The following is a 72,089-nucleotide window of genomic DNA, read 5'->3' on the forward strand; positions in this document are numbered from 1 at the left end:
AACATTCCAAACAAATATTCAACCTATTGAAAATGTCACGTCCTTTAAGTCCCAAAATTTTTTTGTCACATTAACTAGGGTTTATTTTGTCTCCATCATCAATAGAAGGTTATGGAAGCATGGCTTCCACCAAGTAACGCTCACCATCACACCCTTCATTCCATCACTTCCAACCCAACGCACAACCACAAATTCCATCCTACAACTCAAGCTGCCAATATTGAGAATAAGGTATTAGAGCCTGTTGAAATGGTATGGACTACCATGATACGGCCACCACCATATTTTCATTGCTCACAATAAAGAACTGAAAGCTTGACTAGCAAAAACTCGGCAAATGAGGAAATCACATGAGTAGAAACAAGCTCTTTGATATCCTATATGAATTCTTAACCCTCTTCTTTGTTAGGAGATTACCCGATCTACATATTCGTTTTCAATTTTACTCATGGATTTGTTTTTTTTTTTTTTCATCTTCATGTCTTTTTTGAAGTTATTTTATTATTATTATTTTAGTGTCAAAGTAAGCAAATAAGTGGGACTCATTGTTGCCACATGTACATTTAATGAAAAAAATCAATTGGGACATAACGGATGTGACATGCTTAATAGGTTGGGTACTTATTTGGAATTTAAAAAAATATTAAGATCAATTTGAAATAACACTAAAAGGTTACGAGTTTTAGGTATTCAATCTTTAATTGATAAGTTGGTGGATAGGGAGTTATCCTATACATGTTATTGTAGGCAGGGTCCTAATTGCAGGGTCCGAATCATAAATCCAATCAAACCTTATCTCAGGTTCCAAATCGGCCAGCAGTTCACACCACACCGAAGATGGTGCATGGCAACTGGCAAGTCACATGCATGCTAACTTTCCAGAAGGAAGTCGGCCAATCTTTTTAATGATAGTCTTCATCCTACTGTATATTACCTTACTTAATGACTTTTTCAAGTATATTGTTTATACAACTTATATTATTAAAGAGTGTTATTAAACTACTAATCAATTGGTATTTTAATAGAGTGCTTACCACAATTCAAGCCGTTTCATGAGAACATTTTCCATTTTTTTTAACTTACCCAATATTTTTTTTTACGACGATAATATTGTTATATAGACCCGAAATCATATTTTTTGATGAAAACACAAAGACTAAATTGACTGAATAGATAAATGCAGAGACTAATTAAGCCGTTTCATGACATTTACCGATAAAAGGGACTATATAGGCTAACAAAAACCATAGATTAGCTAAGTTGGCTAAATAAGTAAAATAGATAGACCATTTTGACATTTACCCATAACGGCTTAATTTAGAGAAGTCAGTGATTCTAGTCGGTGCTCCAACTTAATTACAAAGTGGTTAAATTGGGGGGAATTATAGAGTGCTATGGCAAGAAGTTCTATACCATGTTTGCCATTTCACAAGTTTAGTTTCACACCGTCCTTGTGGTGCTTTGCTTTCGAAGGCTCCATAACCGGCTGAGAGGCTAAGCAAATCTATCCTAGCGCCGGAAAACAAATCAAACATATCATCATATTAACATATCTACAAATTTGTAAACGGTGTTTCGGGTGTGAAGCCCACCATGCAGAATATAACTACATCAATCAAAAGAGTTATGATGCGCTTAGTGTCGATTAACTGAACCAGAATGTAGAACTCTAAGTGCTTCACCTTGCATTCTTTACGAAGCACTGGTATATCAGTATCCAATATCTTAATAATATAACTCGTTAACTCCTTATACAAAGTGCACTTAAGAACTGATAATAAAATTAATGTCGAGAGTAGCCACATCGAGTTTGCATACGCCAACTAGAAGCATATTGAAAGATCTAAACAATTAAGGAGCCCTAGGCTTTTATTATATTGATAAGAGGGATTATCATGCCTCCTCTTCTGCTTGCATCTCTAGTCTCTACTCCCTTCTTTGAAATCTTGAGAGAAAGATGTTATTTATACGTTCAAAAAAATCATTGCATTGCATGAGGCAAGGTACGTAGAATGTGTAGAAGAAAAAGAAAAAAATAAAGTATTAGAGATTGTTAAGTTTGAGATTAATTGTATTTTATTTCCTACCTTTCGTTATTTATAAATTTGATTTGATACCATAATAACTAAAGAAAAATAATGAAATGGGTTTGAAAATTTCGAGTTTTAATGATAAGGATAAAATAAAGGGTAAAGTGAATAGTACCAGAATTGACTTTTTAGTGTAAAAATGTGGTTTTTCGTTAAAGTGAATAGTACAGTGAGCTTTTCGTTAAAACTCTCTAATAACTAACACAGTATCGTGGGCTTTTCGTTAAAATTCCCTAACTAAGGAAAACATCGAATCTTAATTTATCCAATGTCTATCTAGTAATGCCTATGACCAAATTTCTGGTTGTATAAGGTGATGTAAATGATAGGTTAATCTTTGGTGCTGCTACAGTTATTTTACCATTGTCGCTGCTAACATCATAATCGTAACCTTTCGCTTGACACATTCCTTCTTAATATTTTGCTTCCAGTTCTTCGCCCATAGTTTGTTGGGTTGTTACAATGTTGTTCTCTCTCCGAGAACAACATGCAACGCTGATGATAGTTGACGAATCATCTTCAGTTAATGTTAACCCAAGAACAGGCTCTTTGGAAGATTCTTCTCTTCTTCCTCCAAAATTCTTGACATCTCCCTTCTACCAACTAAGAAAACAGGAACGTTCGCCAAGATTTTCATATTGACTGTATTCAAAAGTTCTTTCAATTTACAACACAAGAGGCTCGCGTTCTAAAATATCAAAAACCACAGTTGAATAAAAATCCGAGCAAATTTCTCGACCAACACCGAGGGACGCATTAATCCTTGTCTTCAATCTCATGCAAGTACAAAATAGCCAAGTTCCATCGTTCAGATGAGCATGACAAATTGTATGCTTGGTTCCATATTGTTACACAACATGCCGGAGTAATTTCTTCGCATAGATGAGTGAAGTAGTGCATGTTCTTAATTGTTTCATCACAAATATCGCGAATTTTTTTTGCTTTGAAATAATTGGAGTACTCTTTTTCTTTGTATAGCTGGTTTGGATATGATGAAGATTTAAAACTTTCTTGATTTTTTGTAGAAATTAGGCTGTATACTCGTGGACATAAAAAGATATATTATATGTCAATTGGTATAGAGAAAACTCATAATACCAATCTTTAGAGCGTCAATTTTCGTCTTCATCCATAGAATCCTCAATCCGTAAAATAAATCATACATCTCATCACTAACGTCTGCAAATTTATTGTGTTTCTAATGTGAAACCCCATGTAGACGGTGACTACATTTGCTACGCTAACTGAACTGGGATGCTTCGAGTGCTTCACCTAGTTTTCTTTACAAAGCACTGATATATTAGTAGCCCCTATCTTGATAGTAGAACCCATTAACTCCTAACGGAGAGGACTAAAAAACTGAGACAAGAATCATTGACAAGATTCTTGTCCATGTATCCTAAACCCTAAACCCTCAGTATCCTCCCTTCATCAATGCCACTGTTACTCACCTTGATCCCAGCAAGTCCGACCATGCATGTACCTCTCGTCCTATCCATTGATGGTGCGCCGGCGCATAAGTCTCATCGCTGCCGTTCATTCCGTTTTGAGGAATTTTGGGTTAACCATGATGGATGTGAGGAAGTCATCCACAATGCTTGGGCTCAGTATATGGTGGGTACTCCAATGTTCTACGTTATCAACAAAATAAAAGCTGTTAGGGTGGCGTTCCTCAAATGGCAGCAACTACTGTTTCAGGGGAAGACAGGAGGAAATCTCTCAAGTGAGGGCCAAATTGGGTTTCATCTTAGCCCAACCCTTATCGGAGAACTCCTTAGCGGAACGATCAAATTTATTGGCTCATCTTGATGAGTTGTTGGGGCTCGATGAGTCTTTCTGAAGATTTAAATCTTGCTCACTCTGGTTACGAGATGGTGACAGAAACACCAAATTCTTTCATCACAAGGCTAACAATCGGAGAATGAGAAATCATATTAAGGGAATCACAAATGCCCGAGGCCTCTGGGTGAAGGATGACAGAGGTATTGAGGATACTGTGCTTAATTACTATAGTGATTTGTTAACCTCCTCACCAACACATAACCCTGATTTGGTGCTTAATTCTATTGAGCCCAAAGTTTCGTCCGCTATGAATCAGGAGCTGATCAGGGGTTTTTCTGCAGAGGAAATGAAAACTGTTGTTTTCCAAATGAAGCCATCGATGGCATCGGGCCCTGATGGGATGACACCACTTTTTTTTTCCAACGCTTTTGGCACATTGTGGGTTCCGATGTCACGTCTGCGGTCCTCTCCTTCCTCTCTACTAGGAAACTACTCAAACAAATCAACTACACACTTGTCTCTCTCATCCCCAAACAGAAAACTCCTAAGGATATGACCCAATTGCACCCTATCAGCTTTTGCAATGTTCGTGTCCAAGGTTTTGGCTAACAGACTATAAGGCATCCTACCGAATATTATCTTTCTATCTCAGAGCGTTTTCATCCCTGGAAGGCATATATCAGACAATATCATTATTGCATCTGAGATCTCCAAATTCCTTGCTAAAAGGCGTTGGGGGAAGAACGGCTTCCTGTCATTGAAGCTTGGCATCAGTAAAGCGTACGACCGCATTGAGTGGCCATACCTCCGGGCTATTCTTCTTAAGCTGGGCTTCTCTCCTCTTTGGACTAACCTGGTTATGGCTATGGTTACTACGGTCTTGTATTCCTTTATCATAAATGGATGCCCACGTGGTTACCTTCACTCCTCTCGCAGCCTTCTGCAAGGTGACCCCCTCTCGCCCAATCTATTCCTCCTATGCGCCGAATGCCTCTCGGCATTATTGGCAAAGTCAAAAAGGGACGATCTCCTCACTGGTATTTCTATTTGTCCAGGTGCCCCCACGGTTAATCATCTGCTTTTCGCAGATGATAGTCTTCTCTTCAGCCAGGCTAATGAAATAGATTGCCTTTTAATTGCCAAGGTTCTTTATGATTATGAATCAGCTTCTGGCCAAAAAGTTAACCTCCAAAAAAGCGAAATTTGTTTCAGTCGCAACATCAAATCTCCCCTCCATGCGAGATTGGGTGCCCTGTTAGGTGTACGGGTGGTTAATTACCACGAGAAGTATATGTGTATGCCGTTTTTTGTTGGGAGAAACCGTTCATGAAGTTTTGGTTTTATTAAGGATAGACTGTGCAAAAGACTCCAGAGTTGGAAATGGAAGCTCTTAAGTGTTGCTGGAAAAGAAATTCTAATCAAGACTGTTGCTCAGTCCATCCCTATCTTCACCATGAGCTGTTTTCTTCTACCAAAACACCTCTACGAGGATTTAAATAAAATTGTGGCCTCTTTCTGCTGGAACAGTTTAGAGGGAGAAAGAAAGCTTCAATGGTGCTCTTGGAACAAACTTTGCACCGCAAAATTGGAAGGTGGACTCGGGTTTCGTGATTTGCATGCCTTCAACCTGGCATTGCTAGCTAAGCAAGGTTGGCGTATGCTCACTACTCCCCAATCTCTAGTGGCTACGATCCTAAAGGTGAAGTATTTTCCTAACTCGTCTTTCATTGAGACTTCTATTTGCCCCACTGATTCTTATTGTTGGAAAAGTATCTGCGCCGCTAGGTGCATCTTTACATTGGGTTCTCGGTGGCAAATCAGATGAGGGACTACTATTAGAATCTAGGAAGACCCATGGGTACCTTTACCCTCTACATTTGGTCTCTTCTCTGCTAAACCGAAGGGATGCTCCTTAAGCCACGTAAATGAGCTTATTGACCCAATAACCAGATCTTAGAACACTAATCTTTTATTATCTGCTTTCTCGGTAGATGAATCATGCGCCACCATTTCCATCCCTATCAGTTATTGTCAAACTCAAGATCTCCAGGTCTGGTACTATGACAAAAAAGGCATCTTCACTGTTAAAAGCGCTTACCATCTGGCAAGAGTTCGGGCCTTACAACATAATTCGGGGGCCTCTTCGTCTGGAACCACGAATCCTTATCTTCGGTTCTGGTCTAAGGTCTGGCATGCTAATATTCCACCCAAAGTAAAAATATGCTTCTGGCGCCTCTTCAATTATTTGGTTCCCGCCAAAGCTATTCTTTCTAGGCGGCATATTGTGGTGGATACTTCTTGCGTCCTCTGTAATGGTCCTAACGAATCTATCATCCACCTCCTTAAGTTGTGCCCCTTTGCCAAGTGCGCTTGGTTGTCCTCGACTTTGGGTAATCTTATCAAGGATCACAACCCACCTTTCTTCTCATAGTGGGCATTTGATGTTGCTAATAAGATTCCCAAGCATGGCTTTAAGGCGTTTCTCATGATTTGTTGGGCATTTTGGCGAGTTAGAAACAACAAACTTTAGAACGGATCGTGTGAGACCCTTGACTTGGTTGTTTCCTGCTGTATAAATTGGTGGCATGATTTGGCTCACACTTCTGCACTTATCTCTCCACATACTATGAGGCTGATGGCTCATCCCAAATGGATCACACCACCTTCAGGGGTTCTTAAACTTAATATCCATGATGTTTGGAATGATATCACTAAACGAGATGGCTTTGGATGTGTGATCCACACAAATTCTAGTTCCTTTGTGGCCGCCAGATATGGAAGCATTAACAATGTTTTATCTCCTGTCCAGGCAGAGGCTATGGCAGCTTGTTTGGCGGTGGTTTGGGTGAGCGAAATCAGATATCAAAATATTCTATTTGAGTGCGATTCGCTCCAAATTGTGGATTCGCTAAGAGATCCATCTACCAATATCTCCTTTATTGGACAAATCCTAGAAGACATCAAGGCTTTCCTTCCCACAATCACTGGAGCTTCTTTTGCCCACTTTCGCCGCCAAGCCAATGAAATCGCCCTTAGACTTGGTCGTTTAGGCCTTACTCTTAGTCATATTTGTACATGGCTGGAGTCCCCTCCTAGTATAATTTGGGATTTACTCGAGGTGGAGGCTAGCTTGAATTAATTTTGACTGCTTGTAATGTCTCCCTTCAATCAATACAACCTATTAACGTTTCTTTAAAAAAAAAGAGCTGAGAAGAAGAATCATTGGTAAGAGTAGCCACACCAAGTATGACTGTGCCAATTGGAAACATATTGAAAGATCTAAACAATAAAGAAGCCCTATACATTTGTAATATAATAAACAGTTTTATCCTAAAGCACAATGTAAGCTTGACGATTCATTTGGAGCTTCTTCCCCCTCCATGGAACGTTTAATAATCCTCATTTCGTGAGAGTCGTGACATTAAGTTGAGTATTTCAGTATCGCACAATAACTTATTTGGCAGAACCTGTAGGGTTCATAAACTCATTTCTAAATTGTAAATCAAATCTCCTAATTTTTTATGTATAAATTGACTAAAATGATCGGAAATCAAATCTCAATTGTTGAACTACTTGACAAGATATTGGCAATATAACGATCAAATACCAACCACATACAGATAAATATATCATTCCATTTATGTGTGCAACTTGGGCGAGTTAGGTAGTCAGCCCAACCTTAACCCCACCTTCACAATTTGGCCTTGGAGTTTGGTTCATGTTCATTCAGGCTCGGTTTTCAATTGAATCGGGCTTGCTTGGGTACAGTTCGAGTTTGCCAAACTTTATCAAGATCAATCTTGTAACATCTTATTTGTAGGATTTTTCATTTTGAACCAATCAACATCAGTACTAATTAAAATTCAATTGTACACATCATCATCCACACCAAAGTTAAACCAAATGGAAACCGTTTATAATGTTTCAACTGTGCGAATTGGAAATTAAACTATAAGACAGTATCAAAGCTTCAAGCTCATGAAATTTAAAAACAACTCTACCATTCATAATTCGCGCGAAAACTAACAACAAACTTCAAGTATAATCATTCCAAAACCTACACCTAGCTTATATAATAGAAGTAAGATGAGTAATGTGTAAATGAGCGAATTTGGGGTGGAAATCAGGTTGAGTTTGATTTAACATGGGTGGGCAAGGCAACAACCCAACCCAATAAATGATCGGATTAGGTTTGGGCAAGTATTTACTTCTTTTAATTTGTCTAATCCGGTTGGAAAATGGGTTGAACATGGACAAATTCGGTTTGACCCTACCGTTGCACCCTTGATTTTAGTAATTTAAATTTAGTAAATAATCATTTTTATCAATTTTCCTAAAATTTATCCTCCTCTACCATTAAAATCATTAAACCTCAAAGTGGCCATATACAACATTTTATTTGGAAATTGACAATCAGAAATCAAATTCCAATTATTTAAGTGATCAAAATTAAATATAAAAAATATTACGAACAAAGTTTGAGAATATAACCCGATATTAACTAATAAAGCTATAACTCACTTGCATTTTACTGAAAAGGCAATAATGGGACTTGTACATGAACCATAATGACGAAAAAAATTTCAGTGTGACCAAGACAGCTGAACACAACTTATCCCTCTCTCTCTTGTTTACTCAAACTCTCACAAATATCTTACCAAAAAATTGTTTGAAATCCGATCTCTCCCACTTTTCTTTCTTTTCTGCTCCCTTTCATCCCTTTGTTTCTATAAAAGTACCAAAGCCTGTCACTTTAGATCCTTTCAAACCAAAGCAGGAATCTTTATGGACCACTGTTAGAAAACACCCACTTCGTTATTCCAAGTAAGCTCTTGCTCCCACCTTTTCTTTTGCATAAATTTTCAATTTTATTTGCATCAATTTTCAATCTTTTGTATAAGTTATTAATCTTTTGGTGGATTTGGCTGAATTTGTACCTTATTGGTTTTGGTCATTTGTTGGGTTTGATGCTTACTGATACCAAATTTGGTAGTTTTACTAGGAAAAAAGTATGAATTTCATAGTTTCTTGAGTTGAAGAATGAAGGGTTCATCATGATTATGTTTTTTTGTTTTCCTTTCGATTGAATTGTTATCCCAGATCCGTGAATTCAACTATTAAGTGCTGTCATTGTTTCGATTTCAATTAAGTGGAGAAAAATTGATTAACATTTATTTTGGTTTATACAATTTAGTGGATCAATCACTTACATTGCTTGGTTGCCAATTTAGTGGATGCAAGTGTACCTGGTCGGCATCGAATAACGTTTCCCGTTTTATCAATTGATGGTCTACATATTTGACTTGATGTTTGAACTCTTGTTAGGCAAGGAAAATTAACATCTTTACATTTAACATGGAAATTTTACAATACTATGTTCGGCCGGGAGGTTACATTTAAACATTATGGCAATACTATGTTCTGTCAGAGGGTTGTATTGGCATAAGTTAGCAAGAGCAATTAGGCGTAGTTGTTAACAGAAAGGTGGATGGTGTTTGATCTGTCACATCCATTCAGTCTTTTTCTTTTTAAACCGGTCATATTTGAAACTGTTGGAACCATGGAGAGGTATCTTAGTTGCTTTGTACATTAAGTGTAGGATTCATTTTTCTTTTCTTTGTGCCTTAAATTGTTTGTTACATGTTTTATATGACTACTTGGTCACTTAACTATTGTATCTTGATTTCCGGTCTAAAGATTTTCATTGCCAAGATTGAGCGAGAATTTTGTTTTGTTGCAACAATAAATTGAACCTTTAATCTTTGAGCTTTTGAACTGCGTATGCTTGCAACAGAAGAACTAACACCTCCTATTTATATGTTCATATGCACTACAAGTTTTGATAGTGTTGTTTGGTACCTATAACAGGTTGTTCGTTGTATCTAGTCTAATGGATCTCAAAAGAAAATTTGTACCATTGTCTTTAGTATTAGAGCTGTGGAAAGGCAGCACTTGGCATTTGTAATAATTAGACATAAGACAATTTTAGTTAGAAGAACTTCAAAACTACATAAATGATGAGAAGGAGATCTGATCCGGCCCAAAAGAAGCATATAATCACATCTCTGTGTATGGTGGCAATCCTTCTTGGTTTCCTATGTGTATTATGGGTCCCTTTTTAGCTCTCAAAGTTGTAGTGCATCATCACTAAAATATGATAGCAGATCTTTGAGAAAGCTTGGTTCATCTTGTTTGGGTGAGGATGAAGATAACAATAAGAAGCAGGATGAATCTTCAACAAAATCTGGGCAGGAAAACGGAGAGGACAATGTCACATTGAAGAGCTTTCCTGTGAGTTATATATTACTAAACTTGGAACACTGAATCCTCTCCCCCACCCTAATTCTCCAAATGCCCTCTATCTTCTGATAAAAATATCTAGTTTTAACGTGTCAGGTTTGACCTATTTTGTTTGGCATCTACTCACCTTGCTTCATTTGTCTACTCATAACTTTGTAAGGTTTGTGATGATCACCATTTGGAACTTATTCCTTACTTAGACAGAAATTTAATATACCAAATGAGATTGAAATTTGACTTGTCTTTGATGGAGCACTATGAAAGACATTGCCCTACCCAAAAAGGGCTTTTCAATTGCTTGATTCTTCCTCCACCAAGGTACAAGGTATTGTTGTGTCAAAGCTGAATATTTAGACTGCTGTTTACTAGCATCTTATTCTTGGAGTTATTTATTATTCCCAGATTATGCAGATGGTAAACATTATGGTTGTTTATCTTACAGATCCCAATCAAATGACCCTCAAGCAGAGATGAAGTTTGGAAAGCAAATATACATCATACTTACCTTGCACATGAGAAATTCAGTCAGAACTAGATGGTTAAAAAATGTGAAAAGATAAAGTTTCCTGGGGGAGGCACACATTTCCACTGTGGAGCTGATAAGTATATTGCTTCAATTGCAAATGTAAGGTTTCCTCCCCTTACTGTGCCAAAAAAAAAAATAGTAGTATTGGTGGATGATATTTTCTCTTTATAGATTTTGTTGAATTTCCACTTGAACTTGGCAGTCCTTTATAGGATTTTGTAATCTCTTATCTACTCATTTTGATGGATTTAATGATATTTTTTTTTTTTTTTTTTTGTTGCATGAATGAAGCATTAATATTTTATGTTGTTTTCAATTGGCAAATGCTCAACTTTTCCAAAAACAATTTGAACAATGAAGGAAGGTTACGAATAGTTTTTTATGTTGGCTATAGAGTTGCAAGTTTTGGAGCATATTTACTTTCATCTGATATTATAGCAATGTCATTACCACCCAATGATGGGCATCAAAACCAGATCCAATTTGTTTTAGAAAGAGGAATTCTAACCTATGTTGGTGTTCTAGGAACTAAAAGGCTTCCTTACCTTAGAAAATCCTTTGAACTTGCTCATTGATCCCGCTGTAGAATTGATTGGCTTTAACAAGATGGAATCTTCTTTCTTGAGCTAGATAGGTTGCTCAGACCAAAAGGCTACTTTGCGTACTCATCTCCTGAAGCATATGCACAAGATGAGGAGGATCTTAAGATATGGAGAGAGATGAGTACCTTTGTGGAATGCGTGTGTTGGAGAATAGCTGCAAAGCAGAACCAAACTATCATTTGGCAAAAACCATTACCAAATGATTGTTATGTGGAAAGAGAACCTGGTACTCAACCTCTTCTTTGCCAATTTGATAATGATTGGATGCAGTATAGGGTGTGCCAATGGAAGCTTGCGTCTCAACATACTCTGGTCGTGAGTGTTTCTTTCTTCTACGTCTTTTGTATCAGCAATAGGACTTTATTGAAATAAACTAATGTCAATCTCTTAGCAATATCATTGTGCATTTAAGGTGATACTTTGCCAATTAGTTTGGTAGTTTACGAACTATTTTGGCTAAACAATGTTTTTTCTCGATATAATCAGATAATCATACAGAAAAGGGTAGTGGATGGGCTCCGTGGCCAGCTAGATTGACATCTTATCCTCCACAACTTGCTGATTTTGGCTATTTAAATGAAATGTTCAAAAATGATACGGTATAAATGACAGCACTATTTTTATATGTTTTAGATTGCAATTTTTAACTGATTGCACTACTTATAAATATTTTAAATAAATGTATTGCTTCAGCATTTCTCTTGTTATGCAGGAAGTTCGGCCACACAGAGTTGAGAGTTATTGGAATCTCATGAGTAAAAAGACCGAGCCAAACACTCTGAGGAACGCAAACATGAGATCATTTGCAGCTGCTCTGAAGGACAAGGATGTTTGGGTAACTAAAGATGGACCAAATACACTTAAGCTGATAGATGCTGGTATGCAAATCAAGTTACTGAAATATGCTGAGCATGTCACTTTGATAAAGTAATTCACTTAATAATTTGTCCGTTTATGGTCTATTCTCCCATCATGCTCTTCACACATCAAGTCATAGAACTTGTAGAAATCAAAATCAAAATCATGATCGTAAAGATTATTAGGATAAAAAGGATCCATATTGAAGTTTTGATGCATTTGATATTGTGTTAGTAACTTGATTCTCTACTTTGACAAGTGTGAATCCTATTCAACGTACCCTCAGACTTATGATTTACTCCATGAATGCAATGTTGAGGATCTGCTACTTGGGATGGATTGCATACTCAAACCCACTGGCTTTGTAATAATCTGTGACAAACAATCAGTAGTAGATTTTGTAAAAAAGTATCTAACGGCATTGCACTGAGAAGCAGTGGCAGTATCTGATGCCAGTTCAGATTCAGACCAAGATGGAGACGACGTTATGTTTATTATCCAAAAGAAAATATGGCTGACAAGTGAAAGCCTCAAGGATTCGGAATAGGAAAGTGCCTCTTCAGTTCCCCGTTTCAGTTTCCCCTTAATTATCTGCTACCCCAAGGGATTAAAGTCATGATCTAGTAAACACTACATTTTGTGGCATTACAATGATGTTTACATCATTTCTTCTTCTTCTTCTTCTTCTTTTTAGGTTCGATTCTCGCCAAAGGAGAAGTTGAACCACATTATTATGGCAAGCCCATTGTGAGGCTTCGATCACTAGTGTAGATACTATTGTTTGTTCTAAAAAAAAAAAATATGCATAGATGTTCTGCTTTGGCTTCCAAATTATGGAAATTTATTTTTTTCATGTTCTTTTTTGTTTATTATTAGTTATTTTATTATATATTTTGTTTTTGTTTTTTGTCAACATTTTCTATTTGTTATTTGTGGGATCACGGAAAGACATGTTATATTATAGTTTGGAGTTTTGAACTAATGTTATCAGCAATTGACAATTACACTTGGCTATAAGATATGAACGCTCATCAAGCAATATCATGACGCAAATATGGCTTTGCTTCGTTAGAGTGTACTTATAATCAGTCTTATGTCGGGTTTAGGAAATTTTTCCCCTTGTACCAATTAGAAGTTTATATGAATGATTTTAAGATCCTACGAAAATATTTGTGACTTAGGGAATGAGTTGAGCTCAAGTGAGAAGAAAACAAATAACCTAACTTAGCATTTAGTATTTGATCTATATCTGTGGAATCTATCAAGTTGAGGAGACATCCTATGTCAAAGGTGTAAGTAATGGGCCAACCTCATCCAACCATAATGTTAATTGCCATGACATATTGTTCTTGTTTGGATCAGAATAATCAACAAAGTAGCTATAAATAACATAAAGCAAAAACGGATAGGTATGTTCATCTTTCACATTTGTTTTGACATTCAACAAAGAAAGTTCTACAAGATCAACCACAACCGCACAACGAACAACAATTGGTTCTATTCGTAACCCTACTTTGATACCAACGCCGTTCGTGTGTTAATCTCGTCCTTACGTCCAAAGTTTAAGATTAAGGGATTTATATGTTTTGAACTATGAACTTCTTAATGGTATAAGGAAATAAGTAATTTTGTGGCGGATGCTTTGGCTATTGTTGCTCATCTTATTCTCATGTAATCGTGTTTGGATGCAGATTCGTCTGAGGCTCATTGGCTTGGTTGCTCTAAGCATTTGTAATTTATTGTTTCTTATTACAAGGAAAAAAGAAACAAGTCAAACGAAAAAAAAGTGTGCAAAAATCGCTATCCATGTGTGAAAAGATGTTGAATAATCATTTATATCCTCCACTGCCCAAAGGCCCCAAAACACAAGCTCTGGCTATTACATGTGGTAATGTTTAATCTTCTCTGAGATGGATCACAATCACTCCATTTATGTGAACATATATCATGCTTTTGACTTGAATTTCTGCCATTTTGTAGGACACAGAGGACCCCTTATCTGGGTTTATGGCCCTTTCTATTTAGGGCTACACTAATTCTCACTTCTCTTTGTCCTTCATTTTTGTTCTGTTATGTCGTTGGAATTCAATTTTTCCAAAAGACAGAATGTGAAATTGAATTGAGAGTGTTGTTGTCAGCTGCCACGTAACAAATGTGGCAAGGAAACTACAGCCTTTTGGATTTGTCCTGTTGTTTGGCCAGGCGCAAAATATGAATATGATTTGAGTTGGGCCGGTTCGGGTCTAAACTACTTCAGAAACATTTTATTTGGTTAATTTCTCATATGTGTGTGTGTGTGTGTGTGTATATATATATATATATGTTGAAAATGCTGATGGGTAGTGAATGTCCACAGTATTTTGGTGGAGTTTTTCAATGCCCTCACAGATCGACTTTTAACATTTGCATTATGTATGAATAAACATATACATTGTCAATTCCCATGACAGTTTGAAAACTGAGTGGGAATTCAGGATGTCATTTGTCAAAAAGTGAGTTGTAAATTTCAAATGTAGTAATACGAGTTGCTCTATAAATAGAGCACTCGACTGCAATCAAAACATATACAAGAAAATATAAGAAGAATAGAACGAGAGAAAAATATCAGTAACATCATCTATTCCTCTGCCTTTTATTTGTTATCCTCTTGTGCTATATTTTTAGTGTGACATTTAACATCTACCTTGCACCTACCATTAAAAAGGTTATCTCTCTAACTTTGACCTATTTATAACACGTTATCAGCACGAGTCTCTAAATATAATTATTCTCTCATCTCTCTTCGCCGAACGAAAGAAAGAAAGAAAAAATGTTTCCCCTAAGGTTTTTACTGTTCATCTTTTTCCTCTGCCTCAACTGCGCGGTATACCCTCGCGACGAACTGTTTACTTCATGTCTGCTCTTAGTTCTCAATCTAACGGTTACATACATCTTTGATTACTTGTTTGGTGTAGAGATTGATTACTAACCCAATATTTATTTATGTTAATTTTACTGCAATCCAAGATGGTGCGGTACAATCGCCCATCTTGAACTGCAAATTTATTCTTACTGCGATCCAAGACGGTGCGGTATCATCGCCTATCTTGGATTGCAGATTTAATTTTACTACAAATTTTAGGTGGAGCGGTATAATCGCCCACCCTACCCTGCATATATAAATTTACCTGCTGTTTAATTTCCTTGCAATTTTATGTGGTGCGGTATAATCGCCCACACTACTCTGCATATTTAAATTTTCCTATTACTTGAGTGGTGCGAAATAATCGCACATTCTATATTACATTATTTCAATGAGAATGGTGCGGTACAATCGCCCTCCTCATTCACCCTGAAAATCTCGAGCCAAAAGTTTCAAGTGCTTATCATTTTGGCCTGAAGATCAAAATGGAAAATTTGTAAGAACCAAAAGTTCTAACATCATATTCCTCCAGGAATACATATTATTGCAAGTTCTTACACATCTCATTTTCTTTCAGAAAAGAAAATGGCGAACTTGGCGAAGCTTGAATTTGCTGCCCTGGATATTACCGGGAAGAATTACCTGACCTGGGTACTGGATACCAAGATCCATCTGGAAGCAGAGAATCTTGGAAATACTATCAGGGAAGAGAGCAACTCATCCTCTCAAGATCGGGCAAAGGCCATGATTTTCATTCGCCGCCATCTTGATGAGGAGCTAAAGAGCGAGTACTTAACGGTTGAAGATCCGTTAGCTCTCTGGAATGCCTTGAGAAACAGATACAATCACCAGACAACGGTGATTCTTCCAAGGGCCCGCTATGAGTGGACTCATCTGAGGATCCAAGACTTCAAGTCAGTGGCAGAGTACAATTCTGCGTTGTTCAGAATTACCTCTCAGATGAAGCTCTGTTGGGACATTATTACTGAGGAACATATGCTGGAAAAGACTCTCAGCACATTTCATGCCTCCAACGTGCTCCTCCTGCAGTAGTATAGAACGCGAGGCTACACTGAGTACAACCAGCTGATATATGTGCTCTTAGTAACTGAACAGAATAATGAGCTCCTGATGAAAAACCATTATTCTCGACCTACTGGATCTGCACCATTCCCAAAAGTGAATGCTGCTTCCCTCGAAGTGAACGCCACATCCTTTGGTGGTGATAATCATAAACGAGGACGTGGCCACAAGCGAGGTCGATGGAATAGAAAAGGCAAGAACCATGGAGTTCAGTTTCACAACCAGGTTCCGAGGCATAATTCAGGCCCGAGCTTCAAAAATGTGAATCGCCACAAAGGCAAAGCTCATATGAACAATGCTCCTAGAAACTCTGAAGGAGCCTGCCATAGGTGTGGTGGCAATGGGCATTGGGCGCGTACTTGTCGTACCCCAAAAACATCTAGTGGATCTGTATCAAGCCTCCCTCAAGGAGAAAGGTGTCGAGACCAATTTTCTCGGGCAGGCTAGACCAATGGATATTAGGGGTGGGCATAAAAACCGCCAAACCGCAAAACCGCATCAAACCGTAAGAAAAAAAACCGAAAAAAACCGTGTTGACCGGAAAAGTCAACTTTGAGTGAAAAACCGAACTGAACCATTCAAACCGGTTCCGGTTCCGGTTTCGAATGACCAAGAACCGGCCAAACCGAACCGAACCGTTTTATTAATAATAAATAAATAAATTATATATACACACACATGTCATGGTATAATAGGTTGAAAAATAGGTTGAAAAATTGTGTAGAGGAGCTGCTGCTTCTTGCTTGCTCTCTGAAGTCTGAAAACTTGCAATTTGTTTCATCATTTTTTTGTTTGTTGACTGATTGACCAGTGCATATGTATTTTAGTTGTCTCTTTTTGTTGACTTGGTGCCACTACCAAAGACATTTGCATTAAAAAAGATGTGTTGTATGCAACTTTATGTAATCAGTTTTAGAAGATGTATTTGAATGCATAATGATTTGGTGTTCAAATAATTTATTATTAGGAACCGTAAACCGGCAAGAACCGAATCGGAACCGGTGTAGACCGAACCGTAAGGTTCTAGTCATAAATTTAAGTGGAACCGCACCGAATCGAACCGTTAATATATTTCGGTTCCGGTTCCAATTTAGGGGTGGAACCGCACCGAACCGCACCGTGCCCACCCCTAATGGATATACCTGATCCAATGTTTGACTTATCAGGGCAATTGAACACAACTCATCTAGATGTTCCAGACTTTATTGTGGAAAGGGGAAATGAAGTATACCGGTCCGATTGAATCATTGATGTACTTTTATTATGCTGAACTTGTAGTATTTCAGATTAAATAAAAGTGGCATGTAAATTTCTTGTTATAACTTGCTTTTAACTCTGATTCTCTTACTCAGAGAGCATGGATAAAAACTATGGTTATTCTCAGAACATGAGAAATGGCGGAGATATTTGTCTTGCAGATAGTGCAACCACACATACAATACTTCGTGATCGGAAGTATTTCTCAAGCTTAATACTTACAAGAGTAGGGGTAACAACAATATCAGAACCTTTACATGTAATTGAAGGTTCAGGGAAAGCCCAGATTATATTACCAAATGGAACAATATTGTCCATACAGAATGCATTGTATGCTACTCGATCTACTCGAAATTTGTTGAGTTTCAAAGACATACGTTTAAATGGATACCACATTGAAACAAAAAGTGCAGAAAATGTGGAGTATCTATGCATTACCTCTAATGATACCCAGAAGCGTATATTGGAGAAGTTGCGTGGTATGTCGAGTGGATTGTATTATACATACATAAGGACAATTGAATCACATACTGTCATGAACCAGAAGTTCATTGATTCAAAAGTTTACATGCTTTGGCATGACCGTCTGGGTCATCCAGGATCTACCATAATGCGTAGGATCATTACTAACTCTAATGGACATCCATTAATGAGCAAACACATTGTTGTCTCAAATGATAACCCTTGCAAAACTTGTTCTCAAGGGAAGTTGGTAATTAGACTATCTCAACTAAAGGTTGATACTGAATCCCCATCATTTCTGCAAAGAATTCAAGGGGATATTTGTGGGCCTATTCAACCATCATGTGGACCATTTCGATATTTTATGGTTTTGGTTGATGCATCTACCTAATGGTCACATGTTTGTCTCTTGTCTACTCAAAATGTAGCCTTTGCGAGACTTCTTGCTCAGATAATTAAGTTACGAGCACAGTTCTCAGATTATCCCATTAAGTCAATCCGACTTGATAATACTGGTGAATTTACGTCTCAAACCTTTGATGATTATTGCATGACATTGGGCATTGATGTTGAACACCCTGTTCCTCATGTCCATACTCAAAATGGTTTAACAGAAGCATTGATCAAGCGACTTCAGTTAATAGCTTGCACTCTGCTTATGAAAGCCAAGTTACCAATCTCTGCATGGGGACATGTCATCTTACATGCTGCATCATTGGTTCGATTGAAACCTATAGCCAACCATCAATATTCTTCAGTATAACTCGTGTTTGGTCATCAACCAAACATTTCCCATTTACGAGTTTTTGGTTGTGCTGTTTATGTGCCTATTACACCACCACAACACACCAAAATGGGACCTCAGCGTAGACTGGGAATTTATGTAGGTTTTGATTCACCATTTATCATTAGATATTTGGAACCCTTAACAGGTGATATGTTTACAGCTTGTTTTGCTGATTGTCACTTTGATGAGACAATTTTCCCGTCGTTAGGGGGAGAAAATACCGTTCCAGAAGAACGAAAAGAGCTGACATGGGTTGTTCCCACCTTGTCTCATTTTGATCCTCGCAGCATTCAATGTGAAAATGAAGTGAGAATGATCGTTCATCTTCAAAGCATTGCCAATCAAATGCCAGATGCATTTAATGATGCTATGAAAGTGACAAAATCACATATACCAGCTGCAAATGCACCTGCAAGAATTGATGTCCCTGTTGGACAAAATAAAGTGGCATCGAATGATTCATCTGGTGCACACCTGAAGCGTGGTAGACCCCAAGGTTCAAAAGATTTAGCCCCTCAAAAGAGAAAGTCGAGGGCACAACTGAATTCAAATGAAATCATTCAGGAAGAGAAAATGAATGATACATCCACAATTCATGATTCTGGACTTCTAGAAAAAGAAAATGTCCTTGATGAGACATATGTCCCTGAAGAGACAGAAGTACATGAAAGCAAAGAAATCTCTATAAACTATGCATGTACAAATGAATTGTGGGATCGGAATGAAATAATCATCGATGATATGTTTGCATTCGTAGTAGCCACTGAAATCATCTTAAGTGATGATATTGAGCCCCGCTCTGTTGATGAATGCAAATAGAGACAGAATTGGCCTAAATGGAAAGATGCAATCCAAGCTGAATTAAATTCCTTGGAAAGGCGGAATGTTTTTGGACCAGTATTCCAAACCCTGCCTAGTGTAAACCCCGTGGGTTACAAATGGGTATTCACAAGGAAACGCAATGAGAAAAACGAGATCGCAAGATACAAAGCACGACTCATTGCACAAGGCTTTTCTCAAAGACCTGGAATTGATTATGAGGAGACATACTCTCCTGTAATGGACGCAATTACGTTCCGTTACTTAATAAGTTTAGTGGTTTCAGAAAGGCTTGACATGCGACTTATGGATGTCATCATTGCGTATCTATATGGAAAATTAGATACTGACATCTATATGAAAGTCCCAGAAGGACTTAAGTTGCCTAAAACAAGTAACAAACCACGAGGTATGCTCTCGATCAAATTAAGGCGATCATTGTATGGTCTGAAACAATCTGGACGAATGTGGTATAATCATCTCAGTGAGTATTTGATCAAAGAAGGGTATATCAACAATGTTATTTGCCCTTGTGTGTTCATTAAGAAATCCAATTATGGATTCGCTATAATGGCAGTATATGTTGATGATATGAATCTAGTTGGAACTCCTGAAGAGCTCAATAAAACTGCTGAATATCTGAAAAGTGAATTGGAAATGAAAGATCTTGGGAAAACAAAATATTGTCTCGGCCTGCAGATCGAGCATTGTGCTAGTGGAATTTTGGTCCACCAATCAGCTTACATTGAAAAAATTATGAAGCAATTTGGTATGGACAAGGCTTATCCACTCAACACGCCAATGGTCGTTCGTTTTTTGGACATTAAGAAAGATCCATTCCGTCCAAAAGAAGATGATGAACTGGTCCTTGGTCCAGAAGTACTATATCTGAGTGCAGTAGGTGCTTTGTTGTATTTAGCACAATGTACTAGACCAGATATAGCTTTTTCAGTTAACTTGTTAGCAAGGTATAGCTCTGCTCCAACAATTCGCCATTGGAAGGGTATCAAACATGTATTGCGATACCTTCGTGGGACAACAGACATGGGTCTCTTCTACTCAAAGAACTCCACAAATGATTAGGTCCTTGTTGGATATGCAGATGCTGGTTTCCTCTCTGATCCGCATAAAGCCCGCTCACAAATTGGATATGTGTTTAAGAATGGAGATACAGCAATCTCATGGCGCTCAACCAAGCAAACATTAGTTGCTACATCTTCAAATCATTCAGAAATACTTGCTTTACATGAAGCAAGTCGTGAATGTTCTTGGTTAAGATCAATGATCCATCATATTCGGAATTCATGTGGTCTAGCTTCGAAGACAGACAACCCAACTGTTATCCATGAAGATAATGCAGCCTGTGTTGCCCAAATGAAGGAATGATTCATCAAGGGCGATAAGACTAAACACATATCTCCAAAGTTTTTCAGTGCACATGAGCTTCAGAAGGCTAAAGTTATTGAAGTTAGACAAATCCGTTCAAATGAAAATCTGGCAGACTTCTTCACCAAATCTCTACCAAAGTGTACGTTTCAGAAGTTAGTGCAAAGCATCGGATTACGTCGACTTACCAAACAGCTAAATTTGGGGAATGCGAAATCAGGGGGAGATACATATCAAGGGGAGCATCCATGATACATGCTTGTTGTACTCTTTTTCCTTCGATTAGGATTTTTCCCACTGGGTTTTTCCTATCAAGGTTTTAACGAGGCAACATAAGCATACTTGACACTATATCAACAATCCAGGAAAAGTTGTACTCTTTTTCCTTCGCTATGGTTTTTCCCACTGGGTTTTTCCAAGCAAGGTTTTAACGAGGCAACTGATGTTGATATGTGGGCATCCAAGGGGGAGTGTTGAAAATGCTGATGGGTAGTGAATGCCCACAGTATTTTGGTGGAGTTTTTCAATGCCCTCACAGATCGACTTTTAACATTTGCATTATGTATGAATAAACATATACATTGTCAATTCCCATGACAATTTGAAAACTGACTATGGGAATTCAGGATGTCATTTGTCAAAAAGTGAGTTGTAAATTTCAAATGTAGTAATACGAGTTGCTCTATAAATAGAGCACTCGACTGCAATCAAAACATATACAAGAAAATATAAGAAGAAAAGAACGAGAGAAAAATATCAGTAACATCATCTATTCCTCTGCCTTTTATTTGTTATCCTCTTGTGCTATATTTTTAGTGTGACATTTAACATCTACCTTGCACCTACCATTAAAAAGGTTATCTATCTAACTTTGACCTATTCATAACAATATATATATATATATATGTATATATAATGTATATGTATATAATGTATATGTATATACCAAGTAAATTTCAAATTTTGTGGTCAACAATCGACCTTCAAATCTCCTCTTTTTAGAAGGAAGTTGGTTCACAGAGGAAAGCATAATAAAACACTGATTGTAATGGGTAATTTTTTTTTAGCTTAAATGTTTGTGTGCAATGAACTATGTTAGTAAGTTGAGTCTTAAATGTTAAAATTGGTTGTGCTAAATAAATTATCATGTTGGAGATGACATTCAAAGCGCAAGTCCAAGCAATGATCGTTGTTCTAACATATGTAAGTTATAATATTTAAGTTTAGGATGGTAACTTTGACCTGGAAAATATAGATGCATTAGGAGAAATGTATTATTTACGCACTTACTTACTGTGTTGCGTGGAATGCCTTAATGTGCTTAGAATTACATGAACTTTTAAGAGCAAGTTTTTATGGTTGTTGGATATTTTGTAGCGAAGTTTCAGCTCCATTGGCACTCGAGAGGATGTGAACACTCAAGTTTAAATCTTCTTATCAACTAGCTCTTGATCTAGTGACTCTTTTCAATATTTAAAGAGATTCTAAATTTTAGGCTTCCAGCTCCCTCCTCAATTAATCAAAAAGTTAAGATCTCCCTCCCTCCCTCTAAATCACAAACAAATTAATGATAACATAAAAAATATGGTTTCAGCCTTCAGGTACGATGCTCCTAGCTGAAATGCTAAGAAAAGTTTTGAAATGGGTACCAATCTTGTCCATAACTTGAGTAATTTGTCGGGATGATGTGACAAATTCAATTGTCAAAGAGCTTTGGCCCGATGCTTCTTCCCCCAAAAAATGCTCCCTATGCCTAACATAATATACAAATGATTGTTCTACGTTCTGTTATTTGTTAAAACAAAACGTGATAAACTAATTTACATAGCATTCACAATGTATTTCTTTCCATTCCGTTCCTCTGGATTTAAACAATATTTTGCTTGTAATACAATGGTATATTTACATCAAGGAGTGAAGAATTTAGGTTAAAATACAATGGTATATTTACATCAAGGAGTGAAGAATTTAGGTTAAGCTGCATAATGAGTTTTCTTTAGTATCAAATTTGATATGCATGAAAGTTAAACCTAAGAACTTTCAGTTATAAATGAAAAAGAATATTACGAGATTGTAGTACTAAGTGACACATTCAATTATCCTTAATGCACATATATTTATGTACAGTTTTGAATAAGTTACCATTACAACGACGATCTAAATAAATCTCAACACACATATAGTCATAGTGTACATATGCAGTGATTTACCAGTGAAAATAGTGTCCATAGTGATACCCTGGTTCTAAGGAAACCTCCTACTCGACCACTACAAATCAAGTAACCAATGTTTGTGGGACAAACCATGTTGTGGGGCTATCTTTGCCTGATTGTATGTCTGTAGAACATGATTGAGTGAGTAGTATATGCTAATTAATTGCATTATAATAACAATAGCATAATCTCACTCGCAATTTTATAATTTTTATGTTTAGTTAGAAAGTCATCCAGAAAATAAAAAGAAAATTAGAAAGGAAAAGAAAATGTCTCGTCCATACAAAGAGATGGATTTTCCCTAAAGTCAAACCATATTTTTTGTTTACAGCTGTTAGTTTGAATAAAAATCCACTATTTTTTTTTTTTTTGAGAAAAAAATCCACTAATTATATATGAGCTTTGTTGAATTAATGGAATGAGCATCCTTTCCAGATCCTTTTTGTGAGGATTTTGAGGATCTTTCAATCACGTCTGTTGGTTGTATATTGTACGATCAGTTTTCGTCAGCTACTATTTATATTCAATTTTAAATAAAAAATTTACAATGATTTCTGACCGCACAATATACAATAAACAGACATGATTAGAGGATCCCAAAAATCCTTACAAAGAAGATCTAAAGAGGATCCTGATTCGAATTAATCTCTATGTGTTATAAATTTTGATTAATTAATCTACTTCTCAATGCACTTTTTCATTGGGATCAGTCGTATGCAAGGTCAGATTTTTATGTTAACGGCCAAAAAGATTTATATATTGCAGGCAACTTTTAGGAATTAATTATTTTAGTGAAGAATAATACTAACCTTTGAATTAAATTAATTGTGATTAGTTGTTATTCAGTATTGTAAGTGAGAAGTTTTAGATTTGAATATCGTGGATAGCGAATTCGATTCCAAATTATGATGCCCATTGTGTAGCTTAGCCAAACTCCCCCTCTTGATAATGTAAAATATATCATTGTACTAAAAAATATTAATTATCATTAATAGATACTATATGTAATATTTTGTATTTGTTATGTGTGTGTTTCTCCTCCTCGGTATATTTATTTGTGCTAATCCTTCTGGAGCTTAAGAATCATACAAGAAATACAATTAAGTATATGGATCTAGTCCATGTCTAACCCTATTTCTAATTTACATGTCACACTTTTTTTAATTTTTTTATTATGGATAGAATTTAGAAGGAATAGATATATTATATCTAATATTCTTATACTTTTTTCCAAAAATTTAGAACCAATATTGGCCAAGTTCAGTAGAAATTTGAATCAATAATATAGGTCCTCCCTTTTAAAATTAATTTTTCAGATAGACCATATAAAGTCAGACCTGTTGACCTATCTTATTTCTAATCCTTATTTCGCCACAAGTGCTTGAACATGTTTACCTAACAGAAACGGGAAAAGAAATAAACCGAAAAGCTTGAAAATAGGAGAAGTAAGGAAAGTGAATCTAAACCACTAGTCCTCCTAGTCGATCCGATATCTTAATTTTTGTATTTATTTACGGATTTTAAGAGAAATTTATACTTTTTTTATTCTTTACGTGTAAGTAAATGCATGTAGAAGTTAAGAAGTGAAATGATTCCCTTACCATATTTTAGTAAACCTATAAAACTTAATAATCGAAATGATTTCAATTCTGTCAATTAGTACTACAGTATAGTGGTATTTGTGGTGCAAAAAATACTCCCAAAAATCCTGCAGGCAACACATGATTTTTTAGCCAACAATGATTGCTCTTATTAAACGAGCACGGCGTCCCATGCTCACCTCAACATAGCGGACTAGACTGCTCAGAGCTCCACTACACGAAAAGTCAAAGGTATTTAATGATAGAATTATCCCTAAATTAATCCTGTCATAAATAGGTTTGACTAAAAAAAATCCTATCATAAATACATTTTTAATTGAAGACGAACTCTGTCAAGTAAGTAATCTCAATCACATTTATTATGGGATAATTACCTTTATTTCCACTATATTATTTACACAATATCTTGGGAATATTCTCACCAAATCAACCCTAAATGCCCAGCCACCTCCTCTATAAATACCCTATTTCTCCACCAAAAGTGAGAGAGCTTTTCTATACACATAAAACCCTAGGAGCACTCATCATAGGCGTGTGAGGCTTTTAGGTTTGATTCTCGCCAAAGGCGAATTTGAACACTTACTGTAGATAATATCGTTTGTTAAAAGAAATTGATTTCAATTCCTATTCTTTACAAGTAAACACACCCTAAAACGTATATGGACTATACTAACAACAAGTTAAGTTACTATCATCTTGACCAGAATGGCAAGGGACGAGACTATGATATGTCGGGTTTTGGTCATCAGCACCATCCCATCCTCAATTATGACAACAGTCCATTAGGGCAATAATATAAGTCATGCAATGACCAAAAGGCATTTGAAAGGGTACATGATATGAACCAAAGCCTTACAAATTTTAAAACGAATCAAGGACTAAGGTCCATATATTACGTGGAGTGTAGGGTTTCCAATACTAAAGTGAGATGGTCCCATTTCACAAATGGTAAAAAGCATACTATGTATATGAAACATGTGACCTCATGTGATTTAGATAGCGACATTGTTATCGGTTGCCTTGTCATGCAAATCCCTTTTGTAATATTTAGCAAACAAGTTGTCGCTAGTATTACAATGTAATGGTACTATTCTTTATTTGTAGGGATTTTTTATAGTACTTCGAAATATTTGACTTTTAACCGTTAGATCTTTAGTCAAAAACATAAAAATCAAGATTTAACAGTGAAAAAGTCTGGAGTATTCTATACTACGATATAATTGTTGGTATTTATAAGTGTATGATTTTAGATTCAACTCTCAAGACTGACGAATTTAATCCTTAAATGGTTGATTCATTATGTGGCCTGACTAATTCATTGTGTAGCTCAATGTGAATTGTAAAAATAACCAGCAAGAAAGCTTTAGAAAAAAGCTAAGCCCAAAAAGGAAGTGAAAGCAAAGAAATGTTTTTGGGGTGCCCCTGCCTCCATCCCCACCCATGGCAAGGGATTTGCAGCATTTCGGGCGGAAGTCGAGGCTTTGAATGTGTTTAAGAGAAAATCATAGTTTTAGTTTAGGTGAAGCAACTTAATAAAAAGTCATTGTTTGGCAATTATTCTGGACAGTTTGCTAATGGAGATGTCATTATTCTTGGTGGTCCAGCTAAGCACGCCATATTAGGCACCGTTTTAGTTGTACTTTTGGTACTTTGCCATACGAACATTTGATAGAAGTAAAATGGATTTGTATTGTGATGGGTAGAGATTTTAAGGTTCTTTGAGTCTTAAAAATAGAAGTTCGAGCATAGGTACGGAATTGGAACTCAATGCATGTCATGCGTTTATTTTTGTTTTTCTCATCATGTGATTGAAAAACTTCTATACGTGCATTGTATGTCAACTGTCTTTTTTCTCTCGTCATTTGACAATAATAAAGAGAAACTCCTATTGTACATGTTTCATGTTGCCTCTCTCTCTCTCATTGTTTATGTGGCATGCCACAAAACACAAATATATTCTTTCGATAATGGTAAACAATGCATTATGACGATAAATGACAGAATCTAGACTCACTTGTAAAGTACCTTACTAAGAAGTACCATTGTTTAAGAGAGATTACTTTTAATGAGAGTAAGATTGCATTGTTGAAGTAACTTTATAATGTTATTCAACAATTCGAACAATTTGTATTTAAAAGCTTAGTAATGAAGCATCATTGCATAAAATCTATAAAACTAAAAATTGTTTGACCATTTATTATTCTTGCGAAAATCTCAAAATTTATCGAATTGTTGTGTTCGTCTAAAATTATGTGCCCATACTTAGATGATAAAATCATTTTAATTTCGCATGGGGTCTAAGCAAATAGATTGCTCAGCTCTTCAAATTGCATTAAGCGTTAGGCCTGCACGCAAAATCGATAGTTTCTCAGTTACTAGATCACATAAACACTGTTTTTTTTTTTTTTTTTTGTCAATGATCACATATAAAGATTACATTTACTTATCAATATAAAAAGATTACATTAATAGAAGAAAGCAAGAGTAATATAGCATTCCAAATCTAAGAAGAAATATAGTCTCCTAAGAGAGAAATTTTGTGACAGCCCGTCCTGAATGGGTATATTATTTTATCCTCGAGAGTAAGGAAATGACTTAATTGCCCTTGAACGTTGAGATGTGTTGTGTGTGATATGTTTTTGGTTGTGGTCCAATTCCTAACTTTCCTATACTTTTGGAACTACTTAGGACTTAGGTTTTATTTTCTTTTATTTTTGGTTGGTGACCCACTAGGACCACACACACACACATACCCAAACCTCTCCGTTGACCATCTCTCTCTCCTTCTCTCGAATTTCATCCGTTGTCCATACAAGTTGTACGGTCACTCTTCAAACTAGCTTTATCTTACATGGATCGACGTGGAGGAGGTTGCTTTTGTGTTCTTTGTGAGCTCAGGAGCTCATCCATACCCTTAGTTCGACGTGAAAGCTCGTAAAACCCGAAAACTAGAGAACCCAGTTTTGGGTTACTGTTCATGCAGTCATGATTGTGGACTTTTCTTCGAGTTTTAAGGTTCTAGGGAGTTTTAGGACGTCTTCACGAAGCTTAAGGAAGAAAGTTGGAGTGTTTTGGATGTCGGGAAGCTTAGTTTTGGAGAGTTGCAGTGGTGGCCAGATTATCATGGGTTTTTCCAGCAAGATCCTGTTAGATTTAAGTCCTAAAAGTGGTAAGGTTTTGTTCTACTCATTGTAAGCTTTATTTTGGTACAAATTTCATGGATTTTGGTTAAGAAATGAGAAAGATATGAAGTTTTAAAGTTTTTCCAGAAACCGGCGAAAATTCAAGTTTTAGACGGCGGTGACCAGCGAGGCTCGTCAGAGAAAGAGACGAATATTCCATCAGAGTTGACCGAATATTCTAATGGCGTCAGGTAACATCGTTAACTTCTGTTAAGGTTTTAACGGAATATTCCTAACTGCCGTTAACTGTTCCGTTAGGGTTGGCCGCGCATGAGGGCACGTCTGGCGGTGCCTTGGCCAGCCTGTGGGTGGTCGGAAAATTTTTCTAAAAATATAGGGATGTTCGTGGTGTTGAGTAGATCATGTTGGTATATTCAAACACCCCATTTGAGCAATGTATGAGAAGTTATTAGCTAGTTTCGTTTATGTGCTTTAAGTTGTTTCGCATATAGGTGAGACCTATCCTCAAGACAAGGGTAGTCAATCGAGGCTTGGGGGCTACGACCATTCCACATACCAGTGAGTGGGCTTTTGGTTTTCTGTATATACCTATATACTTGAGATTTTTCCCAGAAAATCGATTTAAATGAAATTGTGTTTAGAAATGCCATGCATATTGATTTATACGTAGATCATTGAATTAATATAGTATGCATAAATGTGATTTGACGTTGTGAACGCTCAGGTAAGTACCAGGTGAGTTGTAGATTGTTTATGTAAGTTGATGATTATGTGAGATGTGTTAGTGCTCCTGCCATAGTGAGGGCATAGTCCTTCACGTGATGTTCACCTCCCGCACCATATGCTCACCTTGGATCCAAGTTAGGTGCACAGTCCTGTAGTACAGACCACTATAGATGGTTCTGACTCGTAGGTGAGCCGCGATTATTCGTACAGTCTTCACGTGATCGTAGCACTTAAGCATATTTATTTACACCTAGTCCTGTCATACAAACCACTTTAGATGGTTCCGACTAGTGTGCAGGTATATTTGTTGAGATATGGATTTAAGCCATACAGGTCACGTTAGGTGATTCTGGCTGACATATCATTTTGCATTGATTTATATCACTTAGCTTGCATACTTTTATGTTGAGATATCTGACATGGCATATATATATGAGGATTTTGCTATTTAAGCATGGTTGTGGTATAGTTATGTATTCTATTTTCTGGGAAATTATACAGGTTTTACGACGAGGGGTCTTTGATAATTGAAATGGTTTTAAAAAGTTTTGTTTTTGCCCACTCACACTTTCTATTTTGCGCCCCTCCAGGTTTTAGTTAGGAGTGCTTTTTGGTGGCTTGCGAGGAATCCACGGCAACTCTGACAGGTTATCACCATTGTATGGTCATCTTTGGGTGTTGTATAATTAGTATTCGTCCTGCTGGACTGCACTTAGGCTACTTATGCTCTGGTTGTGAATTCACACTTAGTTTCGTTTTGCACTTATTCTTATCTAGTGCTCTAATTAGTTTGGTTTTTTTAGTTATTCGCATTTCTTATATTAATATTGCTTGTGCACTGTGCACATGGCTACGTCACCCTCACGTGATAGCCAGCAAGCCTTGATTTCGATCGGGGTGTGTCAGTTTGGTATTAGAGCGTAGGTTTAGCAGTCTTGCATATTTTGTGAATATTCTAATTATTTTGGTGTCTTTTGTCAGAACTATGCCGCCTCGTAGAGAGCCACGTCGTCTAGCTGAGCCTAGTTTCCCCGATATAGCTCAGTTAGGGGAAGCTATAACCAATGCGATTCAGTCTTCGCTTCGCCCTCCTCAGAGGACTCCCTTGGAGACTATGTATAACTTGAAGTTGGATAAGTTTGAGGGTAATGAAGGACATGAAGGAGCAGAGCAGTGGCTCGATCATCTGAAAAGACTTTCTAAGTGATGTAAAGTCAAGGGAATCTTCATCCTGAAAGGTGGGTCAAGATGACTAAATGGTTCTTAGGTAAAGAACCAACATCTTGGTGGAGACATGAGGCTTATCAGTTGACCCCAGCGGAAATTGCTGATGAAAGAGATGATAAAGGTAAAGGTCAATCGTCTCAAGGACCTTGCAAGACTCAGAACTTTAAACGAAGTGAAGCTAGTTCCAGTTCTTCCAGCGGGGGTTTTAGTGCCACTGGTCAGAGAAGAGGTGGTAGATTTTCTAGAGGTCCTAGATTCCAGAGACAGGGGGTGTTAGTAGAGGAAGTGCTCCGTTGTGCCGCAGATGGAATAACAGACATTTTAGCGAGTGCAGGAGGCAGCAGTGGATGTTTTACTTGTGGTAAAATGGGGCATATAACTATAAATTTTCCTCAGAATTAGCAGAGGCCTCAACAGCCTTCCTTGCCACCACCAGCACCGATCTAGCAAGTTCCATAGTTTGGTAGTTGTGGTCAGATGGGTCGTGGTGGTGCTTACCATTATCAGGGTGACGCTGCTTCTTATGCTTTAGAGCAGTATCAGTATTCCTAGGATCCTTATTATCAGAGTGGGTATCCTCAGTATTCTGGAGGTTATACGCCGTATCTTTCCATTCCAACCGGTGGATCTCAGTGGTACCAGGGAGGATAGCCCTAGCAAGTAGGGATTGCTTTTAGTAGTGCAAGATCTTCGAGGCAACCTGGTCAGCCAAGTCAAGGCCATGGTGTGCAGGGGCGAAATAATCAAGCTAGTAGAGGTCGTGGGGGACGACAACAAGCCTAGGGATATATTAACAATTTCTCTCTGCAGTATGCTCAGAATCATCCGGACTTGATCATGGGTACGTTAAACATTCTTGGTCACTTTGCTAGAGTTTTAATTGATTGTGGTGCTACACATTCTGTCATTTCTCATACCTTTGTTCAAGTGACGCCAACTCATCCTACACCTCTAAGGTATGATTTAGAGTTTGCTATGCCTAAAGGGGAGAGATGTTATGTTGATTGTGTTTATCCAGGATGTATAGTGATGGTAGAGGATATAATTATGCCAGCTAACCTTATCCCGTTAGATATTGTTGATTTTGATGTGATTTTGGGCATAGATTGGTTACATTATAATCTAGCCAATATAGATTGCTACAGGAAAAAAGTTACTTTTGTGGGTGAGCAGAGTGGGGTGAGGCATGGTGTTATTTCTGCCATAAGAGCTAAAACGTTGTTAGAGAAAGGTTGTCAGGGATATTTAGCTCATGTGGTGTTAAATGATGTTGCTCCTAGTAGTGTGAATGATGTAAAAGTAGTTAGGCATTTTCTTGATGTATTCCCTGATGATTTACCTGGATTGCTGCCAGACCGAGATGTGGAGTTCACTATTGGTATGTTTCCAGGTACAGACCCTATATCTTTAACTCCTTATCGAATGACTCCTGCTGAATTGACGGAATTGAAGATTCAGTTGCAGGAATTAGTTGATAAAGGTTTTATTTGGCCTAGTACTTCACCCTGGGGAGTTCCAGTGTTATTTGTGAGGAAGAAAGACGAGACTTTGAGGCTATGCATTGATTATAAGCAATTGAATCGGGTAACAATTAAAAATCGTTATCCATTGCCACGTATAGATGATTTATTTGATCAGCTTCGAGGCGCCTGCGTATTTTCTAAGATTGATTTGAGGTTTGGTTACTATCAGTTGAAGATTAAAAGTAAGGATGTTCCTAAGACGGCTTTCAGAACTCGATATGGTCATTATGAGTTTCTTGTGATGCCATTCGGATTAACTAATGCACCTGCAGCTTTTATGGATTTGATGAATCCAGTATTCCAGCCATATTTAGATATGTTTGTCATTGTCTTTATTGACGATATTCTGGTATACTCTAAGTCTAAATCAGAGCATGTTCGACATTTCACTTTGGTGTTGAAGAGATTGAGGGAACACCAATTTTGGTTGAGTCAAGTGGCATTTTTGGGACATGTTGTATCCGCCCAAGGTATTTTGGTGAACCCTCAAAAGGTAGCAGCCGTTGAGAATTGGGAGCAGCCACAAACCATCACGGAGGTACGGAGCTTCCTTGGTCTAGCAGGTTATTATCGACAGTTTGTTAAATATTTTTTAGTTATTGCATTACCACTAACGAGATTGACAAGGAAAGATGTTAAATTTGAGTGAGACGATAATTGTGAGCAGAGCTTTCAGCAGTTGAAGTATTGTCTCACTCATGCACCTGTTTTGGCGCTCCCAGATGATAGTGGTAATTTTGAGATCTACAGTGACGCTTCCTTGAATGGTCTGGGTTGTGTGTTGATGCAGCATGGTAGGGTGATTGCTTATGCTTCACGACAATTAAAGCCTCATGAGATGAATTACCCTACTCATGATCTGGAATTAGCAGCCATTATCTTTGCTTTGAAGATTTGGAGACATTATCTTTATGGTGAAAAATGTAAGATTTATACGGATCATAAAAGTGTCCAATATCTTTTTACTCAGAGGGATCTTAATCTTCGGCAGCAAAGGTGGATTGAGTTGCTAAGTGATTATGATTGCACGATTGAGTATCACCTTGGTCATGCAAATGTGGTGGCTATGCACTTAGTAGGAAGACTCCAGTTAGACTTAATGCTTTTGTATGCTTGTCATATTCCTCTTCTTGCTAATTTGAGGTCCATTGGAGTGAAGTTAGGGGTGGAAGCTCGAGAAGAAGCTTTACTTGCTAATTGGAAGTTAGACCAATTTTAATTGATCGTGTGCTCGAGGCTCAGATGAATGATGAAGAAATCCAGGAGTTAATTGAAACAAGAAGTCAAGGAAAAAAGGAAGATCTCAGAGTTCGGTAGACTGATGACATGCTTATGCGTCAAGCCCACAGTTACAATCGGCCCCAGCCTGGTATCTCAAATCCAAACAATTTTATATTAAAACGTTGAATTAACTTCGTTCTTAAAACGTTGAAACCAACTAAACTAGTAGACTAGTAGCATGGTCTTTCTCTTTGAGAGAAATCCGATCATATATTAATAGAAAGGATTACAGTCGAATAGGAGAAAACTTAGTTCGTGCTATTGCCTTAAATAATGGTATTCTTTATGTTGTTGATTCCGCTTCTCGCCTCCTAATCTTGTAATTTGTTCGACTAAGAATGTTTGATTTACTTAAGCTTTTGATCCGACACGTGTTGACGTTGGTAAAACTTGATGCAACTGTTTACTCATTAATTGTAAGCCCCACCCAGAAACTGAATTTTTCTTTAAAATACATTGAATATTTTGGATAAGAAATGCAAATGTACGGACACAGGAAAGAAAGAAAAACAATGACAGACAGTCAGACAGTCACTGAAGCAATAAATATTAAAAAACTAAACTCGAAAGTGAAAATATTATATAAATTAATAGAGAGTGACAGAGAGTCAAAGGGACTTGCAACCTTTTGGAAAAGGCGAAAAAAAAAGGAAAAAAAAAGGAAAAAAAAAGGAGAGAGTAAAAGAGAAAGAGGAGAGAGAGTAGAGAGAGGGGGGAATGGATGAATGAAACGGGGAGGCATCCGAGTCCTATTTCTCATGATATGACATGAACACACCAAGTGCTCCTCTCTCTTCACTTCCCCACTTTCTTCTTCAACACCCAACAAACCATCCATCTCTCTCTAGGGTTTTCACTCTCCCACATCACCATTGCCTCCACTGCACTTCTCCTGCTGGTGCGTGTCTCTCTCTCTTTCTCTCTCTTGAATCGAACTCTGATTTGCTTTGCGTTACTTAAATTTGGGATTTTTTGATGTGCTTCTGTCACTATCTCTCATTGTCTAATTTGGTTGATTTGCTTCGTTTGGCCGTTTAATTATTGTTTAATTTTAGTTTGTTGGTTGATCGAATTTATGCTTTTGTTTGGCAAGAAATTGTGGGTGGAAAGTGTTTTTACTTTTTGTCATTGGGTAAATTTGGTGTTAAATTTATTGGATCGTAAAGTAGGATTCGTTTTCCTCTTCTGGTTGAGCTTGGAGTTGGAGTTTTCGGAATTGGTGAGTTGAGTTCTGGGGTTTGCTCATCTGATTGATTGATTGGAGTGTCAATGTGAGAAAATAGTAAATTTCGGACAACGGTTTAGCTGTTTTTTTTATTCTTGTTGCTTTTAAGCAGATTTAAGAGCTTGTTTGGTTGGTTACAAGTTACAACTGGAAAATGTAGCAAATATCGTGCTTGGTAGGCATATTGTAAAGATGTTTCTTTTTTCCCTAGAATATTGTGCTGAAGTCACTTGTAGGAACTCTTCATTTGTTTTATACTTCTGAAAACAGAAAAAGGCAAGTTTATGAATTGTTCACATGATACTTCACACATTTGTATTGAGTCTTGTTTCCAGAACATTGTGCCAAAGCCACTCGTCGGAACTCTTTATTTGTTTTCTTAATCTAGTGATCCTTCTGAAAATAGAAGGCAAGTTTATGAATTGTTCACATGATACTTTGCACGTGCTTGTATTGACTAGTTTTATTTCAAGAACCAATGCCGAAGCCACTTGTAGGAACTATTTATTTGTTTTCCTAATCTACTGATCCTGCTAAAGACAAAAAGGTTGCAAGTTTATGATCTGTTCATGTGATACTTCGGTCGTGCTTGTATTGACTAGTTTTATTTCAAGAACATTGTGTCGAAGCCACTTGTAGGAACTTTTTATGTGCTTTCTTAATCTAGTGATCCTTCTGAAAACATAAAAGGGCAAGTTTATGTATTGTACATGTGATACTTCACACGGGCTTGTATGGACTAGTTTTATTTCCAGGACATTGTGTTGAAGTCACTTCGTAGGAACTCTTTATTTGCTTTCCTAAAGATCCTTGAAAACAAAAAAGGGCAAGTTTATGAATTGTTCATGTGTGTCACGTGCTTGTATTGACTAGTTTTATGTCAAGAACATTGTGCCAAAGCCACTTGTAGGTACTTTTTATTTGTTTTCTTAATTTGGTGATCCTTCTGAAAACAACAAAGGGGAAGTTTATCAATTGTACATGTGATACTTAGCACATGCTTGTTTTGAGTAGTTTTTAAGTACTACATTGGCGGCATAATCAGGGATCTTGGGTACATAACTGGGCCCTAATCTATGAACCCAGATGTTAGTTAAATGTCTGGTTACGTAACCAGCGGTTCTGAATCTTTTGCTGCAAATTTTACAGAGTTCGGAATTAGTTGGGTCATATCCAAAGGCTGTGTCGCTTTTATGCCAGAGAAGCATAAATTATCAGGAAATGGAAAGAAACCGAAGACTTTATGGGGATGTATAGTTTTGGCTATCTTGGGTCCATAACCGGGCCCTAATCTATGAACCTAGATGTTAGTTAAATATCTGGTTACATTACCAGTGGTTCTGACTCTGTGGCTGCAACTTTTACAGAGTTTGGAATTAGTTGGGTCATATCCAAAGGCTGCGTTGCATTTATGCCAAGGAAGCATAAATTATCAGGAAATGGAAAGAAAGCGGAGACTTTATGGGGATGTATAGTTTTGGCTGCGTTATTGGTAATCTGGACAGAAAGGAATTGGGTGATTTTGAGGATTTTGTGAAAGGAATTGGGTGATTTTGAGGATTTTGTAAGTAGCAGCAGAGGGGAGTTATGTGAGAAAGTTCGTTTTGGGTCATCATTATGGGCTCGGTTTTGTCAGATTTGAACGATTTATCCTTCTCAGTTATTTGGCTCGACTAGAAAGCTGCTATCAATTACCTTTATGAGTTGTCATAGCCTCTTCTTTTTAGGAGGCTTTCATTTTTGCTTCGCTGACATCTTGTCACCTGTGTAATTTTATTGTCATTAGAATTAAAATGTCATTTCTTTCGCATGTTTGTGATTTTCTAATTTCTGACATCTTTTGAATGAGAACTTGGCATTGGAAACAAAATGCTGTGCATTTTAGTTTTATAATTGGTTAAAACAGATACTTATTGAGGATACAATTTCAGATATAATTGGTTAATTGACCGGTCTTTGGTTTTTGTCAATGCAGGAAGCCTGCATTCCTCAATGCGGTAATCAATCGTGCATTGGAACGGATAATGTTTTATGAGACTCTTGTTTGCTGAATTTTGTTTGCTTTAGTGATTGGGAGATAAAATGCACATATAATACACTGGTTAAGTGGTTTGACGTTAGTTGAGCGATACAAATGGAGTTTGCAAGGTCATGGTTTAAAAGATTCAAGTCCAAGGAGAAGGTGAAGTCGTCAAAGAACAAGGGCGCTACAGGACATGGGAAAGAGGTATCAAAAACCCCAACAACGGAAGAAGTGCCTTCAAATGTAACCAAGCAGAGGGTTGCAGCTGCAAAGCAGTATATAGAGGATCATTACAAGAAGCAGATGAAAAGTTTGCAGGAGAGGAAGGAGCGGTATGTGTTTAAATAATTCTCTTTATAGTGGTGGTGTTAGACAGGGTAAACTGTCTGACACCACTTGCTAAACTACTTGATGCTTCTCTTGATTGTCGTGCCTGATTGTTGAGTTTTTCTCCTTTTTTATGACTTGGAGTAATGGTTGATCATACTTTTAATTTAATACAGACGTAATATACTAGAAAAGAAGTTGGCTGATGCTGATGTGTCTGAGGAAGAGCAAAACAACTTGCTAAAGTACTTGGAGAAGAAAGAAACAGAATATATGCGTATTCAGAGGCATAAAATGGGTGCTGATGATTTTGAACCACTGACAATGATAGGAAAGGGTGCATTTGGAGAGGTATATCTTTTCTTTTTAATAATGTAGTACACTATCAATTTTGTTCTGAAGTATCCACACACCACGACACGTCTGTTTTGTATGCGTATTATATTTGACCATTTGAAGAGTTTGCAGTCAATATAGGTCATGACTGAAAATTAAGTTCTGTATGTATATGTTTTAAGGGTATTCTTGTAGTGATAGTCAGGACTTGGGAGAATAAACTTTTAGAGCATCTCCAAAGTAGTTGTCAAAATGTCCAAATTAGCTTTAACAGTCATAAAAGGCAGCAACAAAATTTTCCAACTGAGAAGCCAAATCTGATGTGGCATGACATCGAATAGCAGCCCACACCCTTGTTGTCAAATTTGATAGCAACGTCCAATATTTTTAATTCATTATTAAACACTTTTCCATGTCGCCTATCCACCTTCTTTCAAAGCAAACTGAAAAAGACAAAAAATAAAAAAATAAAAAAGATATCTTCTTCATCATTTTTAATTCCTTTCACCTGGAATTCCAAAACCTTCAAACTTCTTCGTCTCTAACCACTTGCAGAGTCCCCCCCAAAACCCTTCTCATTGCCCTTTCTCCCTCTTCGTCGTCGTCTTTTCTCTCTGCACCTCTGCTCGATCACTTACAGTGTTGGCCGGTCAAGCTCGTCTCCACCGTCAAGATGGGATTTGGGGGCCTTCGAAGAGGTGGGGTGGGGTTTGGAATATTGGTAAGGGTTGGGGTTTGGGTCAACAGGGAAGAAGAAGTGGAAGGGGCTGGGATTTGGGTCAAGATGGGATTTGGGGGCCTTGAAAGAGGTGGGTGGGATTTCTCTTCGATCTTGATCCACACAACCACAAAAGTTTAATTTCTGCAACACAAGATTGAAACAACAAGGAATTGTGATTTAGGGTTTCACAATTGTAAAAGTTAATTTTGATAAATAGGAAAAAATGAATGCCAAATCATTCATTATTTATTTATATTTTTTGCTGAAATTGTAGAAGTTATTTATATTTTTGTAAAATATAAATATAAAATAAAATTATAAAAAGAAAATAATGTAATAAAATAATAGTTCAATTTGACGTATGGGGTGGAGACTAAAATTTTAGAAGATGTCATATTGCCACATAGGCTATCAAAATTAAATTTTATGTTTAAAATTTGAAATCTCCTTTGGAGATGCTCTTAGGCTCTAGTTGCATTATGGTTATGGTTTTGGAAGTGGCATCTATGGATGGATTAGGTCTCACATGTCATCTCAACTTTGGATTAGCAGCAAACCACATCACGATACCTAGAGTTGGTTCTCATGTGTCGTATTAGCTCTAGTTAGCATCCACATGCATAGATTGCATTGCAACTTGGTGGATCTTCTGACTGTTTTTGGGATATATAACTCATCTTGAGAAATAAAAGTGGCCTTAATGCATTATGTATGGCTTACAACATCTGACCTATTCCTTTGTCTGATACAGGTTAGAATCTGTAGGGAGAAGGCAACTGGTCACGTATATGCAATGAAGAAGCTTAAGAAATCAGAGATGCTTCGGAGAGGCCAGGTATACATTCTCTCATACCTTTTTTTTTAATCTAATTTAATTTTTCTTCGCTGGGCTTAGTACAATAGATGTTTTTTCTGTTTAGGTGGAACATGTGAAAGCTGAGAGGAATCTACTTGCTGAGGTTGACAGTAATTGTATCGTCAAGCTCTATTGTTCGTTCCAGGATGAAGAGTACTTGTATCTAATTATGGAATATCTTCCTGGTGGGGATATGATGACTTTATTGATGCGCAAGGATACATTGACAGAAGATGAAGCTAGATTTTATATTGGGGAAACCGTCCTAGCTATTGAGTCCATTCATAAACATAATTACATCCATAGGTACATTGATGTTAGTTTGATTATCTGATTGTACAGTTGTACATGATATATACATATGTAGATGCCCTATTATCTAATTCTTATGTCTTATCATGATGAATGATCCTTTCCTTTTTAATGTGTTACAGAGATATTAAGCCTGACAATTTGCTGCTGGATAGAAATGGTCACATGAAATTATCAGATTTTGGATTATGCAAACCATTAGACTGTAGTATACTTCAAGAAAAGGATTTTTCTGTTGGAAAAAATCTTAGCGGGGCTCTTCAAAGTGATGGACGGCCTGCACCACCAAAGCGTACACAACAGGAGCAACTGCAGCATTGGCAGAGAAACCGGAGGATGCTTGTAAGTTCTAATATCGTGTTCTTGATATGGTTATCATTACTATAGTACTGACATTGTTAATACAAATTCAGCATGCTCTTGGTTATTGGTAACCTATGCCATTATCGTAAATGTTTAAACTCTAGAGTTTATCATTTCAATTTACAACTTATGATATTGATACTTAATCGTAGTGCATCCTTAGGTCTTAGTTACACCTGAGCTGGTCTAACTCAAATGGCATTCCTTCATTTTCTCATCAATATACAGAAATATCTATATAAGTATCATATACCTAGAGATATCTCGAGTTCATTCTTTGTGATGTCATTGTGTTCAGAATTTTCATACCATTTTTCATGTTGTAGGCTTATTCTACAGTTGGAACCCCTGACTATATTGCCCCAGAAGTTTTGCTGAAGAAAGGATATGGAATGGAATGTGATTGGTCAGTGTATAAGACTTGGCTATCTTTTTCAACTTTGTATTTCTTGTTGTACATTCAGCTGAGATATTGTTAATACTGTCCCAGGTGGTCCCTTGGGGCTATTATGTACGAAATGCTTGTGGGATATCCACCCTTTTATTCAGATGACCCCATGTCAACTTGTAGAAAGGTAATATCAAGAGTACTAGTTTTTATTTTTCATTTGATATGTCAGCAATACCATGCTATGCCTTTAGGGGATATGTGTCATAGACATGGCACTGATAGGATGTAATTTTGTTATCATGATCCTCATAGATATATCATTATATGGAACTTTCTTTCGGGTAATGGTTAGTTTTGATTCTGATTAAGTTTACTTGAATAACAAGAAAATAACAAACATTGAACAAATTCTAAAGACCTTGTCTGTGGGTAGCATAGTCTTTGATACTACTCTTGTAGCAAAATTATCTTAACTTTTATGAGGTCTACTTTTTTTATTTTTCCTTGTTCGTTGAGGTCCCTGAAATATGGTGCTTTTGTCAAGGTTTAGTGCTAAGTATTTTCTGGGGCATGTGTAAGTTATTCCCACAGAAATGTTTGAAAATTGTGTCACACAATGAAAGGGTACTTTCAATGTAATGTATGACTAGTATATCAAGGGAAATGTTTCTCCCATTTTGGTTACGTTGCCCATCCTTTTAGAAGTGTATGGAGGTTACATGTTTACTGATTACTGTATACAGGCTTAGGATAAGTGAGGTCATTGTTATGATTTGAGAAGTTCCTGGAGTAACAGATTTGCATTGGTGCTGTGTAGAGGATGGGATCCTGTATTTGATCTCATTTCGTCACATTTGGCTGTAGAGACGTTGGTAGTTATTCAGTCACCTGGTCCATTACCTCCATACATGAAGCTGTCTTTATTCATTGTCTTCTGATCCTTATAGAGTCTCTTCATATGTATGTATTAATTATTACTTTGTTCTCTTTTTTCCTTCAATTTATCTCATAATTGCCATCTTGCTACAGCTTTGTGACTTGTAATAAAAATTTCAATCCTTGTCGGTTTATCAAAAAGGAAAAAAATGGGTTTTTTTTGGGTCTATGGCTAATTAATTCTTTTTCTTGCTTTTATTCACACGTTGAATCTCAATTTATTCTTGTTTGTTTTGGCATTTATGGTTGAAAAGTACCTCGTTTCTCGTTTATCCAGATAGTTAATTGGAGAACTCATCTGAAATTTCCTGAAGAAGCCAAACTCTCTCCAGAAGCCAAGGATCTCATTAGTAAACTCTTATGTAATGTTGACCAGAGGCTTGGAACAAAAGGGGCAGATGAAATAAAGGTGTTGTGTGGTGTGTTCTATTCTAGCTTCTCTAATCTAATGTTGCAATTGGAATAGTAATTGGTAGAATGAACTAGTTGGTCTTGTTATTTCCAGGCTCACTCCTGGTTTAAAGGAATTGAATGGGACAAATTGTATCAAATGAAGGCTGCATTTATCCCCGAGGTCAATGATGAGTTAGATACCCAAAATTTTGAGAAGTTTGAGGAGGTAGATATTTAGTTTCTTGTATGTTTGTGTATGTATGCATAACGGTATTAGCCTTTCTCGGGGCATGTTTTTCCTAATCCTTTTTATCCCTTTACCCTTATTTGCTGGTGGTAGGGAGACAACCAGATTGAAACTTCAACGAGAGCTGGTCCATGGAGAAAGGTTGGTACTATTAGTTTCAGTTGTATGAGTTTTGAAGTTAGAGCTCTGCTCATGTAGTATTTATGTTGGTGTCTCACATAAAGCTTCAGCTGCGTGGGCATTTTGTTTGCTAATGTTTTTGTTGCTGTTGTCAAATGTAGATGCTATCTTCCAAAGATGTCAACTTTGTGGGTTACACATACAAGAACTTCGAAATTGTAAATGATGACCAATTGCCTGGGATTGGTATTGTCTTCCATCCTTTATAGCTTGTTATCTATGGACTCCTTTGATATGGTTTTTCTTAATTGTATGCGTTAATATCTGCAGCTGAGTTAAAGAAAAAGAGCACAAAACCTAAGCGGCCTTCCATCAAGTCCCTTTTTGGTAAGATTTTTTAATATGCTTTCTTGTTCATATGAAATAGCATCCACCCTCATTTAGTGGTGGTTAGTAGTCAGTGAGCATTGCCCAGTGAAGCTTCAGGTTAATCTGACAGAAAGTTTGAAATCCACATGTTAAACGTAAAATACATGTGCATTTATTCACATTCTCGGTTTCTAGTCCACCATCCAAAATACCACCTAGGTGTTTTTTTTCTCACAGAAACAGACACAAAGAAGATTATAGGCTTTTTAGCTGTTCAAAACCGTTACTTTCCCACATTACTTTGATCGCTGAATATACTGGAACAACCTCCTTTTCTGGATCCATTTCTTTTGTTATATGACTTATTACATATGATTTGTGTTTCTAATTGTCTGAAGAAATGTCAGCTCCTCAATTAATTTTCTCTTCCATAATCTCCAGAACACAACAGAATTGATTGATTTGGTCTCTTTACAGATGATGAGTCCGCAACGGTGGCCAATCAACCTGTTCAAGGAAGCTTTATGAAACTCCTTCCTCCCCAATTAGAAGTCCCTGAGAAACAAAGAGAGTGAATCCGGGCGAAGGACACAGTTTATCTCATAACTTTCAGCTGCTGTAGAGATCCAACCAAACAGAATATTTTCCGGTGATTAATTTATCTGTAGATCCGTAGATGAGGGGCAAAGGCCTCGGAAACAAATGGTTTTTGTTACATATTTTCTGCAAAGTATATATTCTTTGGAAATGGTTGTGTATTCTTTATTTGTACCCCCTTTTTTGTCAAGATTAAAAAATCCGTGTACAATTGTTCCACATTTGTTCATGTATTTTACTTGTGTTGATGATTGTCATACTAATGCTATATATAAAGAAAGAGTAATTTGAAACCTTTTATTGATAGGCTTTCGGCCCGAAATTTGTTACTTCTCGTCTAAAATCGAAGTTTAGAAATCAACTATGTCAATAAACGGGATGAAGTTGAACCTTTTTTTCTTTATATTTTTGTTTACTGCTGGCTTCATGTCTTAAACGTCCTACATGCGTCAAGGTGGACTCTGTTGTGCATTCTGCATTGCCCTCAAGAAACTTGTACGTTTTAGTCCTTTAATAAAAGGACAATAATAAAAACCTCACCAGCTAAAACCTGAACAAATGTTTTAGGATGAAAATCACACGTTCATCGTTGTTTACGACTCTTTTATAAAGGACTTTGATGACATGATTATATTGTTATTGTACATCTTGTGCCAATGATTTAACGTTATATGTTAAATTTTCTCTACGTTGCGTTTTATCATTAGCACAAAATGTCAAAATGTAATGTACTTGTGCTATGTTGCTTTGTCCATAAAGACGCTAAAAGCACAACTGTATAAACCCGAGGATTGATTTTCACAAATCTTTTTTAGCGTCCTACAACCCTCTTTTTTATTTATGGTGATTGAATTGATAAATCAAACAAAAAAATAATAAAAAAATAAAAACATACGTGATTGGGGTGTGGAGAGGAGAAAAAAAATTGTTAAAATGTCACGTTATAAGCACGTGAGTCAATTTTTTCAAGGCAAACATAAATTTGAAAACAAAAAACTCACTTGCTCCCCGCCACCCTCTCTCCCTCTCCGGCAGTGCGGCTCCACCCATGACTCGGGAAATCCAGGGGGCAGATTCTCATCCCCGTAAGGAAGATTAACGAACAACAATGATCTCATAACCCTAATTTCCAAAAAAGCCAAATCGCAAAAAACCTCTAAACCCCATGAAATGAGCTCCGCCTCCATCCAAATCCAAACACTGCTAAAGAGCCTCTTCAAGAACCCCAGCACCATCAAATGCCAATCCCATGCCAAACAGCTCCACGCCCAGATCCTCAAATCCAACTGCGGCCCTTCGGCTCCCGACCTCTCCTTTGTCCTCTCTGTTTACTCCACCCTGAACCTCCTACACGACTCCCTCACCCTCTTCAACTCCCTCCCTTCTCCTCCCCCCACTCTCGCTTGGAAGTCGGTTATCCGATGCTACGCCGCCCACGGCCTCTGCCACCGTTCCTTGGCCTCCTTTGTGGAAATGATGGGTTTTGGGATATACCCAGATCACAATGTGTTCCCTTCTGTGCTCAAATCATGTGCATTGCTTGGGGACTTGAGGTTGGGCGAGTCCGTCCATGGGTGTGTTGTTCGGTTCGGTATGGATTGTGATTTGTATACTTGTAATGCACTTATGAATATGTACGCAAAGTTAGAGACTTTGGAGGGGATTGGTGGGCAGAGGTTTGGTGCGCCCAAGTTGTTTGATAGAATGCCTCAACGAAATCAAGTTTGTAGAATTGGGTCGTTGGAGGTAGAAGGTGAGGCTTTGTGTAGTAGTCAATCAAATAAACTGGTTAATGACTTGCAGATGCAGGGTAATGGTATTGATAGGACTGTTGGTTTGACTACATCTGTAGATGTAGACCCTCCACTTCGCGCATACCGGCAATTCAATGATCAGTGTCGTAAAGCTTTCGAGCAAGAGGAAGGGAAAAGAGTTGCCAAAGTGGATAGTGTGAGAAAGGTCTTTAACTTGATGCAAAAAAGAGATATTGTTTCCTGGAATACAGTCATTGCTGGGAATGCACAGAATGGGATGTATCGAGAAGCTTTGGCAATGGTCAGACATATGGGGAATGCTGACTTGAAGCCCGATGCTTTTACTTTGTCTAGTGTCCTTCCAGTTTTTGCAGAATATGTAGATGTTATCAAGGGAAAGGAGATTCATGGGTATGCTATAAGACGTGGACTTGATGCAGATGTATTCATTGGGAGTAGCTTAATTGACATGTATGCCAATTGCACTCGAGTGCAAGATTCCCTGCAGGTGTTCAACCTGCTACCTAAGCGTGATGCCATTTCATGGAACTCGATCATTGCAGGATGTGTGCAGAACGGTATGTTTGATGAAGGACTGATATTCTTTCGCGAGATGTTGATGAGTAAAGTTAAGCCTGTGCATGTATCCTTTTCAAGTATTATTCCAGCTTGCGCTCACCTGACAACTCTACATTTGGGAAAGCAGCTCCATGGATACATAACTAGGGGTGGATTCAAGGATAATGTGTTTGTAGCGAGCTCACTGGTGGACATGTACGCCAAATGCGGTAACATTAGGATGGCAAGGTGGATTTTTCACAAAATGGAGAAACATGACATGGTGTCATGGACAGCCATGATTATGGGATATGCTTTGCATGGTCATGCACATGATGCCATTTCCTCTTTTGAGCAGATGAAAGAAGAGGCCATAAAGCCCAACTATGTTTCTTTCATGGCTGTATTGACCGCATGTAGCCATGCTGGATTGGTAGACAAAGCTTGGAAGTATTTTAATAGTATGACTGGGGAATATGGGATTGCTCCCGGTATAGAGCACTATGCTGCTGTTGCAGACGTTCTTGGTCGAGCTGGAAGGTTGGAGGAAGCTTATCAGTTTATCTCTACCATGCATATATTACCGACGGGAAGTGTATGGTCAACATTGTTGGCTGCTTGTAGAGTTCACAAGAAAGTTGAATTAGCTGAGAAGGTTGCTGAGAAAATATTTACAGTTGATCCTGGGAACATGGGTGCTTATGTTCTATTGTCAAACACATATTCGGCTGCTAAGAGGTGGAAAGATGCAGCAAAATTGAGGATCACTATGAGGGATAAGGGATTGAAAAAGAAGCCAGCCTGCAGCTGGATTGAAGTTAAAAGCAAGGTTCATGCTTTTGTGGCGGGAGATAAATCCCACCCACTTTATGATCGAATAATTGAGGCTCTAGGAGTCATTTTGGAGCAGATGGAACGAGAAGGGTATGCGCCCAACACAAATGAGGTGCTCCACGATGTTGAAGAGGAGCAAAAGAAGTACTTATTGTGTCACCACAGTGAAAGGCTTGCCATAGGATTTGGCATCATTAGCACTCCTGCTGGGACAACAATTCGAGTAAAAAAGAACATTAGGGTATGCGTGGACTGCCACATAGCAATAAAATTTATGTCAAAGATCGTTGGGAGGGAGTTCATTGTCAGGGATAACAGCCGGTTTCACCATTTCAAGGGTGGAGAGTGTTCGTGTGGAGATTACTGGTAAGGAATCTCTTTCCAGACACAGTCATTGGCACATTTTTAGGTAAAGAGGAGGAAAAGGGGGTAAAAAAACACCAACACAGAAGAAGTGTCTTCAAATGCCACCAAGCAGAAGGTTGCAGCTGCAAAGCAATATACAGACGATCATTACAAGAAAAAAAAAATGAGAAGTTTACAGGAGAGGAAGGAGCAGTATGAGTTTCCTTCATCTCTCTTTACAGTGGTGGTGTTAGACAAAGTAAACTGCCAATGATCTTTGGAGAGGTACACGTTTTCTTTTGATAATGAAGTAGTGTATCATTTTTGTCCGGTTGCATCCACATACCACGACCTGTTATATTATTGTATTTGATCATATGAATAGCGCTTGCAGTCAGTATAGTTCATGACTGCAGATTAAGTTCTATATATAGATACTGCATACGCTGTTCCTACCTCCCTCCAAACAAATAAGAGATGCAAAAAAACTTAAACTTTGTTCCTCTTGGATTTCATTTCTATTGCTTTTTAGTTATTTTAAATTGATGGTCAGATTCTGGGAGGCCTGTACTGGAGTTAGTTCCATCCATCATGTTAACTCTAGTTAGCGTCGATAACAAAAGTAGCATTATTGCATTATGCCTTACTACATTGTAAATCTGTAATCAACATATTGGCTTTTCCTTTTCTTTGTCTTTGTCTTTGTGTTACCTATTTCTTTCTCCGCTGGTACAGGTTAGAGTCTACAGGGAGAAAGAAAGCAACTGATCATGTACCTGCAGTTAAGAAGCTTAAGAAATCAGAGATGCTTGGGGAAGGCCAGGTATCCATTCATCCGTTCGAACATGTTCCTTAATCGAATTGAATTTTTCTTCACTGGCCTTAGTGTATCGTTCTCTATAGTTTGTGCATGTGAAAGCAGAGAAAAGTCTACTTGTAGAGGTTGGCAGTAATTGTATCCTCAAGCTCTGTTGCTGCTTCCAGGATGAATAGTCGTCTTTTTTTGTTTACGGATTAGGGTTTGGGATTTTAAAAGGCAATACCGGCCCTGACTCATTGGTTGGATTGGGGCCGGACCAAAATTCAAACGATGAGGCGGGCTTGGTAGTAAAAAATTTTGTTTCTGTTTTTCATTCTGTATACTGTATACATTCATCAATTAAATTTATTGGAGTAGTGTCTTTGTCTTTGAAATAAATAAATAAATAAAATATATTTAGAGAGAGAGAGAGAGAGAGAGAGAGAGAGAGAGATGCTTCTTGCTTGTATTGTACAGATATATTATGAATATTGAGTAGTTGTGGTTTTAGGTAGAGGCCACCATCTCCCATTGATCCACAAAACCACAATTCCAGTCTCCAAATCCAATAAATAAACAATTTGTTAAGGTCAAATCAGTCACCAACTATTTATCTGTTCTGCACTAATACTCTAATAATATGGATTCGAAGCTGGAAGCCACACTTGACTACAATTCTGTGAGTGAGTGAGACACACATTACTCACTCACCTGAAACTTTCAAAGTAAATATTGATTTCACTTTCTAGTTGTAATGATTTTATGCAATGACTTAGATTACCAAAACTATCAGTTGTCATGTTAATTTCTCAAAATATGTGACTATTTGTTCAAGAAATGATAAATGTAGACTCTTTTTTTAGCTTTTAACGTACTCTTTTGAAATTATATCCATTGATTTTTGTTTGATTTATCCAAATTCGTTGGTCAAAATTCAGAGAGTGAGAGAAGCTAAAAATAATATATGAAAATCATCTTTCATGCACAAAATGATTGCTTCCATTGTTTAATGTTACCACTTCATTTCAATTTACTAGGCTACTAGCTTCTTGATACGCTTTCATGTTAATGACAAGTTTTTTTGAAAGTCATATTGCTTTCATGGGCAATTGCTCTAAGTTGGACTACGGGAAAATTTTACCCAAAAAAAAAGAAGTTGAACGACAATAAGAACTTGATATTCTATTTAACTTGGCTAAACTCGTATCTGCATTAAATATTTAATGTTGAACATAACTAAGAAAGAAAAACAAAAACAATGATAGAGAGACATTTTTGTCCCCTGTTATGATATAGATATATATATATATATATATATATAAATATATATATGTATATATTATTATAGCATGAAAGAGACCTGAAGAAGTTATCGAAATCCAATTTGCCTGCTGTTGGTGGCTAATTTGTAAGTATGCGGAATGATTGGTTCCCAAATCTGAAATCTTACACCCAATACTTAATAATGGCAAATTTGATTACTAAATTCAAATTACACGTAATTCTTGATGAGCGATCTGTATGCCTAACAGTTACAAATTGTTCGGGTAAAAGCACTTTCTAACATTAGAAAAAGCACTTATTAGGAAGACAGCAAATTAGCATAAGTAAAAACACTTGCATCTGCTTTTTCAACAAGGATTTAAATTGCTCTTGTAATTGAAAATAATGCTCTACTATTTCTGCAAATACGATATAAGAAAGTTTTTAGCATCGACGACAACGGTACTCGCAAAATTCAAAAAAGAAAAATATTAGGTACATTACATCACACAACAATGTATACGGTTATAACCGCAAGAAAAACTTATTTGGAACAAGTGTCTGCTTTGACAATTTGTCATCAAGTGCTACTCACTGTTATTAGGAGAAAAGAGGGTGTACACACACGTTACACATACCAATTTTTGTTCCTTTTACATGTAAGAAACTAGTGAAATTCACGACACTATAACAATGTGTATAAAATCACAACTTATTTCCAAGAAAAACTAATCAGTAATGGTTTATATGCTGAGAACAAGTCATCAAATATAAGATGCGTGATCACTTATTGTGAGAAAAATTACAGAAACACGCATTACACACGCATGTTTTTAGTGATTGTTACGTTGAAGGAAAATAGTGAACTTGTCCAAGTTCTAACACACTTGCGACTTATTGTTCAAGTGGAAATTGAAGCTTGGAAGAGCTAAAAGATAGTAGTTGGACAATCATTCACCAAATTAACATTTTCTTTTTTGTTTATTTCTCACATATCAAATACAATCCAACAAAATTAAATAAATAAAAAACAAATATTTACATAGATAAATGTAAATGATAAAGTTAAAAAAACAAAGTTCATGTAGCCATAAGAAAATGTAATAGTATGATATCATATATCACACACGCATCCATCTCTTTCCTATTCCTTCCATCAATCAATCCTCTTTCCTTCCTTCCCCTCTCCCTTCTCTCCTCTCTATCATCCCAAATATTCCCCCTTTCTCGCACCGTCCAAATTTTCCCGAGAAAATCATATCCGTCCCAGAAAACCCAAAACCCCTTATCCTCAACCCAGATCCAAAGATCCCTTCTTTCTTCCAAAACTTCATATTTTTTTCCTTCTCTGACCGTCAATAGTCGCAAGCGATAGATTCTTCTCCGACTTCATTCTTTTTCCAGGCTGAAATTTTTTCCCATTTCGTCTGAGAAATTGAAAATAATCATCCCGAAGTAGCCTCTCTTCGCATTCTTGCTCCAATTCTTCTCCTAAGAAAAAAGGCCCAAAAGTCCAGTTTTTGGCTCCACTGATTAGTGGGTTTCTTTTGGATTTTCAAATTTCACATCAATTTTGTGGATTTTGGACTGTAGGTTCAAGCATTCATTTCAGATTTTTCGTATATAGAATAAGGATTTTTTAGGGGGTTGCATTGGAGCTGGAATTTGATGGATCTGAGATTGCATGAGAGGAATTGAGTGTTGAGTGGAATAGGAGGAGTTCGAGTCCAATAGCTGATGAGCTTTTGGAGCAGATTTGGTTCGTAGTTTAGTGCTGGATGGGGTTGTAAGTTAAGGGGGGTGAAGTGGGAGTGTGGGGTTTTAGGCTTTTTTTTTTTTTTTTTTTTTGTATGATATTTGATTGGGATTGTTCAGATCATGGATCATGTAATTGGTGGGAAGTTTAAGCTAGGACGAAAGATCGGTAGTGGATCGTTTGGAGAGCTTTATTTGGGTATGCAATTTGTATCACCATTTCGATTGTTGGAGAAAAAAAAAATTGTTGTTTTAGTGGCATTGCTTGATTGTTTAGCTTTATTCTAGATGCTGGCCTTGTTTTTCGGGTTTCTGAGAATTATGTTGGTTTGGTTTTGCTTTGTTTCAGGTGTTAATGTACAAACTGGAGAGGAGGTAGCTGTCAAGCTGGTATGTCTTGGACATGCTTTGTTCTTAGTTTTAAATGAAAAGTTGTGGGGAAGTTTGACTATTCTCGTTGATGGTATTGAGCTCTTACGCATTGAATGATACGATCAGTTTTTGGTAACAATTGGTTAAATTTGACTTTGACATGAGGTTGTGAATATACTAGAAGAAAGTTGGTATAGCACTGTTAGATCATATGGAGTTAGTTGCGTTTTTAATAATCTGAATACAGTTAGCATGTTCATATACTTGGATTAGCATTTTGCTCACCGCCATTACTTCTGAGTTAATGTGCATGTAAGAGCAAAACGTATTCATTTTTTGCTATTTTAAGTTCTAGAAATTGTAGTATCCAAATTTTTGTTAGAAGTTTTCTTTACCAACATCTGCATTGGCATATACTTGTAGACACCCTATACAATGACCTCACAGTAATTCTTCTGAGTGGTTTATTTAGCATGGGATTGAGTATTATAACACTGATGGATATTCATGCTGGTGAGCATAGCTGACAGATGTTGAAATAGTGGAAAGATAGAAGGAGCAAGTTTAAATGCTTTTATGTTTTTTGTTTTAGGTTACTGAGATGTGTAATATTAGTGTTGAGGTTAACAAACCAAATGGGCCTCATTAAGCAATTGATTTGACAACATTGTTCCATGGTATTTGAATTTCAAAGTATAACGCAAAATTGGAGTAGGTGCTCTACTGTTATCTTGTATCCTTTATTATGATTCAGATGTCTTTTGATGGTTCTTCATAGTAGTTAAACTTCACCTAGCACAAGACTGAGTACTTACATCTAAACATTTTTTTTAATATTTTTGTTCTCTCAGGAACCAGTGAAGACAAAACACCCCCAGCTTCATTATGAGTCAAAGTTATACATGCTTCTTCAAGGAGGAAGTGGGTTACTCTACTGTGTTTCTTTTTTTCTTTCTTTTGTGAATTCATGTGAATGTGTACTTTTAAAGGCCTAACTTAACGTTTGTATTTGAATATCTATTTAGCGGGTGTACCCCATCTTAAATGGTTCGGTGTTGAGGGTGAATACAATGTCATGGTTATTGACCTGCTTGGTCCCAGCCTTGAAGACCTGTTCAACTATTGCAATCGGAAGTTCTCTTTGAAGACGGTTTTGATGCTTGCAGATCAATTAGTAAGCTATCAAATTATTTTGTATGTAAGTTTATGTTGTTAACATGGCTGCCATGCTTATGCTTCTACATTATCTTCTGTAGATAAACAGAGTTGAGTACATGCACTCACGGGGGTTTCTTCACCGTGATATAAAGCCTGATAACTTTTTAATGGGCCTGGGACGCAAAGCTAATCAGGTACTTGTAGACTTTACGCTGCTTTTGTCTGTAATGGTCATCCTTGTTATGTTTTGAAATTTTTGTGTATGAATATATATGCATTGTGAATCATTTTTTCCACTTTAAGATTATTTTGTCACTTCCATTGAGATTTTGGATGGTTGAGACTTACTTTTGTGGGGAAAAATCTGAATACCTAATAAAACCGAAAGTAGACCTTGTAAGAGAGTCATGGGTTTGCGCATGGTGATTACTGTATGAATGCATAAATTTGCAAGTTCTGTGGCTGTTATTCTCCTTGAATATATTATACTACAAAAATGATATGATCTAATCTCTTAAGCTAAGCTGTTTAATATATTCTTCTAGTTCTACAGATAAGTGTTGTTTTTTTTTTTTTTTTTTAATAAATTGGTAATGGCTTCTTTAGTTGAGTTCGTTAAAAGTCAATGCAACTATAGTAAATTTTGAGTGCTAGTTATGAGTCAAGTGCTTGCAGAAGATGCAGCAAGTGAAGACAGGTTAATATATTATTTTAAAACCTGGCTCATCCATAGGACAGTAAAGTTAATGAGGTCTGTCAGGTATGCCAATTGGTTCTTATGATTTCATGTATCCACATTGTGGACATATTATTTTGCATGACATACCTAACAGGTTACGTGGTCAAATCTTTCTTCCATAAGGTCATAGCTTATTTACAGGGATTTGTACCATTTTAATAACATAAACGTCCTGATGCACTAGTGTAAATTAATTGAAAGCTTGAACTCATTTAAGTAGTGGTGGAATTCAAATTTCACACTAGATTCCATTCTAAAAATGGTATAAATAGATGTGCTTGGAAGGATAACCAGTCTATAAATGTCACAAACCTCTAATTTAATTTATCTTTAAATGTTGCCAGCCATCAAATTAGAACTATTACCTTCCATCTATTGTACTGTGATGGAGAACTGGCTTTTGTTCTTTCATTTGTCATGGAAGTATCTTTGATGAGTTTTTTTTTTTTTTTTTTGTTTTTTTGCTGACACCACTTTTGATTATTAGGTCTTTACTTACACAGTCACAAATATACTGTATTTATTCCTGTCTGACCTTTCCATATAGTATCTGCTCTTAGGAACTGAAACTTAGGGACTGAAACACCTGTATCTTATTGTTGCTTTTATCTAGATTAATCATCTTGCCAAGCTCAGATGAAAGTGCGCACAGCACTAAATTAACTACTCGCTTTGTTGCAGAACAGGCACTGAACATTTATTTTCTGGATTTTGTTTCTGCCACAGGTATATATCATTGATTATGGCCTTGCAAAAAAGTATAGAGATCTTCAAACGCACAAGCACATACCATACAGGTATCAGATACAAGAAATATTTGTAGTATTTTAGTTTATCGTGCATCCCTATTTTCTACCACATCTTGTCTAAAGAGGAAGTTCAAATTTCCCCTCCCCGTTTATTGTATTTTGTAAAAAGCTAGCCTTGCAGTGTTGGGGTATCATATTGAAAGTTATTCACTACACTTGTGTCTAGTGTTCAAAATGTTGAACAACACATTTTGGATTTCCACCAAACCAACAAAGGGAATCAGTTTCTGGCATCTCACAGATATGACTCAGAGATGCTTAGAGACGGGTTTAAAGGTCATACCATGTGTGAACCTATGTGTTCAACTGTTCTACTATTGATGGATCCTAAATTTTTATTGAGACTTTCATGTTATGATTTTATTTTTTGCTCCTGAAGTTTTATTGATATTTAACTGAAATCAACATTCTTCATCTTGGTTGCGTCATGTTGGGGGGAGGGGAAAATGCCGCTTGCACACGCATCTGTCTGTGTTTTCTGCTTATTTAATATTTTAGAATAAAAAACTAAAATATCACTGGATGGGTTTTTATAAAGATAGTTTGTCAATTTTTATGTACTTTTATCCTGGGGTATCTTGGTCATTGTTTCAGTATCTTTTCAATTATAACATTGATAAGTTGTTATAATTGTGTTTTTTTTTTTCCCCTTTAAAATATTTGCTCTCGTGTTACAGACTGTATTCTCTGCTGGAATATTTGAATTATTTAGAGACAAAAAAAATTCATAGTCGGATAACTCTTTTATGAGGTTCTTACATCCAAATTGTTATTTCCTTGTAGTTGTAAGGACTACATCTATAATTTTACTGAACACAAAAATGGCTTTACACTTATATAACAATTCTTAAATTCTTACTTAAGTTTTTCAACAATAGGCAATTTAATGTTCTTATTTTTTAAGTTATCCTTTCTGTGTTTTCCTTGATTTGATCAAATTGATGTGGATAGAATTTTATGTAACCTTCCAAGATTATCAAAATCTAAAGATTGTCCCTTTTTATTCTACTTTACTTTTTGGTTTTCAATTCTAGAAATAGCTGACATTGTGGCATTTCTGACAGGGAAAACAAGAATCTGACAGGGACAGCCCGCTATGCTAGTGTTAACACTCACCTTGGCGTTGGTTAGTCAACTTAAAGTTATTGGAGTTGATGCTTCAGGAAGGTCTTGTGTTCTGGATTTACAAATATTTTACATATATCTAATTGTAATATTAATTTTATTTGCAGAGCAAAGCAGAAGGGATGATCTAGAGTCTCTTGGTTTTGTACTCATGTATTTTCTGAGGGGGAGGTTGCATTCTTGTCCGAGAAGCTTAAATCACCAGTATCTTGTGTTTCTTTATTTCTTGAACTTCACATATTTAACTTGGTGGTGCGATTACTGTTTCAGCCTTCCCTGGCAGGGCTTGAAAGCAGGTACAAAAAAGCAAAAATATGACAAGATCAGTGAGAAGAAGATGCTAACTCCAATTGAGGTATCAACACTTGCTTTTATGTGTGGTGTATAACAACTAACAATTGTACCATATTGGGTCGAAGGAGAATAGGAATAATAGATAAGGTAGGAAGCATACTAAATGGAGAGGATTGATAGCTGTTAAAATGTTATGATATTTAGTTGTAACTGTGCAGTCACTGACTCACTGTCATGATTTTCTGCGATCCTGTTCTATTTTTCCAATTACTGTTTCTGATGCTGTTTAACGAATGTATATGAATTACTGATATTTTTCTCTACAGGTGCTCTGCAGATCATATCCTTCAGAATTTACATCGTACTTCCATTATTGTCGATCATTACGCTTTGAAGATAAACCAGATTATTCGTACTTGAAGAGGCTTTTCCGGGACCTTTTTATTCGAGAAGGTTAGCTTGTAGGCGTTTTAAGCCCAAATTTTAGTTCATATCTCATAGAAGCATTCTTCTTTAAACTTCATGATGAATCTAATTGGCTCTTAAAAACTGTTGAAACCTAATTGGTTGTAATTGGTGCAGGGTATCAATTTGACTATGTATTTGATTGGACTATATTGAAGTATCCGCAAATTGGCTCCAGTTCTAGAACACGAGTCAGTACCTAATTTATTGAGGATTTTCTATGTAAAGAAGAAAAATTCTTCATTTTTGTATGTGTGTTGGGTAATGATTCTGGCTTTCATATGGATGCCATTTTTTTTGCAGCCAAGTACAAAACCAGTTTTAAACCCTGGACCATCTGCAGAAAGAACAGAAAGACCTACAGGTTGGTTATTTTCTCGAGCAAGGCTTGAATGGATCGGTTTTTAATTACTTATATTCTTATAGATGCCTTACAGTTTCTTTTAGGGGTGTGCTATCCACACACCCCTTTTTACTTCTCACACACCCCTTGTTAATTTCTGTCCTTTGATTGTCTTCAATTCATCCGATCCGACGGCCGAAAATTAGAAGGGTGTGTGAGAAGTGAAAAGGGGTGTGTGGATATCACACCCCTTCTTTTATATGTTGTCTTTGTATCTGAGTTCTCAAGTATGGTCTTTTATTTGTTTTATGCAAATAATTTGGATGAACTTTATATTTCAGGTCTTATTTATTTGTTTTATACTGTTGTTATATATGTTAGCGCTTTTCAAGTATTTTTATATCTTTTAGCAGTGGCACAAGATTTTCGAGAAAGACTCTCAGGTGCAGTAGAGGCATTTTCTAGAAGGAATAGTGCTGGTCATGGTTATGGCGATCACTCCAGACATAGGTCGACTGATGATGCGCCATCGTCCAAAGACGTCGTGAGTTTTCTAACGTTTTCATTGATGTCTTGGATTTTGTATTCAAATGATTTTAAATGCATGTTATATTTCCTTACGATGGAGCCTAATGAAGTTGCACATTCTTTGCATGTGCCTTGCAGCAAGCTGATTCAGAAAGGGCTCGTAGTTCATCTAGAAATGGCAGTAGTTCAAAGAGGCCAGTCATATCAAGCAGCCGGCCAAGCTCATCTGGTGAGCCCAGCGAGAGTCGGTCAAGCCGGCTGGTCTCAAGTAGTGGCCGCCTGTCCACCACCCAAAGGGTTCAACCTGGGTATGAACCCAAAACATCTTTCACCCGAGCATCCGCTGCAAGAGGTGGCCGTGATGACACACTTCGGAGCTTTGAACTCCTTTCAATCGGCACGGGAAAGAGGAAGTAAGGTCTCAAGATTCCTTTTGTATTATCTATCAAAGATGTCTCGGCACTAAAATGGTTTTGCAACAGCTTACTCTGTATATGTGTATCCATTGTTGGGTTCATTTCACTGTTGAAAAGCTCAATGAAGTTTCTCCTTAGACACTACTACCCTTCTGTTTTACCATCTTCATGGATTCTCACCGTTATGACGCATCGGAGACTCACCCAAGGAAGAGATTAACCATCTCACTTCAGGGAATTGTCTATATATTTGAGATACTGATAGCTGTAATAGAACTTATGTCATTTTTCTTACCTGAAAACATACCGTTGCTTAAAACGTGTGCCGTCAAGTGCTATTATGCTCTCTTAATTTTCTAAGTTGAAATCTGGTGCCATCTGTGTATCCGAGTTTGCTCGAGTATCTTGCTATAATTGGTTTAGGTGCCAGTGGAATGAATCGTCCATGACATTCTTGTGTACCAAATGATGCGGCAAGAATTGGTATACCTAGCAGTATTCGGTTTATTTGGAGCAATGGATAAAAGCATTTTAGGAAGAATTTATTTTTCTAACTTGCGTGGGAGGCTTGGATTCATGAGTCATGACCAAAACATTGTTTCGATCTTATGCACACTATTAAACTTGATATGTGTAATGGTGGATTTTCTTGGTGGTTAAGGCGTTCCCTCTGCCGGTTGTGTCATCTCATTAATCAGCTTTTGGTGGTGCAAATAGCTTGAAGCTCAACTGAGGTTGCGCATTTGGGTTGCCAATATTAGAGATGCTGCTTATGATTTGGAGGATGTCATGGCTTGAAAGTGGCTACCGAGCGGGAAGGAGGCATGAAGAATATTTTGATAAGATTTGGCTGCATCTTCACAAGATTGGTACAGAAATCCAGCCCATTACTGCCAAGATCTCTAATTTGAGGGTGCTTTTGCAGAGTGACAATACAAGAGAAATAAGGGAGAGCAGAGTTGCATCTTCCTTGCAAATGCACGACAGACAACGACAATGGAGGAATACTTATTCTCATATTATTCAACGTGATGTTATTGGATTAGAGGGCTGTGTACAAGAATTGATGTTACAGTAGTGCATGATCTGGAACGATTTGAATTGCGGTCTGGACCGTTGGCCTGATGGGGTCTGGTCGTGCCCCTAGGGTTTCCTTATATAGCCGGCGTCGTCGCTCTTGCTTTTTAGAAGATTCATTTTCATCGAACCTTAGGTGATGGGTTTCCGCTCTTTGTGCCCTTGTCGCGTTTAGGGGAGGAAAGTCATGTTGGGTTAGGAGTCTATTCCTAGAAGTAACATTGGCGATTTGCCCGTTGCGCAAGGACCTCTTCTTAGATTAGTGATGCCTGTTGAAGTTGGAGCAGTGGGTGACACTATGGGCTCTCTTTCAGGGGTTATGATACTTATGTTCCTGTAACTGAAACAGGAATTTGAGTTTGAGGGGTAGTCCCGCTTGAATTCACCAAGTTCTTTATACGATTCTCGATGTCGATGAAGCCGAAGTAACTCTCCACCCAAGGAGTCACTTTGATTTTTCATTAGGGTCTCGCAAATTTGATCCATGGAAGAGGGGGTCTACTGGCAGGACCCTCATTCTGCTTTTGATAAATCAAAAGGTAATCTCTCACATTCTGCTAGGGGAGAAAATAATAAAAATGATAAACCCTATAGGCTGAGGCCACAAATTCCATTGCCGTTGGAAAAAGTAGAAGCCCTGCTCTAATTAAGATAGGAACTAGAAGTGGAATGAAATGTATAATCCATGAATATTGATATTTATATTGCATAAAAAAATTAGTGGCCATCGTGTCTTGCGGATTGTTACTTGTTCTAGGAGTGGCAGAGTTGTTCAGGCAGTGGGTTACCCCGTTCTTGGGACAGTGGATGCATCGGAAAATAACAGGGTTAACATTGGCGTTAACAAAGCTTTTTACAGTAGTCATGCTTGTGGTAGAGTGATCTAGTCAAGATGAATATGAGTTCGCTTTCAATTAAATCACTAATTATTGGAACCAAATTTGCGCACGGCCGCGAGGTGGTGGAGGCACAAATTCAAGTAACCTGCAAAATAGAGAACAATCGTGAGTAAGCCTAAGACCGAGTGAGAGTATGCTGGCCAAGGCCTTTCCGATGGCCAAGTTCGAGTAACCTGCAAAACTGGCGCTGGGAGGGGGGGGGCCGAGTGTGTTGTCGGCTAAAGGCTTTCCGACGGTCAAGTTAGTAAGCAAGTTTTAGACTGAACCAATACATGAGAAAATTACAATATAGAGATTGCGTTACCAAAGACGAACTAGAAATAACTATTGCACCCTCTTAGGAGTTGTGAATACTTGCAGTGCATGACAATACCTAGATTGTAAGAACTCCAAGACATATGAAGGATCTGATTGATTCCGTATCCTTATTAGATCTTGTGTCAGGCGGAATAAGTATTGTCATACTAGCGGAGTCACTTGGACTTCGCCTATTGCCCCAGAACAGGATGATGGTGGCACTGCTGCTTCGTCTAATCCAGCACCGCTCGGAGCTGTTGAGTTCGTGACTGGACTTCTGAGATAATTATATTCTGATCATCCTTACTCCAGGCCTAAAAAATCATGGTTCGAGATCTAGCTTGCCCAAGTTGGCCTTGTTTATTAAGTTGGAAGTCTTTTTGGTTTGAAGATCACCATCCGCAGTCTGCTCTTTAAATCTTGTTCTTCTTTTTAATATTTAATAAAATATTATCATTTTGCCTGAAAAAATAAGCAGACAACATGCTAGTTTGTTTTTACAAACAATTGGATTAATTGGTTAGAGGGGAGAGGAACTGGTGGGAATTAAACCCGTATCGAAATGTATAAAGCATGACTGCTTTACTAGGTAAATCACTATCCACTTCGTTTTGGCTTAAATGGGGAATTAAATCCTCTCCGGATCCTTCCTTCGGGATTTGTAGGGATTAATCAATTCCCGCCGTTCACACCAAATCGTGCAGCCAAAAATCTTTAACAGTTTTTTTTTCATTTTCCGCAACAACCGATGCATCTCCTCCTCTACATTTTCCCTTCTCTGTGATTTTTCCTTCCCTGTTCACCGTCTTCTATCTTCTCCTATCTCCCTATCCAACAGTTCTCCCATTAATCTATCTATTGAAGAAAGACCCAGAGCTTCAAAATGGCTGAAAATCCTAAAATATTTTCCATCCTTCCACTAATTTTGAACAGAAAAAATCTGCAATTTCATATTTTCATCTCTCTCTCTCTCTCTCAATTTGTAACCCCATACATATAACAAGGCTCTGAGAAGCTTTTTACGCTACCAACAAGGCCTTAGAAAAACATCAAACGGCTCCTTTACAGAACCAACTCAAGCAACAAGTTTTAAACAGGATTTGGGGGTCAATTAGAAGAAAAAATCAACGAAATTTGCTTTTGCATTAAGTTGAAATCTTTGCAAATTTTAGACAATCTTCAAATGAGATGTCAAAAATGTCATATAAACATATAACAATAATAAATAATATACCATTTACTTCAATCAAGATGTCAAAGCTGATATAAAAAAGAAGACTAAGTTGACATGGACAAAGATATGTTAAATTGACGTTGCCTTAAAATATGGTTTTTGTTATTTCTAAATGCATTCCACTTGCCTTACCTTAAATACTAGAATATTTAAGTATTTTTGTAAGTATAATTTACTGAACAATTATGGAGGCCATAGAAAGAGAGAAAGGTGTGGCAATAGTTGAGAGAAAGAGAGAGATGTGTAATTGTGGGTGTGTGTTATTCCACCCCATTGTGCCTTTATTTTTAGTAGTAGGGAAGGTTAATTCCTTATCCTTTAGGATTACAACATTTAATAGGTAATCTACTCCTAATAGGAATATAAGATACATTCCCATATCTACTAGGATTTACACAATCACATTCATATTCCAATAGGACTGCAACACTCCCTCTTGAGGGTGTAAATACTCAAGTAAATGGTGCATCAAGTCTTCAGTGATGAAGCAAGTACAATTGATGAAGTCGTCGGCATAATGAGCGAATGCGAGTTTCAAATCAATGGAAGAATGCATAAAAAGTAAAACTCACAAAACCTTTGCTATGGTAAAGCCCAAGGTGAGAGAAAAACCCATAGACTAAGGAGAAAACTGAGAAGTTGCATTAAGTCAAAACTATACGTCTTTTGGATGCAAGTAGAAGAGCTCTCAAGGGTATGATCAGCCCAGGATGGGTGCTTCGTTAAAACCTAGTTAGGTAGCAAAAACCCAGTGGGAAAAATGCTCATAATCGTAGGGAAAAAGAGTACATTAAGATCAAGCGAGTATACTTCTAGATACTCCCCCTGAGTTTAACATAACTTCCAAATGAGAACTACAAGCATTGCATATGATAGTTAGGCATACCAATTCCTCGAACAAGCTTCTAGAAGGTAGACTTCGGCAGTGACGTCGTGTAGAGGTCGGCAAGGTTGTCTAGGATCGGCTTGCATGACTTCAATCTCCTAATGCTCTGCTGATGTAGATGTAGATGCAATATGTCTTGGCGTTGACTTTGTTGATGTATCATGTCTTGGTCGAGTGGATACATGCGACATAGTCTTCATGGATTTTCGTTGAGACTTAACGATGGATGAAAACACAGCAAGTACTTCGAATATGCTTAACAAGAACTCCTAACCATGTCTCACTTGTGGCATAGTGAAGTGAGGTGAGTCTTGGAACGATTTGAAGATTTCACAACTAAGGTCATATCGTGAACCTCCAAGATATTGCAATATCCCTAACGGTTAAGACATAACCATTTGGGGATTTTGCATTGTGCGGGTTTGATAAGTAACATGCGTCAGCATAACAACAAGGCAAGCATCATTTTGAAGATCAGGGGGTTGGATCGGATCGACATGCGTTGGGATTTGCCTTCGTAGTACCTTTAGGGTACGTTTTTAATACCAATTCAGTAAATGCGTGTAGGCGTGGTGCTGCATCTTTACCAAGATCAACAGCGAAAGAGATGTCCTGTCTAATACAATGAGCTAAGTACAACGAAGCGCAAAGTTGAACTTTAGATATGAAATTTCGGATTCCATAACCTCTTCAAGGTCTTATTTGCATATAACGTATGGGCGATCATGGGTATACTCAAAGGTAACACATTCAGGGTGTAATTCAACTGGTCGACCAAAATACCGTTAGCACAACTCTTGAACTTCATGTCAAAGCATAAACGAGTTTTCCCAAGATCCTTCATCTCAAATTCCATCTTCAGGTGCAAGGTAGTTTTCTTAAACTCTTCTGAAGTCTTAGTGAGATTCGTATTAACAACATAAACTGTAACTCTAGCAATTCAAAATAAAACTTCATAGTTTAACACGCAAGGGCATAATTCATATCCCTGACTGATCAAATAATCACTTAGACAGGTATACCACATCCGTCAAATTGTAAGTGAACGCCTCAAAACGAGTTAACAGGGTGTTCCGTGGTTTTGGAACTATTTGAACCAGTCCATGTAATTCTTCAAGAACTTACATGTAAATCTCCATACCTATATCCCTATGGAGAAAACGCTAACCACATTTCATAATGATGCTATCAATCACAGGACGTGTTGAGAGAAACCTTGCACTATAAGGCATGCATCATATCGCACTATTTCATTCATCTCATAACACTTCCTTTCCCACTTATAACACAACAGGGTTACTTTGGGCAGTGTAGGAACAACAGGTCCAATACACACTTTGGTAAGAAATTTGACCTGGATTGTAATTTCAGTTGTCCAATCAGTTCTACGTTGCCACTTAATCAACAGAACACGGTTCGATATCGTTGATTTTCACAAATGTCGATAGTTACCATATAAGTGAAATATCATCAATGATCATCTCATTTCAATTCCATTTAGCTTATCCAAACTAGTATACTGGACAAAGAACTTTAAGTCTCGGGAGTAATCCGGATTAATCTCATGAGATGGAAATGATTTGAGACAACGATCGAGTTTAGATTCATTGTTGTGCCGTGTCTTCCTCTTCTAGGGAAGTGAATCCTACAAATTGAATGATATGTCGTGCTCCAGGCTAAGACAGATTGATTGGCTATCTGTCGGTGTACCGGACCGTCCAACAGGGGCGTCTAAACCATCCAACAGAGGCGGCACATCCTTCAGGGATGTTGACTCGACGTCCGTTAAGTACATCTATCATTGCAGGCATGTTTGCAGCTGGTATATGATCTCATCACTTTAGCTAGATCAGAGAAATGCATCTGGAGCAACATTCTGAAAAGTAGAATTCATTGCACTTCCTTATCACACTTGTGCGGTATAGGGATTGAGATGAGACATAGTGGGCAACGTCCACGCAAATTCGCGTCGTTTTCCAGGAACGTTGATGTTCTTATCTCCCCCTAACGGTTGGAAGACTATCTCATTAAAGTGACAACTCGCAAATGAGCGGTAAAGAGATCGTGTGCAAGGGCTTTAAGAGAGCTAGTGTGAAAGTGAATCATGATCGACAAAGATTCACATCCTTCTTTGAGGACACAGGTTGGTACGTTGCGGCGGTGCAACTTGGCACATGGAATGCACACCCAAATGCGTAAATACGAAAATTGTCAGGTTTGTACCCAGTAACCAACTGTAACGTCATATAGGTTGGGTGACAATGGGCCTTAAGGCGGACCAACACAACTGCGTACAAGGATTGCATAGCCCTAGGCAGAAACTGAAAACTTGGTACTTTTACCAAAATTCAGGCGATCATTTAAATTTGCGCTTTATGATCGCTAGGCGAGGCTATGTAGGGTGAACATGGGAATTCGATGTTCAATTATAAACCCAAAATACATGCAATACTTTATCAAAAACCGTTGATATAAACTCTCTGGCATTGTCCAATCTCCCTGGACCTTAAGGGATAAATAGGGTGGTGAGCCCTTAATCGGCCATAAGGTTTAGCAGCAATTTGTGTGGACAAACATGTGACCAGTTTGTCGATTCATCAACCAAAACCATAAGTATTTCTATGGTCCACATTTTGGTTGGATTAGTCCACATATATTCCTTTGAATCCACTGTGAAAAGAGAGTCGTGTTGTATCTTTGCGAGGAATGATATAGAAAATAAATTTCCTTAATGAGCATGCTTGGCAAAGTGTGCTTGTAGGCATAATATCCTTACTTCAGATAAAGAGATGCGTTGTAGCATCATTGTTCGACCTAAGTGTCCCAAAAGGTTGTGCCAAAGCAAGTAAATTGCTCAATCACTAGGCTCTAGGCCGGCCACATGTGGTGTATTCCCAGTTGGAAGACAACCCATTGGCACCAAATCAAAGCTTTAGGCTCATTTTTTAAGATGGTGCAAAGATATTTCACTCTATTTTCTTCAGTGGTTTCATTTATGGTCATTGTCATCTCGAATATCCTTAAAAACTCAACGTTAAGGAGAATTTAAGGTCCCTTAGAGCAATTTCAGCGTGTGAAACCTCCCCCCAGGCAATACATATGCTATCCACCCAGTGAACAGTAATCGCCCTTAATAAACAGTAATCGCCTTTTGCATCTCCACCGTTGCACTTCAATAGCCCTGGCAATAGGCAATAAAATATTAGTATTTTTTTATTTATAAAATAATACAAAATAATTTTAATTGTAATTTCGGATAAAATTTTTAATCATTCTCGTTGCACCACGTGTCATTATCCGAAAAGTTATCAAATAATATAAAATAATTTTATTTGTAATTTCGGATAAGATTTTTAATCGTTCTCGTTGCGCCACTTGTCATAAAATCCGAAAAGACAAATATTGTGATGGATTTCTGATAAGATTTTTAATCGTACTCGTTGCGCCATGTGTCATTATCCGAAAATACAATTATTGGTGGTGGATTTCCGATAAGATTATTAACCAATCATGTCGCGCCACGTGTCATAATCTGTTTACAATCTTTGAGGATAGATTTCCATTAGATTTTTAACGAATGACGGCATGCCACATGGCATTATCTATAACCTAATCCTTTCTGAATCCTCCATATAAGCCACCATCCATCCTCACAAATCTCACACCAATTTTCTCATGATCTCTATCATTATTCATAGTTTCTACTTCTTTCTTACAATGTCTTCTTCTTCCTCAAGGACGATGTGGGAAATCGATCAGCAAAAGGAAGAATTATTTAACCAATCAGAAAGAATGTTCAATCTCCAGGTGGCCCAAAATGAGAGGGAAGATTATGAGGAGCGTAGAAGGAAAGATTATGAAGCAAGAATGGTAAGGGCCTCACATTCCTGTGGAGTCATCCAAGCTGAGCTGTGGGTCAGATCTGCAGGCCCAGCCATTCCGAAAACCTTGATAGAAGCAGGCAACAACGAGGTACAGAACTCTTGGACGATTATTTTGTCCGTAATAGTGCATTCCTTGATACGTACTTTAGACATCGTTTTAGAATGGAACGACATTTGTTCAACAAAATCATGATTTCTGTTTGCAACCATGACTCCTACTTTGTGCAAAAGAAGGATGCTTTTTTGGTGCTATGAGTCTCATTCCAGAGCAAAACATTACTGCTGCCTTGCAGATGCTTGCATATGGAGCATTTGCAGACCAAGTGGATGAGATAACGAGGATGGGGAAATCAACCATTCTTGAGCCCCTGATGAGGTTTTGTGGAGCAATTAAATCTATCTACATCGCAGAGTACCTCTGGACGCCTACTGACATGGACTTGCAAAGGCTTCTGAAGAAGGGCGAGATGCGAGGTTTTCCTGGGATGATTGGAAGCATTAATTGTATGCACTGGACGTGGAAAAATTGTCCAAGTGCATGGCAAGGCACTTATGGGGACAGAAAAGGAGCAAAAAGTATCATTTTGGAGGCAATGGCATCTTTTGATACATGGATTTGGCATGCCTTTTTCGGGGTTCTGGGAGCTCAAAATGACCTCAACGTCCTTGCCCAATCCCCAGTGTTCAACGATGTCCTGCAAGGAAAGGGACCAAAAGTCACGTAATGCATCAACGGACGTATATACGACGGGCCATACTACCTAACAGACGACATTTACCCAAGGTGGTCAACATTTGTCAAAACAGTGCCACGTCAGCGAAGTGCAAAGGAGAAACACTTTGCAAGTCGTCAAGAGGGGTGCAGGAAGGATGTGGAGCGTTGTTTTGGTATCATTCAAGCTCGTTGGGCGATCGTCAAGGGTGCTGCCAGATTGTTTGATGTAGATTCGCTTTGATCCATCATGATGACATGCATCATTCTTCACAACATGATTATGAAAGATGAGTACGATTATGATGCTGTTGATGAATATGAGCCAAACACGATGACCAATTCAAGAACACGTATATATTGTGCTCATGATGCCACCGAAGAACCGGTGCAACATGAGCCATTAGAAAGGGATGGACATTACAATGAATTGATCATACAACGATATACTGCACTTCAAAGGCCATATATGCACAATGCCTAGCAAATTGATTTGATAGAGCACCAGTGGGAATTGAAACAAGCTCAAGATACTTAAGTTCATTTAGTGTGTTTGTTTTTTTTTTTGTGTGTTTATTTAATTTTATTTGGTGTGTTTCTTTTAGTTAATTTAGTGAGCTTTTTGTTATTTGGTATGTTTATGTAATTTTATTTGGTGTGTTTAAATGTCTTTTGAATAAAGATTCTCTTACTATAAATAAATTACAAATAAATTACTAAAATCAATAAATCGGAAACAAAATAAAGTACTCAATTCAATAAATAAGAAATGATAACCCAAAGTAATTGGAAAATTATGGGCTCCGATTACAAAAAGTACTCTATTCATCATCACTTAACCAATTTGTGGTGCTAGGATGATCTTCTCTTGTCGTGCTAGGACCATCTCCTCTTTCTCTTGCTTCTCTTGCACGCCTCCTTCGCACCACATCCGCTTTCTCCGACTTCCAAAAATATTTAGAATTTGGAGACTTCCCTTCTAAAGGTGTGTTCATAATGTCACGATCTCGTTAAGTTATTCTTTTTCTCTAACATGTTCCCTTTCTTGCCTAAGTAGCTCTCTTTCTCTCTCATTAGCTTGAAATGCTCTCTCAACAGCTGTAGCATTTGCCTCTTCTCTAGCCTTATCAGCCTCAAATTTCGCCATTTCTCGCGCCAAAGTCAATTCACCTTGGCGAGCAAGTTGTTCCATGTACTTTGCCTAATCATTCTTCGAAGCACTCCCTTTTCTCTTTGAAGCCTTCTTACTTTCAAACCTAATTGGATAACGTGTCGATCCCAACGCTTGTTCAGGGGGGCATTTCAGGCACTTCTTATGCTTCATCTTCATGAACATGCGAGCCATGATCAGGTGTAGAGTGTAGAGGGGTGCTGTTCATGAAAACTTTTGGACCAACATGCACAACTTTGAATTGAGGACAATCTTTGACAATATTCCAACATTCCCACCAGTTGAATGATTTATTTTTGGTTTTGGTTTTGGCACCATGCCAAGCTTGTGCTTGAAGTTGCTACACAATGTGGGATAAGAAATAATTATAATGAAAGTAGGTAACAAATAAATAATACAAACAAATAATTATAATGAAAGTGGGTAACAAATAAATAATACAAACAAATAATTATAATGAAAGTGGGTAACAAATAAATAATACAAACAAATAATTATAATGAAAGTAGTTAACAAATAAATAATACAAACAAATAATTATAATGAAAGTTGGTAACAAATAAATAATATATTGTTACCTGATCCGCGTATTCCCCACTTCGAATATTATTACTGGCTTGTGCCAAGGTGTCTCTCCACATACTAAATGATTGGCTAAGTAATTTCCAACGATTGGACATCGATTCTTTGGTTCTTTTCCCACCCATTTTCTCAAGATAATTGGTATGAATAAGACTCCACATTTCTCGCAACTGCATCTCGTTACCCGTAAGTGAACTATGAGTAACTTCAACGCAATTATTACACAACGTAATATTTTCAAGAAGCGTCCAATTCGTACTTGCATTAGTAGTCATTTTGTTGAAAAAAAATTGGATTGAAACTTTGACAGAAATATAGGAATTTGATTGAAAGTAGTTGAGAAAATATGAAATTGTGGTGTAAGGTAGATTATAATGAGAAGTTATTTATAGAAAAGTAAAAACAATTTTTTATAAAAAAATTCAGATTTTTTTTCCAATTTTTTACAATTTTTTTTAAATTTTTATTGAACTAATTAATCTCTACCGTTGGATTTAAAAAAAATTGAATTCCAACACTCCAGATTGTGCCACATGTCACAACGGTAACTTTTCTTAATTTTAAAACTATTTTTTCTTTTATTTATTTATTTATAAAGCAGAATAATACCAACCATTGATCTCAGATCCAACGGTTGATATTAAATAAGATTTTTTTTTATTTTTATTACCGTTGCAAATCGGATGGTGAAATTTAAGAAGCCGTTGAGATCGAACAAATCGTGGGAAGCCATGTGGCTTCTCAACGGTAACTTTTCGAAACTGCGCTGCGGTCCCTAGGCGTTGAAACCGTGTCGAGTGACACGCCCCCACGCGCAGGGGAAGTGCACGTGCCTGACAGAAAAAAAAAAAAATTGGGCTGATGCTAGGATGACGTCAGCCTTTGCGTCACATCCACTCGAGCTTTCGGGCTGGCAATTCCTCACGGGCCTGGCGCTCGGGCCTTGCCTATCCATCGGGCTCCCCACGCTAGAGCATTGAAGCCGGGCTTTCGGAGCCTTTTTCCTGGCTTGTCCCCCGAGCAAACTCCAACGGTGGAGTTGCTCTTAAATGGTGATGCAGTACCAGTCATACAACGAGAAGCGTACCAATGCTCTTAATTAGGTTGGATAGACCTGAAGTCGTTGTTAAAGATGTGATTTAGGTGTAAAGTTAATGTGCATAGTATCCATTCATCCAGACAACTAACTTTCCCACATTCCTACCTAATCACATGTTTAATTGAATTGATCACATGTATTAAGAAACATAATTCAACTAACTCATATTTGAGGACAATATCAATAAGATAATCCATAAGTAAAACAAACACCAAACAAGAATCCAAGAACATGGAAAAATGTTCACAAAGTAACTGGTTTACTAAGGGGATTCGGCCAACAAGGCCATCCATGTCAAAATTCTGCTCTTCCAACGGCGTTTGGTAGAGCAAAATTAGTCTTACATATTGACTACTAGAATGGTACTCCTTAACAACATTGGTAGGGGCACGAATAGGTGCATAACCAATGATCTATTCCATCAAGACGGAAGTAGCTTTTGCAGGGTTAAGGTTTGGGAATATTATCCCTTTATTCTTGAAGTTTTAGGTCTTAAGTGCCAAGGATCACGCTTCGGGTATGACGCCACACCTTGGCAGGCCCTGATTCTACCATATGTTGTAAAAACAAACTCCAAATTGGATTGTGAGAGCGTATGCCATTCGATGTATCCCTGCCAAAGCAGTGCATCACCATTCAGTTAGGCTTTAACCGAACTGGGTTGAGCCATTCGGTAGACTCCAACAAAACTGGGTCCATACCTTTCTCTCACATTTGTGGTAGTAATCAGATCGGAGAATTTGGTAAACTTCCTCTTTCTACACTGCTGCTTCAGGGGCGAGTTAGAAACATGAAGGACGAGAAAAGTATTCTCTAGTCAAAATTCAATCGGATTTATAAACTTCAGAATTTCACTCATTCATGGACATAATCATGATGTGTTTCAAGCAATGTCTTTCATGTTTAAACGGTCCAAAGAAGCGAGCCAAAGAGCCATGGAATCCTCGTTCATGAGGTATTTCCATTTGTAATGCTTCGGGTACAAGTCTTCGATGAAGATCATGGTGGAGGCTTATTCAGCTCTTCCTTGCCATTGTTGGCTACAATGGTTTCTCAGCTTCTTGATAGTCAAGTGGAGATTCATGTCTTGTACCAACATAAAGTGGTTTCTAATAGAAACATCCAAATCAGGGAAATCGAACTTGTGACAGTTCGACAATCCATTGAATTTGAGGGAACAAGATTGTGATTGGTGCTATGGGAATAAATCATCCATAAGCATCAAAGTTAGAACATTCGGGGTTCTAAGACATGGTTTTCATGAAAAATTCAGGTTTTCATGGGTGTATTGTTTTATGAAAACTTCGGCTTTCAAAGGCACTAAATTTGAAACTATAGGCTCAATTTAGTTTATGAACGTTTAGTTCATAAAAGAGAGGTTCTTACAAGAAACACAGAATGCAATATACAACTAAGTATAGTGGATTTGAGGTTCTTTGGGAAGTCAAGTGTGAGAGCTTCATTACTATGAAAGTATGTAACGGTTCAAAGTATAAAAATAAATTATTTAATCATTAATGTCCAAAAGTGATCTTCAGGTAAATAATTTTGGATTCATTATTAGATTAATGGACTGCAAGTCACTTTTAATTAACTCAATGAATCGGGCCATATAGGGTTGATTGTAGAAGCAAAATAATATTAACATACGGGTTAAAATTATTTAGAATGCTAAAATAATAGCATTGGGTCGAAAAATTGCCCTAAAAAAAAGTAATTGAGCATGGGTTGGGTGCCTTAAGTAAAAGGCATGGCCCAAAAGGGCCTCGAGTGTGAACTTCAGGTCACGGGGTGAGGGAGAAACCCCAGCCGCAACTAGGCTTCAATTTTGGGACTAAAAGAGGGCACGGGACATGGCCCATCATGAGCTGGCCTTGGGTTTGGCGCGAGGAAACCCAGCCGCAATAGGCTAGCTGTCATGCAAGGCAGGCCGGGGTGTTGCAAGGCCCAGCAAGTTATGTGGCTTGTTGGCGTGGACTGCAGGCTAGGGTTGCAGGCCCTTTGCTGCTACATAAGCCCAACAACAATAAGGTTGCGACATGCAGGTGAGAGGACTTAGCCAAACGGGGTTGGTTTCAGTGTTTTGGGCTCGGGGCTTCAGGCCATGCTGAGGTGAAGTCCAGGTCGTGGCCTGGTTGCTGTGTCCATAGTGATGGTGCAATGGTGTGCTGCACCATATCCCATTCCCCTTTCTTTCAAAAATCCCATAGGGTTTAGGAAACCCTAAAATTGCTTCTAATTTAATTTGATACTTTGACTCACTTATTCCACATAACAATTTAATTGTGCGATGCATGAAACAAATATATATATATATATATATATATATATATATATTGACAAATATATAAACATATACAATATATACATCGGAAGGTAAATATAAATGTTGGGGGTTCATGCATCATGGGGAATGTTTTCATCCTTCATGGCCGTTTCAAATATCTTACTTTATTTTAAGTGTACCTGATTGGCAGAAAACAACAAAAGAGCCTTTGAATTTGTAGAAGATCCATCTTGGAAAGCCGGAATTGCATCTCTAATGCGTTGTATCACGTTCAACACAGAAAAATTAAATTGAATCAATAGCATGTAGATCAATTCAAAATAATAAATTAATCACAAAAGAATGATTAAAACATAATACTCCCCTAATTGAAGATCAAACTCTCTTTAGCGGAGCGTTAAGAGCTGTGGAGCCAAAAATATTCACTAGGTGACACGTGGATTTTTGAACAAAAGAGGACAAAAGTACCCTTGAGGCATAACGGGATTCCTACGCGTGAGCAGCGGGCAATCATCCCTCAACAAAGTTGAAAGTGCCCAAAATAGGTAACAATTCAATCCATCTCATCAAATCCCTTTTACAAGGTAATTCCCAAAACCTATTTCATTCCATATACTTTTACCTCTTTTTTCCTCTTTTAGCTAATCAATTAAGCTTTCATTCCATAACCTCCCAAAAAACATTCCTTTTAATTAGCCAATTAATATATTTATTCCTAATCAATATATTAATTGCTAATTAAATCATCAAATAACACCCAAAAAACACATAAAGGGACGGCCACTCTTTCTCCAAAGAGGACTGGCCATGCCCTATAAATATGATCCACTTTTCTCCAAAACCCTAGTTCTTCACTCTTGCTAAAATTCTCCAAAACTCTCAAACGCTTTTCTCTCTAAATTCTAACTTTGGCATTGGAGGTTCTTTGGCCAAAACCCCCCCATTCATCGTGGGCGTGTGAGGCTCTTAGCCTTGACCTAAGGTGTTATTTGTTTTGTAGGTGCAATTTTGTTCAAGATCAAGGAGGAAGAAATTTGCATCCACAAGAGTGTGCTGATAACGTGTTGTAGGCATAATTTACTGAACAATTATGGAGGCCATAGAGAGAGAGAAAGGTGCGGCAATAGTAGAGAGAAAGAGAGATGTGTAATTGTGGGTGTGTGTTATTCCACCTCATTGTGCCTTTATTTATAGTAGTAGAGAAGGTTAATTCCTTACCCTTTAGGATTACAACATTTAATAAGTAATCTGCTCCTAATAGGAATATAAGATACATTCTCATATCTACTAGGATTTACACAATTACATTCATATTCCAATAGGACTGCAACAAGTATCATTTTATTATTTTTAAACTAACAACAACCCAACTTTTATTATCTTGGTTTTAAAAAAACGTAAATGAAGTAATAAATTTTGGCATATCGTGTGGAAGGAAAATATTGATAATATGTCAAATTGCCAAGTCAGCTATCAAATTGAAATTTAATGTTTTGAATTTGACGTCTCCTTTAGAGATGCTCTTACACCTAACATCTGAAATATCTCCAGTCCAAACTCTCCTCAATCTTCATCATTTCTCCATTGTAAAGCTTCAAGCTTTGAGCTTTATCATTCACATCATAAACTTCTGAGCCCTAGCGAAGTCATGTACAAGGCTCCCTTAGGCTATAGTATTTGGAGAATTGTAAATCTTTAAGCTTAAAAATATTAATCTTTTGGGCTATTTTATGATTTTAATTGTCATATTCCACTTAGCAAATGAAAATTTAAATCTTAAGGTTGCTTTTAAGGAAAATAAGAGCTAATAAATGTTCACTAAACTCATCACTTGAACCAGCATTATAATTTAATAGTAATAAACTAAAACTTCCATACCACAAATGGTTCCTTATTTTATTCACTTGAAATTTTTGAAGGCAAGAAGCTTGGAAAACATAGTATAAATTTCTTACTTCAAGTTATTACTTTCAGTTTTACTATTATATAATTTATATAGTCAACAAAAGATTAAAAAATTGATTTCATAATAATAATTTTAGCTTAACCCACCCACCACATGATTCCTGGCTATGCCATTGCTTTTGAGACCACATTCTAGTCTTCGCGTTTTCAAATTTATATCTAATTTGAGTACCAATAAACTGATTTCGGGATTACAATTGAAATAAAATTGGGTCAGAGAAATGGAGAAGAGAGAACTTTGAGTGAAGAGAGAGCCCATAAAGGAAAGGAGAGGCACAAGATGGATGTGAGAGGAGAGAAACAGGTGGTTTTCCTAGCCGCACAAGTGAACAATTGAGATTAGACGTCCGGAGGCTCCGAACTTAAAGATCAGGAAATGATCCTTGTCTTATAAAATTGTAAATGATTCAAATTATAAAATGACATTGTGGAGTGGGCCCATAAGAGTAGTTAACACCGTATTAACTTACTAGTGCCCAATCGCTAGATTTTCCCACCTTGAGAGTTTAGCTGTAATTCTTGTACCTTCCTTACGTAACTGCTCAAATACTGAGAGTGGTTACATTTCCCTTAAAGATATATTTTCTTGGCTGAAGAAATTAATGGTTTAATAAAATCCATTTTGAATCATTACAGTGCTATGCGTTCCTTGCCC

The 72,089-nt window shown here is 37.4% G+C and overlaps 3 protein-coding genes and 1 pseudogene across 6 annotated transcripts; all 4 read left to right on the forward strand.

Annotated features, from left to right (window-relative positions):
* Positions 1–9,979: 9,979 nt before the first annotated feature.
* On the forward strand, positions 9,980–12,214 carry LOC103965656 (annotated as a pseudogene).
* Positions 12,215–33,251: 21,037 nt separating this feature from the next.
* LOC103965636 (serine/threonine-protein kinase tricornered) lies at positions 33,252–42,005 on the forward strand. Its single transcript, XM_009378706.3, has 14 exons — positions 33,252–33,466; positions 35,769–36,148; positions 36,320–36,494; positions 37,952–38,035; positions 38,121–38,362; positions 38,491–38,710; positions 39,058–39,137; positions 39,222–39,306; positions 40,336–40,467; positions 40,564–40,677; positions 40,792–40,839; positions 40,980–41,064; positions 41,149–41,205; positions 41,665–42,005. The coding sequence occupies exons 2-14, from the start codon at positions 35,928–35,930 to the stop codon at positions 41,760–41,762; spliced, it is 1,641 nt and encodes a 546-aa protein (XP_009376981.2). The 5' UTR covers positions 33,252–33,466; positions 35,769–35,927; the 3' UTR covers positions 41,763–42,005.
* A 586-nt stretch (positions 42,006–42,591) lies between these two features.
* On the forward strand, positions 42,592–46,454 carry LOC103965637 (putative pentatricopeptide repeat-containing protein At3g23330). 2 transcript variants are annotated; one of them, XM_018651991.2, is made up of 3 exons: positions 42,592–45,560; positions 46,011–46,098; positions 46,179–46,454. In XM_018651991.2, exon 1 carries the CDS (start codon positions 42,955–42,957, stop codon positions 45,298–45,300), a length of 2,346 nt encoding a protein of 781 aa, XP_018507507.2. In that variant the 5' UTR covers positions 42,592–42,954; the 3' UTR covers positions 45,301–45,560; positions 46,011–46,098; positions 46,179–46,454. The 2 variants fall into 2 exon arrangements, with proteins under 2 accessions (XP_018507507.2, XP_048430492.1); XM_048574535.1 differs by having other exon boundaries at positions 46,011–46,454.
* A 2,021-nt stretch (positions 46,455–48,475) lies between these two features.
* On the forward strand, positions 48,476–55,660 carry LOC103965638 (casein kinase 1-like protein 10). 3 transcript variants are annotated; one of them, XM_009378708.3, is made up of 14 exons: positions 48,477–49,291; positions 49,442–49,482; positions 50,316–50,385; positions 50,490–50,638; positions 50,721–50,816; positions 52,088–52,158; positions 53,235–53,296; positions 53,403–53,466; positions 53,566–53,650; positions 53,916–54,042; positions 54,172–54,245; positions 54,358–54,418; positions 54,808–54,941; positions 55,064–55,660. In XM_009378708.3, the coding sequence occupies exons 1-14, from the start codon at positions 49,216–49,218 to the stop codon at positions 55,340–55,342; spliced, it is 1,389 nt and encodes a 462-aa protein (XP_009376983.2). In that variant the 5' UTR covers positions 48,477–49,215; the 3' UTR covers positions 55,343–55,660. The 3 variants fall into 3 exon arrangements, with proteins under 3 accessions (XP_048430566.1, XP_009376983.2, XP_009376984.2); XM_009378709.3 differs by having other exon boundaries at positions 48,478–49,291; positions 54,811–54,941; XM_048574609.1 differs by having other exon boundaries at positions 48,476–49,291; positions 53,403–53,650.
* The last annotated feature ends 16,429 nt before the right edge of the window (positions 55,661–72,089 follow it).

The sequence above is a fragment of a genome, unplaced genomic scaffold (assembly GCF_019419815.1).
Source record: "Pyrus x bretschneideri cultivar Hongxiangsu unplaced genomic scaffold, Pyrus_bretschneideri_v1 Contig73, whole genome shotgun sequence".
Classification (NCBI taxonomy): Eukaryota; Viridiplantae; Streptophyta; class Magnoliopsida; order Rosales; family Rosaceae; genus Pyrus; species Pyrus x bretschneideri.

Excerpts from the sequence above, each read along its gene's own strand:
- LOC103965636 (XM_009378706.3), top strand. The coding sequence starts at position 35,928 with ATGGAGTTTGCAAGGTCATGGTTTAAAAGATTCAAGTCCAAGGAGAAG. Across the intron at positions 36,495-37,951 it reads GAAAGGGTGCATTTGGAGAG|GTTAGAATCTGTAGGGAGAA; the intron begins GTATATCTTTTC and ends TGTCTGATACAG. Across the intron at positions 38,363-38,490 it reads AAACATAATTACATCCATAG|AGATATTAAGCCTGACAATT; the intron begins GTACATTGATGT and ends AATGTGTTACAG.
- LOC103965637 (XM_048574535.1), top strand. The coding sequence starts at position 42,955 with ATGAGCTCCGCCTCCATCCAAATCCAAACACTGCTAAAGAGCCTCTTC.
- LOC103965638 (XM_048574609.1), top strand. The coding sequence starts at position 49,216 with ATGGATCATGTAATTGGTGGGAAGTTTAAGCTAGGACGAAAGATCGGT. Across the intron at positions 54,043-54,171 it reads GGACCTTTTTATTCGAGAAG|GGTATCAATTTGACTATGTA; the intron begins GTTAGCTTGTAG and ends TAATTGGTGCAG. Across the intron at positions 54,419-54,807 it reads AAGAACAGAAAGACCTACAG|CAGTGGCACAAGATTTTCGA; the intron begins GTTGGTTATTTT and ends TATATCTTTTAG.